Source organism: Mustela erminea, chromosome 1 (assembly GCF_009829155.1).
Source record: "Mustela erminea isolate mMusErm1 chromosome 1, mMusErm1.Pri, whole genome shotgun sequence".
Lineage (NCBI taxonomy): Eukaryota > Metazoa > Chordata > Mammalia > Carnivora > Mustelidae > Mustela > Mustela erminea.
In genome coordinates this window covers 34880173-34952261 of record NC_045614.1, presented here as the reverse complement: position 1 = coordinate 34952261, position 72089 = coordinate 34880173, and the positions used below count along the sequence as shown (strand labels likewise).

At 38.7% G+C, this 72089-nt stretch overlaps 2 protein-coding genes across 2 annotated transcripts in view; both read right to left on the bottom strand.

The window, feature by feature from the left end:
• The window catches only part of LOC116588915 (regulator of G-protein signaling 7-like), a 21161-nt gene extending 16555 nt beyond the window's left edge, over positions 1-4606 (bottom strand). Inside the window, 1 exon segment of the mRNA XM_032340669.1 lies at positions 4525-4606. Within this exon segment, the coding sequence (XP_032196560.1) occupies positions 4525-4606 (82 nt within the window).
• Positions 4607-18573: 13967 nt separating this feature from the next.
• Positions 18574-28586, bottom strand: KBTBD8 (kelch repeat and BTB domain containing 8). Its single transcript, XM_032324611.1, has 4 exons — positions 28465-28586; positions 27676-27886; positions 22837-23951; positions 18574-19529 (listed from the first exon to the last, which is right to left on the bottom strand). Exons 1-4 carry the CDS (start codon positions 28478-28480, stop codon positions 19066-19068), a joined length of 1806 nt encoding a protein of 601 aa, XP_032180502.1. The 5' UTR covers positions 28481-28586; the 3' UTR covers positions 18574-19065.
• Between the last annotated feature and the right edge of the window lie 43503 nt (positions 28587-72089).

The following is a 72089-nucleotide window of genomic DNA, read 5'->3' as shown; positions in this document are numbered from 1 at the left end:
TCTTTGAACATGGACAGTTTATTTATGTCTTCTATCAAGAGCAGAATAGGGATGGTTTGGGGAAGCTGTTGTCTGCAAGTAGCTTTAATTTGGATATCTTGTTTTTAAATACTTTCTCATCAGATCAGTTGTGTCTTCTGCCATCGTGGCAGCACCATTCCCCACTTTATAGCATTCTTCAAATTGGGGTCAACAGAAGGTTAGGATGGCTTCCTGTGTCACATATCCTCCAATGAGTCAGTCTTCCCTTTTCTTTCTTTCTTTCTTTCTTTCTTTCTGCAACTGACTTGGTTGGCACATGCAAAGTTGATCACTGCTTCTCTTTCCTCCCACTTACCCTCTTGTGTTTTTAGGCATTTGGTTCAGAGTAAGTATAGACGGCAAAGCCATGCATTTCCTCCTCCATCCCTTCCTCCCATTCTGCTCCGCAGTGAGGTCCTCATAGCTAGGTTTTTGGCCTATCCATAAGAAAATCACCATTTATTTAGAGGATCTTTCAGGCTATTTTCACTTTATTTAGGAAAAATATAAAGATATATCCAGCTAATTTTAGCATGAGGTATTACTTTGATTCCACATTTCCACATTTACTTGGAAACCACTTGAAGCTTGCCCTTTAAATCCGAGACAAAGGCTGGATATCAATGGTATATCACGTCTATTCAGTCATACAACTTCTGAGTGTCCTGGGCTCTGCACGTCCACAGTCAGCAATTTTAGATACTCTATTTTCTCTTTGAATGTGTTGAATCCCTTCCTTTAAGTGTCAGCTCTGTTAGATTGGATCCTGTTTATAACCCCTACCAGCAAGCTCCTCAAATCTGAGGGTCAGCAGACCATTTTGGTAGGAAGCTGGATTAGAATGACAGATAGCAGTTCTTTGTTAGGTGGATTAACTTTTTTCTATGTATTTTTCTGTGCAGCTATGTCCTGAAGTTAACACACTAATAATCCCTCCTTTGGCCTCACCTTTTCTGGGAAGATGAGACCCAGGAAAACATGTTCTCCAGTGCATGGTGACAGCTCATTCCTCTGCCCCTGACACTACTTCTGATTCATGCTGGGGTAACGGGGACCTGGTATCTTTCCCCCAGCTACTAGCTCCCTGGTAGCCTTTCCTGATGTTTTAAATTTCCAGAATAAAGTTAAAACCTGACCTGTGTTAGAATGAAACAAAAACTGATGATTTACAAAGGACTAGGAATTAAACAAGCATCAGGCTTTTTCTCCATGACGCTAAATGCTAGATGATAATAGAGAAAAACCTATAAAGGTCTAAGAGTAAAGGATTGTGAATTTTTCAATCAGGGCTTGAGGTAAAATAAAAACACAAAACATAAAAACCTTTTCCGATATACACAGACTCAAAAAGTATACCACCCATGAACATACATAATATAATACCACTCATACATGCCGTAAACACACAAGAACCAAGAAAATGAGATAGGGAACATAAGACATGGGACTTATGACTTACCAATGATGGGACTGAATGGTTTCCATATAGTGGGGGAAATTATTTTCGATCTAGAATTTTGTCCTCAAAATTTATCCATCACACATCAAGTAAAATGAAGACATCTGCTGATAAGGGTTTATTTATTTTTTTTAAAGATTTTTATTTATTTATTTGGCAGAGGGAGGGAGTGAGGGAGAGAGAGCACAAGCAGGGGGTGTGAGAGAGGGACAAGGGGACTCTCCATGGAGCAGGGAGTCTGATGTGGGGCTTGATCCCAGGACCCTGGGATCATGACCTGAGCCAAAGGCAGAGGCTTAATGGACTATGCCACTCAGGTGTCCCTGATAAACAAGGATTTAGTAAAAGTGAAGGCGCCTGCCAAGGGAAAATGCAGGGGTGTAAGAGGACAATCAGGCAGTCATTTAAAAAATGGAGCCAAATGTTCTTTCTTAGAAACTACTAGAGAATGGATTTATATAAAACTAAGTAGAGGTCAAGAAAGAAGAAAAAGAAAATCCAACACAGCAGAGTAGGAAAAGTGTTATAAAATGACAATGTGAAGTGGGCTCTGGGGGCCGATGTGTGGAGAACACTATGGTAGTGGGTTGAAGGCTCCAGGGAAAAGGGGGGTGGGAGTGGGGGAAAAGTGATCTGAATGGCATTTAGGAAAAAAAATAAGAACGTGTATTTGAATTGGAGTAATAATTTTCCTTTTGCCATTCAAGAGTGTTTTCCCGGCCCCTAGTGGTTAACTGTCTCCTATGTGTGGTTGGGATTTTTTAGAGAAAGACGGCAGAGACAAAAAATAAAGCAATACTCAGCCCATGGCATGCAAAATAGGATTATGAGGCAAGAAAATAATCTTGTAAACCCAGCTTCTCCTTTGAGGCAGAGTCCCGCATTCCTGTACCATCCGCGCGCACATTTCCAAGTACCAGGCTTTTTCACTGGCATACGGAGGTTTCTGTAAGACAGGACTCTAGGGACAGAGAGAGAAAGCTGTGAGGCATGCACGGAAGGACAAGAGCTGATGGTCAGGATGATTGTGTCCTTGCTTCCCTCGCACAGAGAAGGGGGGACGAGACAGATGCGGTAGCAACAGCAAGGGCAGAGCTCCTGACTCATCCTAATTTAGAACTCTGGACAAGACCACCCCCTGGGCTCCCCCCACACTCCCCCCACGCCCCCTGGGCTCCTCCCACTGTTTTGGTAGAACAGCTCGGTCAGGCGGGGATAACACAGGACGTCTTTATCTGAGACATTGAGGTCTCCTGTAAAGGAATTATTACGCTTACTGGATCTCACTTCACTGTAAATGAAAGTGGACATATTATTAATTTCTTCCCACTCTCCAGTGAGTGGGGACCCAGAAAGATGGCCTCGGTGGGTATATCCAAAATAATGACAGTATTATTCCCCATTTATCTCAGTTACAATATTTCTTAAAAGATTTTATTTATTATTTATTGGAGAGAGAGAGTGAGCAAGAGAGAGCACAAGCTGGGGGTCAGGGCAAAGGGAGAAAGAGGCTCCCTGATGACCGGGAGCCCAATGCCGGACTTGATCTCAGGACCCTAGGATCATAACCTGAGTTGAAGGCAGACACTGAACCCGCTGAGCCACCCAGGCACCCTCTGAGTTACGATATTACAGTTTTGCAGTTTGCTTTATGATGCTTCATGATGCTCAAAGGTCCTTTAGTTTCCAAGATGGGCTCCCACATGTGATTAAAAACGTAGTAGTTCCCTTCTCCTTTCCCATCTCTGTTTTTTATTTTTTCTTCCCCCTCCTTCACCACATACAAGGGGCTAAAATAGATGGGCTCGGTGCGACTGTCCATAGTTTGAACAAAAAGGACATCTAAATTCTCCAAAGAGATTTGGTAAGCATTTGGGGAAAGCATATGAAAACTCGACACCAATAAATATTCCACACCCAGCTCTCTTTTCAGTCAGGAGGCAGTATTTCCAGCCGGGCGCTCATGCTCCAAAACAAAAAAGACAATACTCCTCCTAAAATCTGGTAAAACAGAGTTCAAGTGTAGCACAACAAGCAATGATCTCATTATGTATATTGCACATGTGTAAGGAAAAGCACCAGATATTTCCATCTGTCCATCTTTATCCGCAGAAAATTGATTTCACAACTTTTCCGGATGTTTAAATGCCAAGCCCCATATAAAAATCTTTGCCAATCACCCCTAAGCCTGAAAAATGTATCTTTCCAAACACTAGGGAAATGTGGAGTGGGAAATTCCCAGAGAGGAGAAATAAACCCGTGGTGGGGAGAAGAGGGACAGCCACCTGCGTTCAGCACACAGCTGAGGGGACCCCCAGTAGCGGGCTCCTGGCTCTGTGCTCAGTGTACACTCAAGATTAAACACACAGGGCCCGGGCCCCGGGACCGGAGCTGCAGACGCAGGCGGGGACCGAGGAGGACTGGAGTGCCAGGGGAAGGCACAGGGGTGTAAGGGGACAATCAGGCAGTCATTAAAAAAACGGAGCCAAATTCCTCCGAGCCATGCTGGTTAGGGGATGAGGTGTCCAGATTCATTACATCGTCTGGCTCTTCCATATGAATAAACAAGTTTTCAGAGTCTGCCTTTATAACTTAACACCTAGCCAAGAGCTCAGGAACAAGAGTTTTGTTTTTTGTTTTTGTTTTTGTTTTTGTTTTTTTTTAACCAGGGTTTCCTTTCAGGAGTGTCTTGTCACTCTGAACACCCGGCTCTCACTCCACCACACGGCCCCTTTCCTTCCTGGGTTTCTTGGGACCTCTGTTCTTGGCTGCTTAGAATGCCTCTGTTCCCTTTCCCGTGCCTCACGCGGGGCCTCCGAGGCTTGGGTTGTCCCCCCCGCGCACCCCTCTCTCAGCCCAGGCTGCGTCCAGGAGCCCGAGCTGATCAGGGTTTGGACAGCTGCCAAACCCACATCTTCGCTTGACCTCTCACCTTCATTCTGTTTCCTGCCTCCACGCCCATCCTGGCTGCTTGTCTGCACAGCGATCTATACATAGTTATCCCACGGTCACTTGCACCGCGGCTCATCCAAAAGTGAGCTCACCCTCCTCACATCCCACGCCCGCTTCCTTTCCAACTGTCTGCAGTCTTAACACCTCCAGCATTCTGTTCGTGAATGTAACCATGCGGGCCATCTTCCTGGGTCCCCATTCCCCGGAGACTGGGAAGAACTTGCTGTGTCCGCCCTCCAGGACAGCAACCTTGGATCCCAGAAATGTAACAATTCCCTTTCAGTGTGTTTGTTTCTTCAACAGTAAAAACAGAGGTGGTGACAGACGGCTGCCGTACCCGGAGTGGGATCCAAAAAGATAACATATAAAAGCATTTTTGAAAAATAGAAAGTGTTGTACAAGAATAAGATGTTAGCTGGTGGCTCATAAACATTAAAATATTTTCCACATGGGAGGCTATTGTCATATACAAGTATGATAAATAGGATACACGGGCTTAAAATATAGAGAATGTCATGCTGAACAGCAAATCAAACTTGTACAGCTCAGTACCCAATAAAATGTAGGTAGTTTTTTAATTTTGAAACAGTGAAATGTGGGTTTAAGAGAAAATCATCTCTCTTAGAGACCTTCGAGAGAGACATACACAGATAGATGTATATATCTTGCTGTAGATCACATTTATGTATGACCATAAAAGTATATAACCACATGCCGAATTGCCTTCCTCTTTTCCTGCCCCCCGGCTAAATAGTGTGGCTTTGTAAGCTGTGGACAACATAGTTGTCCCAGGACTAAAGCCCCAGGCACTTGCTGGACAACCTGGTGTTGGGATCCAGAAACAATGAATGAAAGCCATGAATCCGTGCAGGCTTGGGGGCCGGGTGTAGGTGATGGGCGCCGTCTCCCTAACCTCACTGCTCTGACACTACTCCGTCCGTGCAAGGACTCACGTCCTCCCCACCTTCACGTTATGGCATACTCTGATTAGCTCATCCATTCTGCATCCAGTGACCCCTGCCATCACCACACCCACTGCATACTTCAGAAAATACAGGATCTTCGAGCACTTATCACAAACCAGATGTTCTGGTCAGGAGTAAGAACCAGATTTGGCTCTCCCAATTCGAATTGCATCTGACCCGTGGGGGCAAAGTCGCAAGAAGTGGCAAAACCATCCCATTTCACATTATACTCTTGCATAAATGTGAGAGGCCACAAAAAGGATGTCTTTGTTTTCTCTTTGTTGCCTTTCACTCTGCTTCTGTTTCTAGGGATTTGTTTTTTCATCATTCCAGACCCTACCTGTAGGTTTCTGCATGTCCCTTACTTTCATAGCTTGCATTACTTTAAGGAGAGTCGGGGTATGGCAGAACCCTCAACTGGGCATAGTCTAGACATGGGATAGGTTACACAGGTATCTCTCATATCCTATTATTATTGGAAAGATACTGAGTGCTCTGATTTTTATTTTTTTTAACCTGGGGACTCCAGAACCGGCCCATCTCAGAATTTCTGGATTTCTGGATTGAGTGCCCACACCCTTGTCCACTCACACACACACACACACACACACACATACACACACACCTTCAACCTGCACCTCAGGACACAGCAGTGTGATTTCTGTCCCTAGCACCTTGCTGAATCTGGTGTGTCATTTTCAGGGTTTGCACTGCCAGATCCAGGAGCCCCTTTTCAACCTGCATTTCCCTTACTCTCTCTGGATCTCATTCTCGATATTCTCTCCTACAGGACTCCTCCTTTACAGGTTCCCTTTCTTCTGCCTCTCCAACGGAATTTCTCAGATTCTGTTCTTAGCTACTTTTCCTTCTCATTCTTCATTGTCTGCTTGAGCTAATATACCAGTTCACTCAAATTCAACTAAAACCAGCACTATAGATGCTAGAATCTTAATTTCCATTGCTCACATTGACCTAATTCCTGAGCTGGGACCAATTGCCAGAGGGGATCCACGGATTTTGAACCCCATCTCAGATGCTCCCTGACTATACGGAAATCCTGTCTTGTATTTGTGCAGGTTCCTACTAGTGTGTGATTTTTAAAACTTCACTTTGGCCGCCTGGTTTATGGATAGGTAGGTATCAAACATCCTAATCTAAATGTTGATTTGAGGTGTTTTGACCTTATCTCTTTATCCTTAAAGGATCTTTGGAATCACAGGTTTCAAACACTGAACGGTGTGACCCAAACTCTATTAGATCCTTATCTCTAAGTGACAACAGAGGACAAGATAAACCCAAAGGACAGGTCTTAAAAACAAAAAACAACAAAAAAACCTTATTTTTATTTTGCAGAGAGAGGTTACAAGCTTGCTTTAAAGATTATTTCAATCCTTCGGAAATGCACGGTACAGAAAGGAAAGTGAGAACTGTGTGACCAGAAAACTGTGACAATTGCTTTCACATGGGGATTATGGGTACAATGTCATTAACAAGAGTGCAAATGGCTTCCCCTCTATTTAGCATATCTGTCCTATTAGCTGTTAAGAAAATCTTGTTCTACTGAGGCTATGTTTTAAGTATATCCAAAAGACTAGAGTTATTACTAATACTAACAACAGCGAATATTTATAGAGCATTCATTATGTGCCGGGCACTGTGGTAAGTGTTCTCCATGCTTACTCGATCCTCACAAAAGGTCTATAAGGTGGATTATATTATTAACCCTAGTTTATATATAGGAAAACTGAAACTCTGAGAGGTTAAGAAATCTGCTCATATTCACCAAAAACACTATAATTCCTGTTCACTAGAGCAATAAAAAAATACTTAGGAAACATATTAACATTTTCTATTTGTAAATATCTATGTGTAGTTTGTTTTCCACCAAATCATACAGTTGTATCTGTGGAGAAGGAAGAAAAGGATCTATTAAATCCTATTTATTTGTAACGAACTAATCAATAGAAAATGTTCTCTATAAACATGATAAGGATAATTTAAAATGATTACATTGCAATGTTGAATTAGTTTTCATTGTATTTGATTTTAAAAATCTCAAAATAGATTGATGATTTTAATTAAATTATATCACATCATTTTAACTTGGTCGTAGAAAACTGGGTTATTAGGTACTCTAGAGTAATCATTCATGGAACTATATGTTAAATAATTATTATATAATAATAATTATAATGTAAATAATAAACAAAAGATACCTAAATGGGATTAAGTGTATGACCAGGTTTTACCAAGTGAGAGTAACTTTTTCACTTATTTTTTATTGTGAAATGTATCATACATATAAAAGATGACATAAAATATTGATGTAGGAAGTAAAGAATAATGCATTCAGTCAACAGGTGTTTATAATAGGGACTTCCAAATTCAGCACTAGAGGGGGTATAGCTCAGTGGTAGAGCATTTGACTGCAGATTCAGCACTAGAATGTACAGAGCTCGGAAGTTGTCACTCCAAACCTACAAGATAAAGCTGTTCAAACTGAGAATCGGTGATTTCTTGGACCCAACAGAGAGATTGTTTGCAGGGCAAACAGTCACCCTGAGATCTGGAGTACAGCTGAATCCAGACAGCAAATCAACATTTGCTTACCTGCCCAAAAGTCCCAAGAGCCATACATTATTAAGAACACTTAAATGGTAATTCTGGTGAATTACTGGAGGCTGTGAGTGGACTAGCATGAAAGCGAAGAAGTCCTGAGAACTGTCGTCTCAGAGGGGCCCCTACACTTCTGTGGGCTTTACCTATAATCTCCCCACCAAAGTCTCCTGACAGAGATTTGAGAAAGATCCTCTAATGGCTCCAGCAAGAAAGGAGGGGTATATACTGTGAAACAGACCCAGAGCCTTTTCCATTGCAAAGGCCTACTTTGACAGAGCTTGATAAAAGCTGGAGGAAGAGTTGGCATTCCTGTCTCACCTAAGGGAAAAAGGAATCTACACAGTCAGTGGGGGGCAGAGCTTTAAGGAAACAGATGGGGGGAATGCTACAGTGGGGATGGGTGGATAGTGCAAGGCAAAATAAAAAGCTGTACTATAGGAAAAACACCCGTGAAGGTCACAGCACTGTGACACAAGCCCACTCGAAGACCCAGATTTCAATGGAAGACTTTATATCACTCTCCTTCTCCCATAGCATACAACTACACCAACAAGCTTCTGTATAAAAAGAGTGGATTCATTAGAGCTGAAAGAGTTGCCAGATACAGACTCTCTGAGTCGAAGTACTTAGAGAAGACCAAAGTTAAGAGGGGAGAGAAACAAGGGTGCTAGAACAATTTGATGTCTCTGACCCCACAAGTACAGCAATCACTTAACAAAGCCCAGCTCCTAGCCAAATAAACATAAAGCCTCACACTAAAGTTCTTTTATCTTTGTTCTTATTACCTGATTCATCATGTCTCACTTTCAGTGAATAATTATGATGTGCTAAAATGCAAAAAAAAGAAAAGAAAAAGGTAACTTCTAAAGAGAAAAATCATGCATCAGAACAAAACTTAGATATGTCAGAGATTTTGGAATTATCTGAGTGAGAATTTAAAATAACTCTAATAGGTAAGAGCTCTATAGCTATTAAAGAAATTGAGTTAGTAATTAATACCTTTTTTACAAAAATGAAGCATCAAGTCCAGATGGTTGTACCTGTAAATTCTGCCATACATTTAAGGTAGAAATGATACTAAAATTTTCATGATCTCTTCCAGAAAATGGAATAAAAGGAAAAACTTCCTAATTCTTACTAAGACACCAGCATTACCCTAATCTTAAACCAACATAAAGACATTATAAGAAAGGAAAACTACTGACTGATATTTCTCATTAGCATAAATGCAAAAATTCTCAATAAAATATAAGCAAATCAAATCCAACAATGTATAAAAAATGCATCATAGTCAAGTGGGATTTATTCCAGGTATATAAAGCTAGTTCAGCATTTGAAAATCAATTAATATAATCCACCATTTCACAGGCTAAAGAAGAAAAATATTATCATATAAATTATTTAAAATGTATAAAACCACCTTGCTAAACTAGATGCAAGGTACTGACCTGAATAACTCGGGAAATGAGTGGAGTCTGTAAGTTTAAAGGCAAAGGGATTGTACATTAGCACTGTATTGTAATCGATAAAGTGACTCCCCACAGGAGGGCAGGTTAACAATTCTGACAGCACTATATGTGTATAGTAGAATTGAACAAGTAAGTAAATGGATGGTGGGTGATGGAAGCCAGGTTAAAGTACTTACATATACTTACTTCCTTATCTAGTCAGCTGAGAAGTTCTAGAAACAATGACATCCCAGTACCAGTAAGCCCACCCAATGTGCAGATATCTAATAAGAACAACTAGAGATTCTTGGGAAAATGGCTGATTTTAGGGCTGGGGAAGGAAATATACCAGGTGAGCCTGGAGCGTCTTGTAGGGTCAGATGTGAAAACTGTCCTCCCAATTAAAAAAAAAAGAAAAAAAAAGAACTATTCACATTGATGGGAATATGTCAGAGGTGCACACAGGCACCTGTTAAAGAGTGCTCAGTGGCCAAAGTTGAACAGTTTGAGTCATAAAATAAAGAAGTAGTGGATTATAATCCAAATTATAAAATAAATATTCATGAGTCCATACTGATAGAAGTGATTGGATAAATAGATTAGGGATAAGAAACAAATCTGTGCAGAAAAATCTTAAATAATTTATGTAGATGCCTACCCCTATGCATTGGGGTGTGACACTTCACTCCTTAAGTGTGGGTTACACATAGTGACTTCCTTCCAAAGGGTATAGTGTGGAATGGTCTCCACTCCACAGTGGAGAAACCGGACAAACACTATCCCAGCCAGGTGATGGAGGTTGATATCAACAGCACTAAATCAGATTGAGAGTATATACCTTTAAGATGATGATAGAATGGGGGGCGCCTGGGTGGCTCAGTGGGTTAAGCCGCTGCCTTTGGCTCGGGTCGTGATCTCAGGGTCCTGGGATCGAGCCCCGCGTCGGGCTCTCTGCTCAGCCGGGAGCCTGCTTCCTTCTCTCTCTCTCTCTGCCTGCTTCTGATCTCTTTCTGTCAAATAAATAAATAAAATATTTAAAAAAAAATGATGATGATAGAATGGTATTTTTTTTCCCTGTGGAAAATTCCTCCCCAAAATACAAAACTGCAGTCTAAAAATAAGAAAAACATCAAACAAATGCCAACTGAGGGACATTCTATGAAACATCTGACCAGTGAGCACGTGTCAAAACAGTCAAAGTCGTCAAAAACAAGGAAGTGTGAGATACTGTCAGAGCAAAGAGGAGCCTATGGAGAATGACAACTAAATGCATTTTGGGTGGGATCTTGAGACATAAATAGGACATTACATAAAAACTAAAGATTTCTGAAAGTATAGCATTTAGTTAATAATAAGGAACCAACATTGGCTCATTAAGAAAGATGTGAATGATAGAGGAACCTGGGTGTGAGGAATAAAGGAACTCGTTGCACCATCTTTGCAAATTTTCTATAAATTAAAATTATTTTGAAATTAAACATTTATTTTTTTAAAAAGTGCATTATGTGCTCAACACATTTCCAGGTACTGGGGACCTATTGCATAGCAAATAGACCTGGTCCGTGGCCTCATGGAACTGACTGTTTAGTGAGGACATAGAAACAGGAAGTTAAGGGAAGGAAACTACTTTGGCTGGTGTGAGCAAGCATGATCAGCCATTTATTTTTGCTAGGATTATCAGGGAAGATTTCGTTGAGACCTGAAAGATGAGAATGAAATGGTCATACAAAGAACAGGTGAAGAGAAGAAATTTCTAAGTACAGGAAACAGCATGAACAAAGTTCATTATGTAGGGAGGACCTCTGAGGAATTGAAAAAGTCTCAGTGTCTCAGGTTCGGCTTTTGCAGAAACCAATCCTGAGCAAAGATTTGAGTGTTGATACAAGGATTTGAGTGCCAGAAATTCATTGAGGGGAGGTGGGATGTCCCAAGAGCCATTGGGAGGAGGGTAGGAAAGGAAATCAGGGAAGGAGTGGTTATCAGGCAGGTTACTATTATGGGCTGCTAGGATTCATTTATACTGGGGAACACTGAGGGACAGTGTAGAACATGCCTCACTTATCCCGCCTGTAGAAAGAAGCTAGGATTTTATGAAGTAAGTCCCATCAGGAATTGGCTGAAGTCTAGTCCTCAGGGGTGTTAACTCTCTGGCACTTCCAGCCTGCGTGATAGTGGACCAAGCGAGGTCCAGGAGCTAGCAAGAATTGCAAGTAGTTGCAATTGGAAGCCATAAAGGTCAATATGCAAGGGTATATGGGAGGACCACCTACAAGGTCTGCCACAGCTACAGAATGGGTAGCAAGGGAAGGGGGCCAGTGATACTGGGTAAGGTTGGAGAAGTAAGCAAGGGGCCATTTATGTAGCACCTGATGGAAAGTAATTGCTATGTTCTACAGTTGGCAGAAAACATAATACCATCTGTTAAGATCACTCTGGCTCTCGTACTAGGGATGTATTACTGAGAATGTGAATATAAGTTCAAGTAGGAATTGTTGTGGTACTGTTGCTGCAGAGGAAGACTGGCTTTAATATAGGTGAAAGTAGTGAAAATGGAGAGGAGCAGACGGATATAAATTGCATTTTGTGGGTAGAGCTTTCTGGACCTGTTCGATGGCTTGAGTGGATGCAGGGAATGACAGAAATGAGATGTCTCTACCAACCCAAGAAGAGCTATCTAGTAGGCAGTCCGATGTGAATCTAGAACCAAGAATAGAAGTATTATTTGAAAATACAAATTTGGAAGTCATCAGTATGCAAATGGCATTTAATACCTAGAAATACATGAGGTTTAGAAGAGACAAAATAGGAAGAGAAAGGAGAAGAGGACCCAGGGAGTGAAGGAACCAGTAAAGCAGGATAAATAAGAGGCCAGTGAAAGAATTTTCAAAACACGGTGCCCAAATACAGATGGCTAACAGACACGTGAAAAGATGCTCAACATCATTCCTCATCAGGGAAATACAAATCAAAACCACTGTGAGATACCACCACACACCTGTCAGAATTACTAAAATTAATAACACAAGATACAACAGGTGTTGGTGGGAATGCAGAGAAAGGGGAACCATCTTGTGCTCTTGGTGAGAATGCAAACTTATGCAGCCACTGTGTAGAACAGTATGGAGGTTCTTCAAAATGTTAGAAAAAAAAAAAATTGAACTACCCTATGACCCAGCAATTGCACTACCAGGTATTTACTCCAAGAATACAAAAATGCAGATTCAAAGGGATACCGGCACCCCAATGTTTATGTTTATGGAACATTGTCAACAATAGCGAAACAATGGAAAAAGCCCAAATGTCATTTGACTAAAGAATGGATAAAGAAGATGTGGTATATATATATATATATATACCACATCTGTATGTGTGTATATATATATATATATATATATATATATATATATATATATATACAGATTACTGAGCCATCAACCATGTTGCTATTTGCAACAACATGGATGGAACTAGAGGGTATTATGCTCAGTGAAATAAGTCAGTCAGAGAAAGCAAATACCGTATGATTTCACTCATTTGTGGAATTTAATTTTGTACTAATAAATTGAGCCAAGCAAGAGGGAATGTTGGATGATTCAGGAGAGGGAATGATAAAGGAACCTAGGCCTTGAGTGTGTGGGAGCTGGAGTGCAAGCAACCACAGGTAAAACAGTACCCTTCCTCCTCTGTTCAGGGGAAGAGCAGAGAAAATTCAGTAGATGGCGGGGAGATCGGGGAGAGCCTATATAATGACTTCCGTCTTTTCGAAATATCATGAAGAAACTTAAAAGACCTAAGAACAAAGAGGGATTAAAAAAAAATAAAATACAGCAGTTGGAGAAAAGGCAACAATTGCCACACCATGTTGAGAACCCATGGGAGGTATATATCATTTTATAGTCTCTCCACTTGACCATGGGGTATTTCTGCCACTCAGGGCCAGGCAGAGAGAAGGCTCATAGCTGGGATCATTCAGGGTTGGGGTTTGTCAGGTAAGTATGGTTATAGTAAAGAAGGGCGAGGTAACTGAGGAAAAGTAAAATAACAGTATTCCGAATGAATCATGGAATTGATCTTGGCTAAGTTCAGGAAAGTTCCCCACTAGAGGCTGATGCATAGTGGAAAAAGTAGTGGGAACCATGGATTAGCATCTCAATGATCCCAAAAACCTGGTAGCAGGGTTCTTGAGCAAGAAAGTCTGAATAATAAAGGGGGGTGGCTAGTGAGATGTTTATTGCATATTTTGTGCCATTTTAAGGTTTTAAAATATATGATTGTGGGATGCCTGGGTGGCTCAGTCGGTTGAGGGTCCAACTCTTGGTTTTGGCTCAGGTCATGATCTCAGGGTCGGGGGATCAAGCCCTCCATCAGACTTAGCACTCAGCGTGGAATCTCCTTGTCCCTCTCCCTCTGATCTTCCCTATCATCAGCCTAGCCCCTCCACTGCTTTGTCTCTCAAAAGTAAAATCTTTAAAATATATATATATACAGTTTATATTTTAAAGATTTTACTTTTGAGAGACAAAGCAGTGGAGGGGCTAGGCTGATGATAGGGAAGATCAGAGGGAGAGGGACAAGGAGATTAAACTGTGTATATATATATATATATACACAGTTTAAAAGAAGTGAAAGTAAATATTGTGTCATGGTTACCTAGTCATACTGGACTATGCTCTCCTCAGCAGACATAATACACTTCACACTCTAATGGATTAAGATTTTGCCTTTATGGCACAGCAGTTTAAACCTCTAAATGTTTACTCTGTGACTGTAATTTTCCCTTTCTTTGAAATGACAGCCATATTGATTCACCTGTCCAAACATGTAGAGTAGCTTCTTTATGTATTCACACGGTTTGTGGGTTAAAGCCGGTTACCAAAAGAGAAAGGAAGACCAGCAGATCCTTGTGCCAGGTACCCAACTTTCTAGGTTCTGGGATCTTCTATCAGAGAGATGCAGGTAGTCAAAATGAAGTGTGAAGAAAAAGCATTAAAGACTCATCAACTTGATACTTACTAGAACTGTTAGTGGTTAATGGCACCTCTTCACGTTTACTATTGAAAACCACCTGAACTTCTAAGTCAAGAAGTTTTAGTATATCTTAGAAGCACAAAATGAGGGGAAAATACACTCTCCTCCTCACTTAAATCCATTAAATAAAATGCCAAATTCCACTGCGAAAAGACTTAGCAGATGTTATTTACAGGATTGCTCTGGAGAGTTAGAGACACGAGATCACTTTTAAATTCTGTATTTCCAAATAATTTCTCAATAAAAAAGAGGCATACAACCAAAATTTTTAAATGGCAAGTCATTTTAAGAACCCAAATCACAGTACTCTAAATCAGTATTTCACAGGTCTTTTCTTCTTGTTTTTTCTTCACCGTATTTGAGGGACAGAAATCATAACAGTAGTATGCTAGCAGAAGGATATAAAGACGGGGTATCCAGGTGGGGTGAAAAAGGAAAGGTATTTTCCTACCTCATCTCTTCCCTTGCTGAGAATCAATCACAGTAAAATTTCCAATTTAGGTAATACTGTTGGGGAGTAGTTGTGTTGCCTTAGAAAAGCATCTTACCTTTTTCTAACGGTTTTGTTTGGAACCAATGGAGCATGTAGGAACTAGACTATGGTGAGAGTGGAAATCTTTGTTCTAATCCCAGATGAGCCCCTTATTAGTTAGATGACCTTCAGCAATGGACTTCATTTTTGTTTCCTATCTGATAAAACAGTTGATTCTACAGGTCCTACCACCTCTCAGGGTTTCCTAAGATTCAAGAGAAAATTCATTTCTTTTTTACGAACATTTATTGAGTGCCTAGTGTATGCTAGGCTCAGATCCGGGGTGCATAATGAATACAGCAAATCCTTTGCCTTGTGGGAGCTTACATTCCAATAGGGGAAGATAGGTGAAAAATAGATGGTGTGTGTAAGAGTGGAGTTGGAAGGGGAGTGTTCTGTTTTCCATAAGGTGAGCAGGGAAGTCCTCTCTGGAATTTTAATCAAGGCTCGAGTAAAGTAAGTGAGCTACTAGGGCTTCCTTGGCAAAAGACAGACCAAAGACAAAAGCAGTGATGTTGGAAGGGTTTGCATGCTTCAGGAACAGCAGTCCGTGCAGCTGGCACAGAGTGAGCTGGCAGAATGGTAGACGAGGTCCAAGAGGTGGGGTTGTGAGGTGTAGGTCGTGTAAGGAAGGCATCTGGATCTCATACCAGAGGAGATGAGAAGTCATCTCCCAGAGGGGTTTGAGCAGAAGAAGGATGTCATCTAACTTGTGTTTTAACAAGATCATTCTGGCTACTGAGTGGAGAACAGAATAGATTAGGACCAGTCAAGGCAGGCTACTTTAGACTGTGGTGATATTGGTGCACAGTGGTATGTGGTCCGAGGCTAGGTATGTTTTGAAGGAATTTTGGACAGACTGGATATGATCTGAAAGCGAGGAGTGGAGTAACAAAAGTTTAGACCAAAGCAAAGTGAACAAAGGAATTACTGATAGAAGCAAGCTTGCTTTAGAACTTAAAGAGCATTATGTAAGGTGATATTAACCATTATATAGTTAATGATTATATAACTATAATCATTTTGTACCACAGGCCAAATATTTGACAGATTAAAATCTCATTCCATTCCACTAAGACAGAAGGTATTTCATGTTTTTCACCAGTTTTTAATTCTGTGGAACTCACTAGTCAAAGGTCATGTTACAACAGTGGAAGTTTTTAATGAGAAAAGATTTTATTATAAGAAACAATGCCATCAGGTAAAAATGCAAAAAATTGTGCAATTATGGCAAAATGTTTAAAAACATCTACACATTTGCCCCCAAAGGACTACAGTACTTACTCCATACCTGAGCACTGAACATTAAATGCCATTTGAAACTGCTTCACATAGGGAATCTGATTCCTTGCAGAGCGCACCCACTTCTCCTCATGCACCAGTGAAATCAGGCTGATGCGTAAGCATCAACTTTGTAGGTTAACAGAAAATGAGGATGGGAAATAAAGAATACAGTTTCTACTTTCCTATAACGTAGTTATACCAAGTCCAGTTTTCAATGTGTAAAAAATATATAGGAAAGTGCTACATACATTCTTCAAATGCAAAAACAAAGTTCAAGTGGGACTGGCATATGTTAGCCTATATTTTAATTCTGTAGTCCCCATTGTGCCTTTTACTTATATTCTCATCATACTATGCAAACGTACCTTAAATATCTAAACATATATACCCACACAAATTACTAATCTTAGCTCTCTAGGACCTCTTCTGAAATCATTTTAAAAGTGGCAAAATATCCCAGTTATATAATTTAAACAAATATTTCTTTGTACAAAATTCAATATATACTCTACTCCCATAGCAAATTCTAAACATTGGTTTTGACACACTATACTTAGATCACACCCCCAATATAAATGATTATATAGCAAAGGATCAACTGTTGTGCAGATGAACAGAAAAAAATCTGCAGAATTAGCCACAGCATATTGTATTCCTATAGATCACACGGCACATGTAAATTGTTAACTCATTGTTCTATGTCATGTTTTCAAGTAACACATTTTTCTAAATAAATACAGAAGATTGTCAAAAAGCGGCAGGAAATCTCAAATATTCAACAAAGCTTTCAAAAGTAAATTACATGAACATCTCTTGCAAAAGTTAGTTAGTTTTCTCCTCCCCTTAGCAATGCAACACTGGAAAGATGCTTCAAAACACTCACAGCAAAAGCCCACAACAGCATGTAGGTAAAGAAAAACTAGAGAGAATAAAGGTGGTTGACAAAGTTTATAAAGAGATTATAGACATACTATCAAGGCCAATAAGAAACCACATATCCAACTTCCTAAGACTATATTTTAAAATGTTAATTCTATAAATGCTGTCCACTTTAAATTCTGCTTCAGAAAACGTTCCTTACTTGTAGAGGTCAAGGACAAGCAGTTTGGAAAGTTTCTGAAAAACGAGGTATGTGATGCAAAGAGGCAATGTTTTAAATTTGTTTCACAGTATCACATTACAATTTGTGCAAGAGTTTTTAATACAAACCATGCCAGTTTGTTTTCTTTAACAGAATCAAAATGTTCTACTTGAGGACAGACTCTGGGCTATCCCCATATCCTTTATCAATTATTCTAGGCATAGTAAAAAACAAGTTACTAATGCAAATATCTGCCTTGGGTATTACAAATGAGTTGGTTTGTCCTTTATGTTACTATTACTGATTGTTAGAAATTCATCCATTCAGTATGAAAAGTGATTTAGTACCTACAATGCTATGGTTCTACTCACTCGCCCTTTCCCTCTCAATCACCTTCAGCTAGAACAAGGTTTTCAACGTAAAAATATACAATCTGTTAAGTGCAAAAATGAAAAAAACAAAAAAAAAAATGAGGTTTTAATGGTCATATGTAACTTAAAAGCCATTAAATTAGACCACTGCAGGAGTTTTAGGTTTTTAGAAAACAAAATTGTAAAAGCAGGTATAAAACTTCACATTATGCTCTGTACAGAAGAGAAATAAGTTACCTTTCACTGTACCGATAATGAAGAGGTGGGGGGGGGGGGTGGGAAAGGAGATAGGGCAACAAAAAGGCCCGTGTTAGTGCAAACTGAGTGTCATGTTCTCATTATTCTAAAACTGAGTCCAGTTAGAGATCTTGCTATCATTTAAGCAGAGAATCTTGTGAAGTCACGGGAGCTCAACAGGTAAAGTACTATGCCACGAAACCAGCATACCAACTTGAGAAGGTAAGCACAGGCTCAGACAATTTAAACTTATCTAGCTAGACACATGAATTCACTTATACTAGCACCAGCCACCTATGAACTTAAGCCCTTTTCGGGATTTGTAAATAATGAGTCAGTGTGAGCACTTGAAAAAGTTATCAACAGAAAAAAAAAACTGCGACTTTAAAACTTTAGCTTAACTTAAAGTTACATGGGAAATATGAAACAATCGGACTAAAAGCTCTTTCTCAGACAGATTTGTTTTCCTTCAACCTACACTAAAAACACACTTAAATCTCAGTACACCTGAAAACAGTACACAAATATATATATATACACACATATGTAGATATGTATGTATACATATACATATATATACATATATATGTATATATATATATAGAATGAGGATCTAAGTTAGTGCTTCTCTGTGTTGGAGAGGTCACAGCTAAAGTCCTAGTGATATTGCCTCAAATTTTTACCCGTATTTAAAATAAAAAGTCACATCAAACTAGTTCGGATGTCTCTAACCATAATATCCTAACTGCTCTTCTAAGAGTGCATAGTTGTTGATTCATCTGGTATCTCAGTGATGAACTATCACAAAATTCTAGAATGAAAATGATTACTTTTATACCAGAAAAAAAAAAATGCTGATAATTGCACTTTGTTACCTTTTGCTTAATGAAATGAAAACATCACAAGGATGAAAAGAAATCCCTCCCTATGCCATAATCTTTAAGAGCACCCACTGCCATGTTCAAACTCTCTCAGCTTCTTAAATACTGACAGCACTTCTTGTATCATTAAAAGATGAAGTTTCCCCAAGCACAAGATGCCAGTGAGCTCACTAAGGCCTGCTACTCATTAAAGTACTTTCTGAAGACACTGAGGATAGAGTTTAGCAACAGCACATTCAAAATGCCGGCCAAGGTCCCAGAGCCTGTCTGGAGTCTCGTACACTTTCATCCATTGGTCAGTGATGTCATCATATTGGTAAAGGGAATTTTTCCTGCTGGTTCTGAAGACATGTTCTTCAACGGTCACTTGAGTAGCTCGAACAAATAAATGTAGTTTATTCTGAAAAAGTACCAGTTTAAGGTATGGATTTATGGACTCATCACATGGAAAGTCCTTCTTCCGAGTCCATTTATTTAGTTCAATATCATAGGCTTCTACAGTAAACATACGTTGATGATTTCCACAGGTTCCAGCTATGTAGTAGATAGAGTTCTTGTATACAGCTGCTAAGCCCTGGATTCTAGGCACAGTCATGGGGGTTAAAAAACCCCAGTAGTCTTTTTGAGGCTCATAGAAGAGGAAAAATTCTCCTAAAAAAAAAAAAAAAAAAAAAAGAAAAAGAAAAGAAAGAATATATATATTTACATGTCTGATTTTGGTTTTATGTTGAAAAGTGTAATTTTCCAAATACTTCAATTTCTAAACTATTTCTTGTATAATCTCCAAAGATACATTCTATAGTATAATAGCTTAAAATGTCTTCATTCCATGGCAGAACATAACACACAGTATTATAGTTAGCCTGAATTGGGCGATTTGTAAGAGGTAGGTACAAGGAGTTACCTTAGCTTTAAGGCAGAATAATAGTTGAGAGCTTGGCTCCATTTATTCTATACATGTGTCTATTTTAGAAAATATATTTTAAGCCAGCTCTAAAAAAGCATTATCACTAATGGTTAGCCAGTAAGACCAGAGTATGTACACAGCTTCATCATGAATAAGCCACTCCACATTTATGTGCTAATTAGTTAGAAGATAGCACATGGAATTGTTCAGATTGACTTCTATGGGCCATTAATATGTTTACTTTGGTGCTGCTATAATGCAAAGACAAATGTAAGAGGAGAAAAGGTGGCTTTAATATGATAGAAAACACACAGTTCATGGAGTTGACTTCGGGTCACTTTTAACTCTGTTTTGATGATAAAAGGGGGTGCTGAGTCAGACTGCCAATATAAAAATGTCCAAAAGAATTAAACCAGTGAAGATTTACAAGAATTTTGTTAGTTATAACATTGTATAAAATCCTTCATTTAAAAATCTCGATCGATACTCCAGTAGCCACATACAGTACAGTATAAGCCTCTAACTATTTACATCAACTTTATTTATATAAAGAGGCTTTGTTTAGATTAGAAACACCTACTTCTAAACTGAGCTTCCCCTTCAAAATTGTTTTGAACTAGATTTACTCTTAACTACAAATTGAACTGCCTACTTAGTAAGTGACATTGTAATTTGAATTCTTCTTAGAAGAGCTTGTTAAACCGCCAGCTTTTAGTTGCACATCACCTTCCCTCATTTACTTTTTTTTTTTTTAACATTTTATGTATTTATCTGAGAGAGAAAGAGACAGAGATAGAGAAAGAGAGAGAACGAGAGGGAAGGAGAGGGAGAAGCAGGCGCCCCACCAAGCAGGAAGCCCAGTGTGGGGCTCGATGTGGGACTCGATCCCAGGACCCTGAGGCAGACGCCCTATCAACTGAGCCACCCAGGTGTCCCCCCTCATTGACTTTTAACAGGATTCTTAAAAAGACAATAGAAAATAAAAGTTTCTAACAGGTACTACCTCTCAACGAATTTCTTATAAAAAGATGACTCACAAAAAAAGTTAATTTTTAAAATCTACAGTCCCCTTAATAACTTAAACCAGATAGGTCATTAAGAAAACTTTCAGAGCCTCAGATTCCTCTTATATAAAATATAACCTCGGATTAAGCAATATTTATTTCCAGTCCTGAGATTCTGTTAATTCTTTGTTACTTTGCTTTAGTATTCACATTAGTACATAACCTTTACCTTCCAACTGAAAGTCTTTTAATTAATTCTATTAAATGATCAGCCAGCAAGACCAAAATATATATAGCAAAGCATCATCATATGGAATGATATAACTTATCCAACCATATTGGACAGATTATACATCTAGGCTTATATTCCATTATTCGGCAAGACCAACAAACCTAATCATGTCCATTCTTCTATTTAACAAAAATAAGGTACTAGATAGTGATACTCCTTTTGGAGAATTAACTTGATACTGAAATTTAAACAAATGTGTTCAGGCATTTCTAGTCAAATAAAAGATGAGAGCGAAGAACATATTCTTTTAAATGGTATAAAAGCTAAAAAATCGTTATTTCCGCAGGAGTCACCCCTTTTTTCTTGTTTTATTAAAGTAATAGTGTGAGGAAAACATATATAAGCAATTAAGAAACCCAGATGAGAGGGGTGCCTGGGTGGCTCAGTCATTAAGCCTCTGCCTTCAGCTCAGGACATGATCCCAGGGTCCTGGGATCGCGCCTGTTTCTCCCTCTCGCTCTCTTCTTGGTTTTATTCTCTCTCTTGCTCTCTCTCTCTCCTTCTGTCAAGTAAATAAATAAAATCTTTAAAAGAAAAATTTGCTATCACTAATTAGAACCTTGGATCAAATATCTTATTTATACTTACTTAGTCCTTCTTTCTACTCCTACTACATGATCTTCGCCAGAATACTAGCCTTCAATAGTTTAAACAAAACAATTTTTTTAAAACTAAGTATATTAGGGGCGCCCGGGTGGCTCAGTGGGTTAAGCCTCTGCCTTCGGCTCAGGTCATGATCCTGGGGTCCTGGGATTGAGCCCCGCATCAGGCTCCCTGCTCAATGGGAAGCCTGCTTCTCCCTCTCCCACTCCCCCTGCTTGTCTCTGTCTCTGTCAAATAAATAAATAAAACCTTTTAAAAAAATAAAATAATAAAGCTAAGTATATTAGATAGTCCCTCTTATAAAGCAAATGTAAAGAAAAAGGTAATACCTCAAAGCTTTTCAGTGAAAAAACTTGAAAACATATTATGGAAGGCATCACACGCTGCAGTGAAATTAAAATCTAAAGACTATAATTTCAAGGGCACCTGGGTGGCTCAGCGTTATGCCTTCAGCTCAGGTCATGATCCCAGGGTCCTGGGATCGAGCCCCACATCAGGCTCTCTGCTCAGTAGGGAGCCCGCTTCCCTCTCTCTCTGCCTACCTCTCTGCCTACTTGTGATCTCTGTCTGTCAAATAAATAAATAAAATCTCAAAAAAAAAAAAAAGACTATAATTTCAAACTCTTTATAATTAAGTTTCCTAACCTTTGAAATCATAAGGCTTATCACAAAATTCTTCATTCTTTTTCTCTTTTAAACTAATCAAGTTCCATAAGAAGTAGCTGCTACAACATCTCTTGATTATGTATTATTAAAGAGTAAAACAATCCTGAATCAAGCTTAGAGTCAAAAATGGCTCTGAAAGTCTCCCCAAAATGCTGAACAGGTATTCACTAAATTATGTTTTCAAAATACTTATCCCCCATGATGTCAAAACACAGTAAGAACATAAAAAACTCACAGAATCATTTTAGTATCTTAGAGATCCCTTTTTTGATTCCAAAGTTCACTGCCTTTATAATTCCTTTAAAGAACAGACTTGCAAAAAAAAAAAAAAAAGAAAGAAAGAAAAGAAAAGACTCACAACAAACAGTTTAGGATAAGAAAGCAGGAGGAGTCCTCAGTTAAGAACAAACATCTGTTTTAGCGTAAGTACGTAAAGGACATTTGACCTACTCCCCTCTCCTGGAGAATAAACCAGTAGGCACCTACCCTGTAAAACATAGATCTTCTCTTTGTACTCCACAGCGTTATGAAACTCCATTGCAACAGGCATTGCGCAAACGCTCGTCCAGCAATTCTCTCTGCTGTCGTAGCACTCCACGGATTTTAGTGAGTTTCTCCCATCACCTTCATAAACACGACCTCCTATTGCATACATCTTACCACAGCAATACACCAGTTTGCAGCCTATTCTGGCTCGCAGCAAGGGGGGTTTGGAAAGCCACCTATTGGTGGAATGGTCATACATCCAGAAATCATTTTCTGCCTTATGGTCGATGGAGACCTCGCTGCTGCTGGGCCGGTACCCTCCTGCAATGTAAATATCATTATCTGGTGATACAAGAATCCCAACTTCTCTTAGATCATTTGGTGGTTTGCATAGTTTAAACACTCTTCCTGTGACTATATCTAGACAAGGCACTGTTTGCTTCTTTCCTGAGTGTTTGTGGGCAGCATCAAAGCAAATGATCATTTCAGATGCAGTCATTCCAAGTCTCTGTGTGCAGCCATTAGTATTGGATGGGCCCTTTTCTACATAGCTTTTGGCTATAGCCTGTGCAAACTGAGGTGGAATTTTCTCTATAAAGGCCTCTTCCATCAGAGGAAATCGTATGCATTTGGCAAAAATTTCTGGAAGGTGCACTTCTCTTTCATTCTGTTCATGTTCAAACCACCTTACGATGCTTTCATAAACATGCTCTTCTCGGTCTACGTTTAAATCATCACTGTCTAGGATACTTATCAGTTGGTCTTTTGTCAACTGGAGAAACTCTTGTTCTTTGGTGACACACAGAAACTTTTTACGAATGTATTCTTTTGATCGATCTCCGAGTTCCTGATGACCATAATGATCAGCAAAGATGAAGACCCCAATAGAATTCTGTGGGTCCAAATGACTGATCATGTACTTAGCACACTGGTCTTGGATGGAAGGAATCTGGAAGATGCTAGCTGCAGTGAACAAGGCTTGAACATTGGCCTCTGTCAGAACCACTCTGGAGGTGTAGGCATAGTTCAACACTAAATCCATTGATTCAGCTTCAACACCAACTATTCGAACTTCTTTTTGAGTACTTTCTGTAAGGCCGCTAGTGAACATGGATCTAGGAACAAAAGAATGGTTAATAGTATATATGCACTCCAAATAAAAATTATTGTGACAAATTTTTTAAAGTATACAGTTACCTTACCACAAAGATAACCTTGGAGACTGAAAATATTTTAGTGTGTTTCCTGATATTCTGAATGGGGGTAAAAGCTGATAATCTAGAGTAAGGATTTAATCTGACTAATCTCAAAAATTCTATTCTCAGGGCCAGTCCACTTTTTTACTTTTTCTTTTTCCTTTCTTTTCTTTTCTTCCTTACTTTCTTTTTTTTTTGTTTGTTTGTTTGTTTAAATTCAATTAGCCAACAGATAGTACATCATTAGTTTCAGACATAGAGTTCTATAGCCAGGACACCTTATTTTCCTTGGAGCCCCTATCCAGGAGTCTGGTCAAGTTGCCTTAAGGACTTGAGATATTAAATCACCAGACCAATCAGAAAATTTAACAATACCTATAAGGTGTCAATATGATATATTAGCATTACAGACTGTCTGATTGAACTCTTCATGTCCCAATGGAAGTGTACAAGGCAACTCGTCCCTGAAATCTATCTTTAAAAATCTCATCTCAGAAAAACAAAATGTTCTTCAGAAGTTCATGTTCTCTACTTCCTTTTAAAACTATTTTCCCTTTAAACTATATTCCCTTTAAAATAAAACTATATTCCCTTTAAAACTATCCTTCCTTTTAAAACTATTATCTTCTGAATGCTTCCGTAATCGTTAAAAGGAATATAAAGAACTTTACTTCACTTTCTCTTAGACATTTTGAAAACCTTTGCTTAATGAAATATACTCAGTTTTCTCAAAGCTACCATATTTTACCTATGTATATCTGAATATAGGTAAAGATTATACCAGGTTAACAGAATGCATACTTCTAAAAAGAATTTAAGAATTAACTGATGCTTTGGATACAATGGTTTTGAAAAATCCCAAGCTTTTGCCTTTGAAAGCAAATTTGTTTGTTTGTTTATTTATTTATTTATTTCTAATTTAAAATATCTGTGCATTTTGGGGACTTTTCTTGGCCAAACATTAAGTAGCCAAAAGCCTGGCTCTATATTTTAGTATTAGTCATTTACATACATCATTTGCCTTTCCCCTTCCTCCTTTAAGGCTTCTTTCTAGGCTGCTCTTAAAATTAAATACAAAAATCAACTCAAAATTCTTTTAAAAAGCCTTTGGGGAAAAGGGTTGTTTGCCCCTAGGGTGCTTAGTACATGTCTATTGAAGAAACTGACCTAACATTGGTGATAAAGTTGTTTACGCAGACAGACCCCTCTCATTTTCAAGTGTTAGATTATTAAAAAAAAAAAGAAAAAAAGAAAAAAAAATCCTTAAACTGTTAATTTTAAAATACAATGAGAAACACTGGGGATATACATGGGTACAATGATAAAGCTTGTTTGCCTGGATGAACCATCTTTGAGGCCTACTTTATCTTCTACAACATAAATTTTAAGCTTAATATCACATAGGCTTTTTTTCATGATTGAAAACTAGATCTCCCAATGTATAAGCTGGTTTTCCATTTCAGGTGCTGAAAAACTTAGCTATACAGCTACCAATTAAAAAGAAAAATAAAGCCCTTCATTAGGAAAAGATTAACTCCCAAAGGAGAACATTACCACCTACCCCTTTATCATGGGAACTCTACTGACTTGAATAGGCTGGCCTCACACACAGGAGCACTGTGACACTTGATGGTTCTCTGTTCTAACAGGATCTATCTGTAAATGTTACGTAAAGATGGAACCCTTCCTCACACAAAATCCTGAGCAGCAGAAAGTATCCAATAATCATGCAGATTTTAATTCTGACAAGTCACTGGGATCATGAAGCAGCCATGCCAGATTTCAAGCTATTTTTATTTTTTTTCCACCAGTGATGCAAGACTTCGAAACTATTAAGTATGTCTTCCTAGATCTCACATAAGGAGCAGCACCAGTGCCAAGAAACTTCTCTAGCAAGAGATAAGAACCTAAGCCTTGAGTTTTCTAGCCAAATACCTTCATCTGAATTCATGCATCTTATGCTTAGAAAGTTTTCCAAGCATTTTCCTTAATTTCTTGTAATTAAGAAAATCTACTGTAGCATACTTCTTTTAAAGTGATTTGTCTAAGTCTTCAAACTAATTTTAATTACAAGCTAGAATATAAAACTTCAGTAAGATACAGACATTTTCACTTTCAAGTTTCAATTTTTTAAAAACTATTCAAATCTAATATACAATAGAAATTTCTCAAAGGCAACTTTAGAGGGGACCTACACTTGTTCATTAAAAGTCATAATAGTGACTAAGAAGCCTGACTCTGGAATCAAACCCAGCCTCTACCACTTAGGAAGTAGTTAGATGATTTAGGCAGGTCATTTAACTTCCCCAAACCTCAGTTTTTCACATGTGAAATCGGAATAACTGTGCAGAGACAGGATGGTAAAGATATATAAAGCAATAAATGTAAAGTAAGCTTAGCCCAGAAGTTGGTAGTAGTAGTTATTACATATATTTAAATGCACAGCTGAACTAACCATATCTAATGGGTAGTCTGGATAATCGAATCCCACCAGTAGCTTCCATTACCAGGCCAAACTTCATACCCTCTGTGTATAGGAGTTTCTTCTTTTTTTCCTTCCAGCTCACTCCCTTCTGATGGGTAATACTTAACAGTCCAATGACCTATCCCTAGGCAAGTCTAAATGGTTACATCATAAGCATCAGACTGAAGGGACTATATTTAACCCAGTATTCTGAGAAAGAGGAACCAGAAACTACTGTCTGGAACATTACACTGATATATGCCCTATAAAGGTAAGCACCTTCAAAGGGAAAAACAAAACAAAACAAAAATACCTTTAGAGCATAGTTGAGATTATCTCACTGTCATTCAGTCACCATTTCTGAACAGTGAAATGCTTAAAAAAGTGAGCACTTTAAAAACAAAAGTTAAACTCAAGCAGAAATTGTCTTTAGCAGTGATCTCTTCTCAAAGTATGAAAATCTTTGTTAAACCCCAGTTTTGAAATGTTACAGTTCCAACGTTTTGATACACAAAGAAGAATGGAATGAAAAGGAAAACTTAAAAACACTTCTGGAAATCATGGAAATAATCTTTAGTCTAGAGCCTAAGATATTCATTCATTTTTATTTCATGGCTTTCACCCCCATAGCATTAAAACAATCTACTGAATGGTAATTTGTTTTCAAAAGAATGCCCTATTATGTTTTAAATTCCAAGAGTTACATACACCAGAGCACTACGCCCCAAGGATAAGTTTTTGGAACAAATTCTAAATCAGCACCATCCACTAAAACTTCCAGTGATGGAAATACTCTACATCTCGGTTTTGCAATTGTCAGCCACTACCTACATGTGGCTACTGAGCACTTGGAATGTGGTTACTTTGCCCAAGAAACTGAATTTTAAATTCTATTTAATTTAAAACAATGAGGAGCGCAAGTCTAGATTTTGTAATTATGCACCTGAGACAAACAAAAACATACTCACTAACTTAAAAACCAAAGACCCGAATTCTAGAAGAATCTCTCAAGTCAAAAACAAGGGCTCAGTAAAATAGGGCCTGCTATTTATTTTCAGGAAACAAACTCATTGGTTTCATTTAATTGTCTCACCTGCGTTTTGTAATCAAGTGGGCAACACTGAGGAATAAAGGGAACCCGGTGAGGACATCAAACAGAAGTTTCTACCATCATCATACCTGAAGTAGGGGCTGATCGCAGCAAGAACGTTTCTATGACAGGAAAATGTTTTCCCGTGATCCACTTCCACTACAATGTCTGTCAACTGTCCTTCATCGTACATTGTTTTAAGTTGCTTAAGAATACTGCACGCATGGAAGGGGTCCATGGCATCGTGGGCTGTGTCTGAAGATGGAATCCCATTCGGTGTTGGGGAAGACTTACTTAAATCTAGGAGAAAAACGTACAGCCACAAGAAGTTCGGAGCCCGTTACGGCGTTCACGCTCCCCCCCCCAACCCCCCGCCTACAAAAATACATCTTTGTACATATACACGACCAAATGGGACGGCGGGCTGAGATCTGGGGGGAGAGCGAGTGCTGCGCTGCAAGTTCAAACACCAGCCTGCTCCTCCGGGAGCCCGGCGAACCCGTATCCCGTGCTCGCGGAGGGACTATGCAGGCAGAGCCGGCGCGGTGTCTGCGGCGACTCCGCCGGGAGCCAGAACGTCCCAGCCGAGAGCGAGGGCAGAAGCCGCACGAGGGAAGCTCCACGGATGGCGGCCCGCCAGTGCCCCCTCAACCGCCTCCTGAACTGGTCGAAGTGGTGGCGGGTACCCGGCCTCCCCATCGCTGCCCGGCCGGACCGCCCACCGCCCTCCACGCCATCCATCCTCCCTCCCCTCATCCCTCTCCACCTCCCCATCCTTCTCTCCGGCTCTTCATCGCCACCTCCTCAGCTCGCAGCCTGAGCCTGGACCTCGGCCCACCTCCCCCGCAACACACCTCCCCAGCCACCACTACACCCACCTGCCGACGCGGCCATTTCTCGACGGGGCCCCGGCTCCAGCTATTTAAAGAGGAAATGTCATTTCGCTTCTCTGGCTCCCGGGTTCCGGCTCTTCTAAGCTTCACCTGGCCAATGGGGTGGCCTATGCATCCGGCTCCGCCCCTAGCCTCCGAGTTCCGTGTTCCGATTGGCCATGAGGTGCGCAAAGCGTTTCGGGAAATGTAGTTTTATTGCCCCGGCTCCCGCGTGGTCCGAGTAGGGCGGAGGCCCACGCCGGTGATTCTTATTGGCTGGTTATGGTGAAGGTGGAGAGCTGGGAATTCGCCAGCCTGTGTCCGTGGGGCGCGCAGTGCCTGCCGGGAGAGGTAGTCTTCTGGCCGAGGAGAGCTGTCATTCTGAGGGGCTGGGGTAGGGAAAGCTCTTGAAGTGCGAATTTCCCCATTTTAGGCCTCTCTCCAGGGACGCGGCTCTTTATTTATTTTATTTCTTTTATTTATTTATATTTTTACCTTGTTCTTCACTCCCTAAACCTCTCGCCAGGGACTAGCTTCCGGTAGGAAAGCGGACTCTGCGTGAGGGCTGTTGGAACCAGAAAAATTTGGAAATGGACAAGAGGGCTGTTGTCCAAAAATGCGAAGGAAATCTGACGCTCCACCCTGAAGTAAAATATCAGGAGGCTCAAAGGCTAGCCATCTCTGATGAGTCACCTGTGACACCCAGTTGAAATTGCAGCGCCTTGGCCGAGTGCTCTGGCTTCTGCAGATGAATTTGGTCTGGTTGCAACGGCGGCTCCGGATCTTCCACTCCCACTCGTGCCTTGCTTCTCCCGGAACACCCGGAGAACACCTGTTCCACTTTTAAGAGCGCTTGAACAGCGTAGGGAGAGTCAGGATGCTTTCCTTTTTGCGCCTGGGAATTAGAGGCGCTAAGATAATTAAGTCTGAGATTTCTTGGGAAGACTTATTCGAGGGTGCCCTGAGCCCGAGCCAGGCATCGTTACTGAAGCCCGGGTGTTTTTCCTTCATCAAAATGTGAACTTAGATAAGACCTTTTCATGCATGAGCACTGAGGTCCTTCACCTGGACCCTGTGAATAAGAATCACTATCCCATCGGCCTCATAGGCTGCCAGCTTTTGGAAGGAAAGCAGAAATTTTTACTGTGGGCAGGTTTTGATTTCCTTGTTTTGTGTCTCGAGCATGTAACAGGGTGTCTGGCACATTAGAGATACTTAATATTTTAAAAAATTAATGTAAGGCACAGAGGAGCTAACATTGGGAATGCTATTTGCAGACCTTTGAAATGTAAGTATTATCAGTGAATGGGAAGGAATTTTTAGTAAAGATATAGTTAGTCTCTATGCATAGCTTTTCTAACACTGAAAAGATCAAACAGGTGAGCTTCTGGATAAAGGATTGGAATTTAAGTTGTGATTGAAAAAAAAGATAGAGAATGATGAAAAACAATCCAGCTCTCCTAGCTCCACTGAAAACTTTAGAGCTCAGAACACTATAATTCCATTCCAGTTAACACGAATTGGTGTTTCCTTGGGCTTGGGATATATAAGCATTGATATACACTGTGTCGATCTGTAAACCGTGTCTGCACAGCTCTGCATGGATAAAATTTATTTAACCTCTGTTACTCAGAACCTTAAATTACCATTTTTATGATCTCAATGTTATTGTTTTCTAAGTTATGAAAATGGTAGAGGTTTCTTCACTCACCATGTTCAACATGTCAACATCTTGATAAAAAGGACATCAATCCTTAGGGATTTAGCAAATAAAAATACAGGACTTGCAATATTTAGGACATAATTAAAGTAAAATATTTGTTATCTAAAATTCAAATATATTTGGGTGTTCTGTATTTTATCTGGCAACCTTTGCAAACCTGTTACAATATAGATTTTCTGGTTTGCATTTTGTTTTTGTCCTCATAATGTATCTAAGCCCTAAGAAATTTGGCCAGTTTCCTTTTTCATTTAATTCTCATCTAAGGAATAAACAGACTTGACAATATTGCTTAATTGATTAAAAGGAAGTTTTCTGATTCTTTGACTCACAAAAATTTCTGAATTTGGGGGTGGCAGGATACAAAGAACAAAGGCCAATCTAAATATAAATAGGGAAAATAGTGAACATTCATAATTACAAGGTTGCCATTTATATGACACTGTAAATAGACTCCATTCTACTGGGCAGATGGCATTACATAGTAAAGATTTCATCATCATTAGAAATGCATTTTTAAAAAAAAGAATAAGGAGGAGGATGTAAAAATTGAGCCAATAGTCCCACACTATTCATTCTCAATGATCTTTAAGAATACAAAAGAGATTTTGTTACAGGGTTGATACTAAATAGCCAAAGACTACAGCTTTGTTTTCAAATAGCTCTAAATTGTAATTTTATAAAAACCTACTGCCAATCTAGAAAGGCAGCAGCAAAAGTAAACCAGTTTTCTTAATGCATTAAGTACTATATTGTCCTATGAAGCAATTTCTTATATATTTAGAATTTAAAGTAAAATTTAATAAGGATGAAAATTTGAAAAGCAAACCAGATATTTGAACGACCTGTATTTAGTTCAAATTAGACACTTGGAGGTTTATTATTTTTATATTTATTACCTAGGAACCAAAAGGAAAGAAGTTTGTTATACTTGTGGTTGACAGTAGAAAAGTCTTTATGTTAAAATTCTAGCAGAGATGAAGAATTGTGAAAACAGCAAATTTGGAGAATGAAAAAATCGCATAGTCACCTTGTTTCTTTCTTTCTTTCTTTTTTTATGCTTCCACTTTAAGAGAATGAATTTTAGCAATTATCAGCTATGCCCAGGCTACTGTTGATAATAATAACACACAACACAAAAATGATAGCAACCCTGATGAGGAAGGTATAAATGAAATAGGACATCACTCTGCAAATCGATTTCTAATTTTCCCTGTTCAGTACCAGTTGAATCTGGGAAATTGACCAGAACAATATAAAATGAAAGTAAAGAGAGAATACCTGTAACTGTTACCTTTTAATAAATGACATCCTTCTATATTTTTCTTTCTCAGGCTATAGCTACAGCAAAATGTGATATTTTTCCTTTCTAAAGACTTTTATGTTGACTGAGTTAGTGCTTTAAAATGAAGTAACAAGTTATTTGATTATAAATTTCATATAATATCACATGCTCAAAAAGTGTGCTTTTTGTAATGTTTAGAACCTGATATATTTCATAAGATTTTGTAGGGTTTTGTATTTAAAAGAAACAATAGATAGTAGATGGCAGAACTATATCTATCTATCTATAATGAATAGATAGTAACATCGGGTTTATTGATTGTATATTACTGGTCTCTGTTGTATTTTAATTTTTGAAAATTTATTTTTAAGTAATATCTACCCCCAATGTGGGGCTCAGACTTATGACCCCAAAATCAAAAAAGATCAAAAGTCACATGCTCACCTGGGCCAGCCAGGTGTCCCAGGAATGTTCATTTTAATTTCCTTGAGGTGGTGTGAGGCTTCAACATGGTAGGAACTAGAAGACGGCCTTTTGTAAATCACTGAGGTTGATCATACTAAGGGTTATTAAAACACATTAATTTGCCTTTTAAGTGTTTGAAATTTAGCATATATATGAAAAACAAGAGATTATCAAACTAGTGGCAGGGATATTCAATTCCTCAAAAATATTCATTACCACCTCCCAATCTGCATTTTGGGCAGACACTGTACAATGTTCCTGAAATCAAAAACAAGTTATATGGAGAAAGAGAGATAAAGACTAAATGTTTATGTTCCTTCAAAATTGATGTTGAAACCTGATCCCCAGAGAGCCTTTGGGAGGTGATTAGGTTATGAGGGCAGAGCCTTCATAAATGGGTTAAGTGCCCTTACAAAAGAGACCCAGAGAGTCTCCACCACGTGAGGACACAGAAAGAAGACAGCCATTTGTGAAACAGAATAGGGAACCTCACTAGAAACAAAATCGGCCAGAGCCTTGATCTTCGATTTTCCAGACTCCAGAATGGTGAGAAATTTCTATTGCTTGTAAGCCAACTAATCTACAGATTCTGTACAGCAGCCTGACTAGACTAAGGGGTGTGTGTGTGTGTGTGTGTGTGTGTGTGTGTAATATATAAAGGAATCATATGTGTATGATTCTTAACCTCAAAGACCTATCATTTATCCATTGAAATAAAACATGAAAATTCACATTTTCACATGAAAATCAATTTTTACATGAAAAATCAACTAAAAAATGAGGACAGAGGGCAGCCTCTAGTTTGAATAAAATGAGTATTTCACAAAATAAAAATTAAGGATTTCAGAAGGGATATGAGATTTTGTCCACCTGATGTGGGATTTCAGCTGGGCATCAAAGGAGGGTTCACCACAGAAATATTCACAAAAAGAATAGTGTATGTTCTTACCCATTTGCTGTATCTTGTCTTGATCTACAAGATAAAGCATTAATTCATTCATACTTTAACATCGATAGGGCTTAATTCAGGGCTGAACAAAGAAAAAGTAACACATGACTATGTGTTATGTGTTACCTACATTATTTCACTTAATTTCATGTTCTAATTAAATTTTATAAGAACAGTGTTACAAATGAAGAGACTAAATCCTAAAGAATTTAAATTACGTGTCCACAGTCATATAGAGATCTTTGACTCCAAAAGCAATTCTCTGTTGATTACAGTATATAAATGTCCCTAGGTATAAGACAGAGCATTGAAAATAAGATGTAGAATTTTTTTTTCTCCACTAAACAGGTCTAATTCTGTGTCAAACCATGGTCAATTATTATCTGCTAGTATTTACCATGAATGGAAATACTACTGGTATAGGTGTGAGATACTTTCATGCCCCAAGAAATGAGAAAAAAAAAAAATTTAAGTCAGAGGGGAATAGTCACACTGTTAAGGTAATTTGACTTTGTCAGACTGAACTGATAGATTTAGAGGTATAGTAATGTAGTATTTTTATCTTTCCACTACATAATTAAATAAAATGGTTAAATATATACATATATGTGATTAATCACTAATATTTATTAAGTTGACAATGCTTCACTATTCTACGGCAAGACTGAATTATTGTACAAGACTAGAGACTGAATGGAATTACTCTATTATAACACACACACACCCCTTAGTCTAGTTATTTGACAATATTTAAGCTTAGAATCACTGTGAGAGCCAAGGTCACTGTCAAATGTGAGACATCAACACCCTTCCCTGTTTGAAGATTAGCTTATAATCCAAATTGAATTAATGGAATTAAAGAATGATTGTTGATTATTTCTAACCTGAATCATGATCTGATTTTTTTTTTTTTTTAAGTTCATGGAATCACTAAAAAGCCTAATGGGAAAGAATATCAGTGGGCAGTAGTCTTCAACATGTAGACACAGGAAATGAAGTTCTTGCAGACTAGGCATCAGAAATAGGAAAGCAGTACATTAAACACAGCAGGGAAAGCACAAAGGATGAGGAGTTAATTGTACTTTAATCCCCCCAAATAATCAAATATTTATAAAGCAAATTTGTTGGTGTACCGCAGTAATGGCAGGGATATTTAATTTTTATTTTTGGCTGTTGTACCATAGGGTTTCTGAATCTCAGCACTACTGACATTTGCTGCCAGATTACTCTTTGTTGGGGGAGGGGGGTCTATCCTGTGTATCATCAGGTACTTAGCATCTGGACCCACCAGATGCCAGTAGCACCTCCCACAAAGATGTGACAACCAAAAATATCCCCCAAAATTCTCAAATGTCCCCTATGGGGAAAATTGTCCCAAGCTGAGAACCACTAAATCATTAAATAAAATGGTTAAATATATATACATACATATATATTTATATATATATAAATATATTATTAATGTATTTATATTAATACCATTTATATCATTATATTTATATATATATATATATATATATATATACCCATTTGCTATATCTTGTCTTGATCTACAAGATAAAGCATTAATTTGTTCAAACTTTAACATCGTTAGGGCTTAATTCAGGGCTTGAACAAAGAAAAGGTAACACATGGTTATGTGTTACCTATATTATTTCACTTAATTTAATGTTCTAATTAAATTTTATAAGAACAGAATATATATATTTATAAGAATATATATTCTATATTAATAATATAGAATAAATTAATAATATAGTAATGTATATTTAATGATTATATAATATATTATATATTATTAATTAATAATAATTATTAATATATTATTAATATATATTTAATGTTATATATCATATCTAAATATGACATATAATGTTATATATACTATATTTATATCATTAAATATATATTAATATATTATTGATATATTTAATGATTGCAGATAACAACTGCAATTAATTTTTTTTCATGACTTACTAACCTATTTGCAGGCTATTCATAGTTAAACCTGAGCCGGAACCTGGGATACAGCTATTTTCCCACTTCAAGATTGTGGCATAGACTCATCGTCAGTAATCTTCAGCCTTGCTAACAGTCAGAGAAGAGGAATCAAACCACTCTCACAGTGGTTTGATTCCCACAGAATGCAAATGTCTGTGACTTTAAAACCAGCATGTATATGTAAGGGTAGACTAAAGTATGGGATTGCTAAAAACAACCTCGTACTTCAAGTCGCTTAAATCACCAAAACTCTTGCTAATGTTCAACATAGGCAAGCAGGGATTCTGTTCATTGCAAACACTCAGAGACCCAGAATGATGGAGCACCCATCATGGAAAAGTTCTTGGTCACTACACCAGCAAGAAAAATGAAGGTGCCAAGAGCAGGGTGCCCCAAGAATGGGCACTCTTGTATGGATATTATTTTGAGTTAAATCGAAACCCAACAGATTCAGGAAAAGCTGTTTACTACCCACCCAATTGCCTGCTATTGACAAAGGCAATTATTAACAAAGATTCCTCTTTACCAAAAAAATTTAACAGGGAAAACTGTTTTCCGAACACCTTCTCTCACTTTTTCCTGCTAATGGTCTTTGTCTCCTTTGTATTCTCAAACATCTACCCCTCTCTTAGCTCTTATCAGTATCCTGTTGCCTCACTATCTTTGGAATTTCCTATCTGTGTGGATTCTCCATACTTATCCTCTTAAATTTGATGTTCTCCTCTTTATCTGTTTCGTGTCAATTTGATTCTTAGTCCTGCTAGAAGGACCTTGAAGGCGAGAGGAAATTCTTCCTCCTTAACAAGAGCATGTGGTTAACTGTGCCCTGGGTTTTAAAGTTTTCATCTGAAAAGACATGCATCACTTGCCTTCCCATTTCATTGGACAAAAAAATTATGTGGCCACCTTAACTGCTCCTACAAATAGAATAGGAAGTCCAGTTTATACCATTCTAGAAGGAGAAAGCCAGAAACCAGCATCAATGAAGAACATACCATGCAAGAACTGTGTTAGACCCTTTTAGTGACACAAGAATAAATAATGCCTAGTACCCACTCTCAGGAACCTGGCAGTTAAGAAGGGAATCTGTAGTGTACACACATAGGACTTCAAAACAAGCAGTTTCTAAGATTACTTTCTCCCATCACATGGAACCAAAGCCATCTATCATAGGGGTTCACCACCAGGGTGAATTTGTCCCCCAGAGGATATTTTTGTTTGTCACATTTTAGAGTGTAGCATAGAAGCCAGGGAGTTTGTTAAATATCCTACAATTCACAGCACAACTCCCCCCAAAAAGAATTATCTGGCCCCAAATACAAATTGTGCTGAAGTTGAAGAACTCTGGGTTATGTAATTTTCAAACTTTCTCATACACACTCCTAAATCCACTGAAATGAAAATCATGCTTTTCAGATGTGTGTAGTCGAGATTATATACACCAGTGCCCAGAAAGGCAAGTGTGCTCTACCATCACACATTTCATGTTCAAACATGGTACTTTTATTCAAAAGTGCACATCTGGTGCATCTGTTTTGAAATCCACATGAAAGAGTGGACTACATTTTCAATTCTTTTTTCAAAAAGACTTTGAAATTCAAATGTAAAGCATTGCTTTTCAAAACAGCACCATAAATATATCTGCCAACTTAATGAAACAGGGTTTAGTCCCAATGGGGAAAAAAAAAAAAAAGCAAGTGGCATGAGATAATTAGATGCTGACCATGGAAAATAAGCCTTATATCAGGGCTATGGCAAAATCTTGACAGGGTCACCTTTCTCTAAGAACAGTCCACCATGAGAGGAGTAGGCAGAAAATGATGGACTGCCAGTGACCAAGGAAAGTGGGTGTGTTAAAGCTCTGGGGTTCGAAACGAATTTGTGAGACAACTTTTTATAGATACAAGTGAATGCAGAAGCAAGAGAGGCATGTGAAATGAACCCTTTATACTTGAAGATTGGGGGAGCTATAAGTAAACTACACCAAGAGAATTTTGAACTTCCAACGTCAACTTGTGTTTGAATTTGGGTTTAAAGTTAGTTCCCAGACAGAAAGTTTTGTTTCCTGGTCTGAACCTCAAGCCTGAGGCTTGCAGAATGACCGGCTCCAGAGGGACGATGTGATGCCTGGCAGAAGGATATTTGAGAGTTGTTAATCTGTGAATAAAAGGGCAAACTCTGGCCCAGCACTATGTTAATCTTGATGGCTGAGAGGAAGGCAGTATAATCATTTACAAGAATGTACCCAGTTTGGGGTCTCCAAACTATGTTTGGAATGTACCAAATCAATAAATTGCTAATTTTTCCACCCGTGTTAGCTCACTGGCTCCTCAGGGGGTTGAAGCTTGTAGTGCAAATACAATCCAAACACTTCCTTAATTACTCAGACTACAACAGGTCAAGGGAGCATGCCTAAACCCAGTTTGGAATTCTTTTATTTATTAGGTTCCCTCAGTCACAAGGGAAATTTAATTGCTAGGCAAATTCTTCATTAAAGAAATGGCCCCTTTCACACCTGTCCTTGGTGAATACCAAGTTTTTTCTTTTCTTTATTCTCTGGGTTCTGTTTATTAAGTAAATGTCTTTGTTCAAAGAGAATATAGGTTCAGGTCTTTGGAGTGAGGGTCATATATGATTCCTGCAACTTATTTTCATACAGTTTGGTACAAATAGTAAGTATAAAAGTATACACAGATACAGGAATATAGCAAAAGTGGCAAAATGTTATCCTTCAGGTTTAAAATTTCCAAATAAAAAAAGTAAAAGTCAATGACCAAACAACCCAGATTCGTGAGATAGTGGAAAGAAGGTGGTTCTGTGATCTAAGCTCAAACTCTTAACATGGAAAATATTAAAAATTGTCTTAATTCTTCCTTAAAGAAAATTTGGTAGAAATAAGAGTATTTGAGGCGCCTGGATGGCTCAGTTGTTAAGCGTCTGCCTTCGGCTCAGGTCATGATCTTAGGGTCCTGCATCAGGCTCCCTGCTCAGTGGGAAGCCTGCTTCTCCCTCTCCCACTCCCCCTGCTTGTGTTCTCTCTCTCGCTCTCTCGCTCTCTCTCTCTCTCTGTCAAATAAGTAAATAAACAAACAAATAAATAAATAAAATCTTTTAAAAATATTAAAGAAAAAGAAATAAGAGTATTTGGATATGATGGAACACAGTATTCAAATCTTTGTTAAATGACACTGATGATGTTTCTCTGGCCATGGTGTGCTTTCAACAGCGATAGTGGATGATTCCAGATTTAGCCACACAATGTCAACTTGTTCCTTTCCTTACCAACAAAAAGGCATATTCAGGAGGATGAAAATAAAGGTACACTTTTTTTTTTTTTTTTAAAGGATGACTCATCATCCTTTGATGCTGATGACTTTGACTCATCAGCACTGGGCTCTGGGCTGCGTTGCTAGCTAGCCACAGATGGTGTTGAGAGAAAAAGGGCTTAATTGGCACTCAGTGCTTGCAAGACCTAACAATTTATTGTAGTGGTTTGTACCTCATCGACCTCCTTGTTGAGTGATGCTGTGGACTGAATTGTGTCCCTCCAAAATTCATATTTTGAAATCCTAACCCTGTTAAATAACAAAAAATTCAACTGAGTAAATTTTAAATGTAATTGGCTTTAATGGATGATTCACGTATCAGCATCCCATCTAGCAAATAGAAAGGATCTCCAAAGAGCTAGAGAAAGGAGTTTTTTGTTGGTTGGTTGGTTGGTTTTGTTTTGAAGAGAAGGTTTTTAAAGGCAGAGAGTGTTCAAGACAAGGAACTCATAGTGGCACTGGGTGGCTCAGTCCTTAAGTGTTGCCTTTGGCTCAGGTCATGATTCCAGGGTTCTGAGATTGAGCCCTGCATCGGACTCCTTTCTCAGCAGAGAATCTGCTTCTCCTTCTCCCTCTGCCTGCCCCTCTTCCTACTGCGCTCTCTCTATCTCTCTGTCAAATAAATAAATAAAATCTTAAAAAAAAAAAAAAACAAGAAACTCATAAACAACAATAAAAAGATTATTTCAGACAAGGTCACCTTTCCTTTGGGAGACAAAAGGAATCTATCAAGAGATGACCTTCCTCACAATAACCAGGAAATTCCAGATTGACCAGTTGAGATTATATTCCTGGGGCTGCCTTGGTAGCTCCGCCGGTTAAGCACCTGCCTTTGGCTCAGGTCATGATCCCAGTGTCCTGGGATCAAGCCCCATGTCTCCCTCCCTGCTCAGCAGGAACCTGCTTCTCCCTCTCCCTCTGCCCCATGCTCTCCCTTCTTGGGCTCTCTCTCTTTCCCTCTCCCTCCAAGTCAAATAAATAAATAAAATCTTTTTTTTTTTTTTTTAAAGATTATATTCCTGGATAAGGTTGAATGTACAAGTAGGTTAAGTACGGTTTCAGTTTGCAGACATGGGCATGCATAAGTGTTTCCATTTTGATCCTGTCCTCTCCTTCCCCCCACCACCCCCCCTTTTTTTTAAGTAAACTCTACCCTCAATGTAAGGCTTGAACTCCTGACATGGAGATCAAGAGTCACATGCTCTACTGACTAAGCCATTTGGGTGCCACCTTGTTGTATCTCTTTTTTTTTTTTTTTTTAAAGTTTTAATTAATTAATTAATTTGAGAGAGAGAGAGTATGAGCAAGAAAAAGCTCAGAGGGGGAAGGAGAGAAACAAGCAAACTCCATGTTAAGTGTAGAGCCTGATGCAGGGCTCCATCTCACAACCCTGAGATCATGACCTGAGCTGAAATCAAGAGTCAGATGCTTAATGGACTGAACCACCCAGGTGCTCCCTGGTGTCTGTTTTTTAACACCCCCAACTATGAAAGTATTTGGAGACAGAGCCTTTGGAAGGTAATTAGTTTTAGGAGAGGTCCTGAGTATGGGGGGTTCCCATGATGGACTTGGAACCCTTTAAGTAGAGACCCAGAGAGTTTACGTGCTCTCTCTCTCCTGGCCATGTGAAGACACAGTGAGAAACCAAATATATTTTTTTATTAAAGTATAAGGAATAACATAAAGCTATAATTATTCAAATATATGTTGCCAGTGTGAATTAATGTTCTATAGGCTCCAATAATAAAGTTAAAACTGTCATATTAATTGGAATGAGGTACTTGCATAGAATTTTACACATATACACATATTTTTGTACATGAACTATAGGAAGGTGGAAACAGCTTTATCTTTTAAATCTTTTGCGTATTATTGAGTTGAGTAGTGATAAATGAAATTACAATATAAACTAACATCAAACCACAGTATGTTTTAACATCTTTACTCTAGAAAAACAACACAGGCTGGTTATATAGAAAGAATAATATATGCTAATCTCATAATCTCAATTTCTTCATGTTATTTTAAGAATTGCCAAGTTGATGCCTATTTCTTGTTCTGGGGTGCGGGGGGGTGTATAAAAGAAACAGTAGTAAATATTTCTCAAAAATAACAGGTAAAACTAAATGATTTCTTAGTAAATTATCTTAATAACTATAAGATTCTCGATTTATGATTCCAGTGTGTTTCATGTTGTGTTTTATATCACACTAAACAATGTAACATACTAATGTAGCTTCTGTTGGGGAGGAAAACTTTTACCTTTACCCTTTAAGATTGTTCTAGCTGGCATTTGAATCACATTTTTACATGAGACAGATTAACAGGAAAAAATCAAATTTAATTTTGTACACACTGGGAATCCACACAGACTTGAAATTGCAGACAGTCAAGAAAATATAAGTATCTTGAGCTAAGGAGAAAAGGGTAGAGTTCTGGGACTTCAAAGGGAAGGAATGCAAGTCACAAGAAGATCAAAAAGAGTAAATGTTTGGAAAACAAGTGTTTGCAGAGCCACTCAGGAAAATGGGGCATAGAGAGAACTTTGATAATAGAAGCGTTGCTGAGTTTCTCCCTGTCTGTCATACCTAGTTTATATTAAAATGCAGTTATCTATGGCAGTGGGTTTCTTCTGGACCAGGTCCTCTATCTAAATTCTTTTAAGCAGTTGTTGTAGGGAATGGAGCTCAATGTTTCTGCCTGAGTCTTTTGGGCCTTGATTGTTTTCAGCTTGGCATAATCTGCATGCCAGACTGACCCACCTTGGGGCAGCCTACCCTTCCCCTCTATGCTTCCAACCCAATTTCAACCTTCCTTACATCTCTGAAGCTGTCTTGAGCTTGTCCCTGACCCAACATAGTAAATAATGGTCTGGAGTGGTTGGATAAATTAAGGAAAGAAATAAAATAAAACTTCTGTTACATTCTTACTTGCCACACAAACTAATCCAATAGATTCAGTAGGTTAAGTCATAGATTGAAGCAAAGAGATAAAACACCAAATATCCTCTCCTATTTTAGCCTACTTTGTCACCAAATACTCTCCATATTTTGCCCTATAGAAATACACATACGTTAGTTATATGGATAAATGGCATATGTGAGCATATATTATGTATATGAAAGCTTTAATAGATTTATGACTTAAATACATTTTAAATAAATTTTATATGTATTTTGGCCAGATTTTGGGTTACATACTAATTAAGAATTATTTTCTCTTTCTAGAAAATTCAACCTTTTTCATCAAAAAGTAACACTCCTCATTTTAGTAATGCCTTTCATCTTGAAGTCTATTTTTTCTGATATTAATATAACCACAACAGTTTTTTAAATTGCTGTTTACGTGGTCTAACTTTTTTTCCTTTTACGTTCAACTTTACTGTATCCTTGCATTTAAGTTGGCATGTACTTTTAATATAAATAGCACATATTTTATAATCAAATATGAAAATTTTGAAATAGAATGATCAGTTCTAGATTGAATGTGATTACTGTGTATTTAATTTAAATACTAACATCACTGTATGTGCATCAGATTTTTTCCCACCTTATTGATTCTATTCTTTTTTTAATTGATAAAGTATTTTTTAAAAGATTTTATTTATTTATTTGAGAGCCAGAATGAGTGAGAGAGAGAGAACACATGAGCAGAGGGAGGGGTAGGGAAAGGCATGTTCCCCAGTGAGCAAGGAGCCCAATGCAGGACTCTATCCCAGGACCCGGGGTTCACAACCTGAGCCAAAGGCAGATGTTTAACCAACTCAGTCACCCAGTCATCCCTGATAAAGTTTTTTTTTTTTTTTAATCATTCCATTTTCTTTCGTTTGTTTGGCATATATTATTGAGTGTTATATACACTCTTCTTTTTCTTTAGTAGTAATCGTAGTCATTATAATGCATATAAGATACATTGTTGACTTATAAAGGCCTACTGTTAATCTTTACTTGTTTCCTTTTTCCAGAAAATGCAAGGTCCTTAAAAATATTTTAATTCCATGTATCTCCTTATTGATATCAATGGCATGATTGCAGGAATTTCATTTGGCATAATTTAAACCCCACTTTACCATTATTGCTTTATATGGTCAAAGTTTGCTTACATTTCCACATATTTATCATATTCTTTGACACTTTTTTCCTTCATATAACTCTGTTTTTCCATTTTGGATAGTTTCCTTATGTCTAAGACAGGAAGAAAGCTCTCACAAGAAAACTATCCATACTTTCCCCTTGGTCTTGGACTTACCAGCCTCCAGAACTGAAAGAAAATAAATTTCTGTTGTTCAAGCCACGCAGTTCATGGTCTTTCATTATGGCAACCCACGCTGATAATTGAAAACATTTTGTTATGAGAATTGATAGGAATTTCAGAAAAGAAAGGATACTGTAAGCTATATAGCTAGTATTTTGTAAACGTTTACTAAAGCTAGTCTGCATAAGGTTTCCACATGGTGAATGGCTCTATTTTAACTTAAGGTATATTAGACGAGGTAGACATAGTCATCTGAATGACGACTGAGTTGTTTTTTCTAACATTCTTTAGCCTATTCTTATTCCTGGTCCATGTCCCTTTATATTAAAGAAACTGTATTAACTGCTCTTTCTGTACACCTTTGTATAGCAAACACTTAGAGCTTCTAACACTTCTGCATGTAGAACATTGCCACAATTGTATTACCATAAATTCCTGGGAGAGTTGATGTCCAAGCCAAGACCCAGAACAGAGGACTCAGTATTGTGGTACTGTCCTATTTCTTTTAAGGCTTTCCTGTCATCTCCTCTCAATCGGTTTTCACACAAAAGAGAGTTAAAATAGAAGCCTTCTAACTTGAAGAAAAGTCTATTAAAATAGAGAGTCATACAAACATGATACAGAGTTTAAACTTTTAATTTGAATTCAAAGCTTAAACATTCTTTTTACCAGTCTTTTAGTGTGAAACCAGAGTCTCATCTTGGACTGAACCTGTCATTTGGAGTCTGCACTATTTTTCTTCCATACACAGTATCTGTAATGTGAAGTCTATGGTTTCCATTTTTATTTTTATTTATTTTATTTTATTTATTTATTTGAGAGAGAGAGAGCGTGAGCACAAGTAGGGCAAGGGACAGAGCAGGAGGGACAAGCAGGCTCACCACTGAATAGAGAAGCCAAATGTGGGGCTTGATCCCAGGACCCTGGGACCATGAGCCGAGCCGAAGGCAGACACTTAACCGACTGAGCCACCCAGATGCCCCTATGGTTTCCATTTTTAATTTCTTTAAAGTAGAATGAGAATTTAAAGAGATTTGAAAAAACTATATGCAGAATTATTCTAGGCTTTTACGGTTCCCTGTAATATTTTGGGGTTGTTTTAGCATACCTAATTGACAGGATTTTTTTTTTAAGTGTCTTTATAGATAGAAATGTTGCATCATTATGTCCTAAAGCAGGAGCTGACCAATTACTGCTTGTAAGCCAAATCCAGTGCACAGTTTTCTTTTGTACTGTCTATAAGCTAAGAACAGTTTCTACATTTTTAAAGGAGTGGGTATGGGTGTTGTTGTTGTTGTTTAGAAAAAGAAAAGAATATAAGAACCTGAAAATGTTTACAATCTGGCCCTCTACAGAAAAACTTTGCTAGCCTCCACCTTAGGTCATCAGACACCTCTTCTGGATTCTTTGCAAGTGCAACAAGAAAGAGCAAGGGGAGTTTTAAGTGTCAGACAAAGAAATGTGTTCATGTTTTTTTGCCAACATTCTACTTACCCAAACTCAATCATATTGATTCTCCCTAACTTCAGGGGAGGCTGGGAATGGTTGTTTTTTTTGTATATCCTGGAGAAAAGAGATGCGGTAAAGAAATATCATTTGTTTCCATCTTATGGAGTCTTTTATAATCAACTTAGGATAGGAATAGTAGTTCTCTATTTTGCTCTCATATTTTATTGAATTTTGTGTTATTTATGTGACATACAAATCACAGGAGTGCAACTGCCATAAACATATTTGAAATATATAACTGACACTTGGTAAGTTTACAGCTCAACTAATAGGTTAGGGAGGACATGGGCATCTTGAAGGGGAATCTTCTAACCTGGAAGTTTCAGTGGGCCCTGATTATCAAGAATTCTCTATTGCTGATGGTTTAAAGCAGTGCTTCTTGACAAGAGGTGATTTTGCCCTTCAGGGGATATTTGACAATGTCTGGAAATATGTTTGGTTATCCCAACTAAGAGAGTGGTACAGCATCTAACTGGTGGAGGCCAGGGATGCTGTTTAACATCCTACCATGCTCAGGATAGCCTTTCATAACAAAAAATTATCTGGCTCCAAATGTCAATTGTGCTGAGGTTGAGCAACCCTGGATTACAGAGCATTAGTTTATCTGGCAAGCTGCTAAGTGGGAGGTTTGCTAAGAGGGCTTCTATGATATGTACGTAAGAATTAAGTTGGTCAAAATATATAGGAAGTAAATATTTGGAAATTGTTAAAGTTCCTAAGGAAGACAGTCAGTTCATAACTTTACCTCCCTCTGGATTCTAAGCACACTGAGATTTGGTATAGAAAGCTCAGGGATCAGGGTACTAGCTTTCTATGTGGCCACGCCTGATTGGAGGACAAATGCAAAAAGGGAATTCTGAATGCTTCCCTTCAAATCTGGAGGAAGAGAGATCTGTATCTTATTAGCACAGGGAGTCCAGGGAGATGGAGAGAATGAAACCACAGAAACAGAGCAAGGTTGAACTCATCAGTGCCTCTTAGCAGAAAAATACAGACCATGCATGGATGACAGAGTTTTTATCATCTCATTAATTCATTTCTCTTCTCATGAGAAGTGTTGAAAAGGGGATAATTTCAACCTTTCCAATTACATGGAATTTCTATTTTATTGTCTGGAAAGGACTGTAGAAAGAGGAAAAGGTTGGTTCCCCTCAATTATGGTGGAGAAACCTCCTTACCTGTAGGGAGCCCACTCCTTTCCTCTCTCTTCTACCTTGACTGAATATGGGATCTTGAGCAAGTCACAACTTTCCAGACCTCAGTTTCCTAACGGTGGGTAATAATCCAGTTTTGTTGGCAGAATGAGGGCTGGCTCAGATCATCCTTAGAGATCTCTTAAAATAGTAAGAACATTCCAAAGGACACATAGATGATTTAAAGACAGCACAAATTGTATGCAATTATGAAATCTTGGCTGTGAGATCAAGTGTATAATCTCAGTCTTCTAAATGATTAGAAATTGAGCACAGGGAAAAACTGTTTGAATGGAAAAGGAATGGGCATTTTAAGGCATGACCGTTCAGAGCATGGTGTCCCCTTTGGCCTCAGTGATTGCTACACCTGTGATTTGGAAGTTGTTTATTCTCTTCCTCCAGTTCTCTGTTGCCTTAGGCTCTCTGAATGTTCTGACCCCAATTTTAATGATTTCTTTGCACCTTCCATCATTGTAATTTTCCATGTTCAGAAGTTTTCTCTAAAATAGCTCCAAGATTTTTGAAAGTTTTAATATATTTCTGTGATTGGTACTCTGTGGTGATGGAGGCAGTGCACATACAGGATTGAGACTCAGAGACTGGAATTTTAGATCCAGCCTTTGGCTGACCTAGTGGTTGAAGGAAAATCACGGAGGCTTTGGAGCCGTCACTGTTTCATCTGTAAAATAAGGAGAATAAAAGCACTGAACTCTCAAGGTTCTTGTGAAGATAAAGTATGTGAAAACACTTGTAAAACTATGAAACATGCTCAAATGTTACACGTGTTATTAATTCTTCTTCTACTTGTAGTCACCCTTTGGGACATCATAAAGTCTTCTTTGCCTTGAGGAATAAACATGCAGGGAAGAAAGTCCCTATTTACTCAGTCATTAGGTGTATAGTTGAAGAATAGGTGGGGGTTCCTTTCCACTAATTCAGACGTCTAGATGTGTTTGCCTGACTAATGAGATGTGTTTCTAAGTGTCCCACCTCAGCCTGACTACCTGAGGGCAGAGAACAAACGCTCGGTCTCACTGCTATGTGCACTGAATGGTAAACAGGGGCCCCTGAGGACCCCTCCTGACCACGGGCCTCTGCCTAAGCCACAGTGGCTTCTGACCAGAAGAATGGTCCAGAAATCCTCAGAGCCATAATATTCCATCTCAAAATCTCAGCTTTGGAATCTGCTTAACCTCATTAGAAGGAATGACATAAAATGTGTTTATCTAAAAAGCTTCCCCCCCCCCATATGCTTATTAGATAATTGTCACAGATTAAAAACAGGACTAGGAAAAGTCAATACTGCAGTACAGTTCAGCTATAATTTCAAATGCAGATTTCTAATAACTGTCTCATGCATTACAGTTCGATGAGTCTCCATAGGCTGTCTGAAAAGGTTGACTCTTGCTCAAAACAACTCTCTGTTCAAACTATTGGACTCAGTTGGTTGCCTGGCAACACTGATCACAGGAAACCCCCATTGCTGCCCCCTTACCTAATTTAATTAAACTCAGACTTCCATCCCTCCATCCAGGAATTTGGCAATATGTGCTTTAAAAGCCATAAAAATGTCCATTCTCTTTGACTCAGTAATTCTACTTTGGGAACATGTCCTAAGGAAACAATCCAAAACGTGGAAAAAGCTATGTGACCCAAAATACTCTTTCCTACTTGATGTATAATGTCAAATGATTAGATAAAGGTCCACCTTTAGGGAAATACTTAAATCCGTTATGTAGAGGCCAAGGGCAGGTCACCCCAAGATGAGCCACTTTGGCATGAACATTGTTTTGAAAGGAAAGCAATCAAAACCCAGCAGATTTAGAAAAAGCTCTTTACCTCCCACTCAACTGCCTGCTTGTACCAAGAAGAGAGCCATTAACAGAGATTCCTCTTTACCTAATAAACTTATCCCTGTAAGAGGACAATCTTTATTTTCCAAACACTTCCTCTCACATTTCTGCTAATGTTCTTTCTCTCTTTTGTATCCTAGGATGCATAGCCCTCTCTTAGGTCATACAAGTCTTATATTGCCTCACTGTCTTTGGAATTTCCTTGTCCATGTGGATTTCCCATACATACACTATTAAATTTGATTTTCTCCTGTTAATCTTTCTCACGTGGATGTGATTCTAAGTCCAGCTAGAAGGACCTTAAGGGATCTAGGAAATTATTCCTCCCCAACAATTGTAAGATATGCATTCTAGGGAACATTGTACAATCAATGAAAATTATACTCATGAAGGCTGTGTTAAAATATGGAAACCCTAGCGATATAATTTTGAGTGAAAGAGTAGAATTTTCAGTTATCAGCATGCTCTGACTATAACTATGGGAAAATATGGCTAAGAAATTCACCAAAATGTTATTATCATTGTTGTTAGGGTGGTGAGATCATAGATGATTTTCAAAAAATATTTTTCTGTTTTGATGACTACATATATTTTTATAATACACCTGTTAAAGATTTATACCTTTAAAACATGCTCCCATCCTCATTTCTGACCTATTCTGAATTTGCAGAATTAGATAAAAGGAACCTTAGAATTATGGGGATTGACTAAAGAAAGCATCTGACACATCCTACAAATAAAAGGAAATTTCACAAAGATATGAAGGAAAAAAAGTATGAAGTTACCTGGGACATGTTAATATTACTCAATAAATGGGGAAAGCATGTTCTGTTTTATTTCTAGCTTTGGAGAAGAAAATATCTCAAGAAATGAATGCCCTGGATAAGAATGACTGACAAGCAATGATCTGAGCAGATTTATAAGGGTCTTTAGAGTAGAGAAGGCAGAAAGTGTGTTGTGATGGTAAGAGCCTTGCTTGGGGTTTTCTTAGCCCTATGTCCTTGCTCTAACTCAGACAGCTCTGCACCCTCCTGCATATGCCTCTGACTATCTGAACATTATTCTAAAATGAGGAGTACATTATCTCTAATGTTAGTCATTTCCAACTCTGAAATTCATTCATTCATTCATTCAACACTTTTTTTTTTTTTTTTAAGTAGGCTTTACACCCAACATGGGGCCTGAACTCACAACCTTGAGATCAAAGTCACATTTTCCACTGACTGAGCCAGCCAAGTGCCTGTCATTCAATAAATTTTATTTGAGCACCCACTGTATTCCACAAGATGTCTTTGGAGGCAAAAACAAAACAATAAAATGAGAGTAGGAGGGGTGCCTGGGTGGCTCAGTGGGTTAAGCCTCTGCTTTTGGCTCAGGTCATGATCTCAGGGTCCTGGGATCAAGCCCCACATCAGGCTCTCTGCTCAGCGGGGAGCCTTCTTCCTTCTTCCCCCTCTCTCTCTGTCTGCCTCTCTCCCTACCGTGATCTCTCTCTCTGTCAAATAAATAAATAAAATCTTTTTTAAAAAAATTAGAATAAGACATGATTCCTGATCCCCAAATGAGCATTTGAACCCGATTTTAGGGGCAGGGAAAGGAGTAGGTCAATAGTAGGAAGACTTTGTTTTGAATCTCTCTTTATAAACAGGTACATGAGTTATACTTTAAAAAAAGTACCATTCCCCTTACTCAGTCAGTCAAAAGGAACATTCTCATCTGTCCATTAGTGCTGATACTACATTCAGTAAGTTAAAAGGCAATTACAGAAATTTAATCTCTGCCTAAGAGAACTCATGTTCTAAGGATTCAAGGGAGATTATAAATACTAAAGAATAGCTTGGTATAATGACCTAGTTGGGATATACATACCCTATATTTTGAACTCAGATCCTTTATTATATCTTGGTTCTATCCCTCTCTTGTCATCATTGTTTACATGTTCATTTCCCAAATGGACAGAATGTAATTCTAACATTCTCAAATTACCTTCCCATAAGAAGGACAGAAGAACACTAACAGTCTAGCTGAGACTTCCCACTAGGTGCCAAAACCCAAACCTTTATTTAATGTTGACATAAAACTAGACTGAGACACCCACTAGTCAAATACCATAATGTAAACTTTGCCAGTGACCGACTCAGTGCTTTAAGTCAGTCTGTAAGTTTTAGAATTCTGACATAGTTTCCTTTTTTTTCACTTATTACTGAGTCCTTCTGTATTCCTAGACTTTCTCTTAATAAAAACAGCTAACACACACCAGACATTTGCTGTGTGCCAGGAAGTTTGCAGAGTACCTTACATACGCTCTATGATTTTTAATCTTCACCAAAATGCTACAAGATAGGTATCATTAAGTAAAGGAGAAATTAAGAATTAGCCAAAGGTGACAAAATGGTAGTAATAGGCAACATATACGGTAAGGGAACGATGTCTGTAATTTTGAAATTGTCACTGAAAAGTATAAACTTTCACTTTATGTACGACATCTGCAATCTTGACAATCACTCCTAAAGTGAATGGGGTGCTCCACTGCTGAGATCCTCCCTATGTGGGAGTTATTCACCCATTTGCTAGCTGTGAAATGGGCTGATAGGCCTTCAGGTCAATGTCTCTCAAGAGACTGGCTCATCTGAAGAGAGCGGCCTCTGCTCAAGGCCAGAGGCCTTCCTTCCAAGGACTGGTTAAAACAGGAATAGGAAAGCCCTAATGTTGGATGTCCTAACGAAGCATCCTGTGGGATTGACTGGGACCTTTGCTAGGCCTGCATCTTTGCCCTCTCCTGTAGGTACTGAGCCCAACCCAACCCAACACAGCAACCCAAAATTTGTCAAGGATCACATAATTAGGGGTGCCTCAGTGGCTCAGTTGTTTGGACGTCTGCCTTTGGTTCAGGTCATGATCCCAAGTCTTGGCATCGAGGCCCTAGTTGGGCTTCCCCTGTTCAGTGGGGACCTGCTTCTCCCTCTACCACCCTAGGCCCTCGCTTTTGCTCTCATTTGCTCTCTCTAATGGATACATAAAATAGTAGAAAAAAAAAGAATCACATAATTTCAAAGCTTGGTCAGCAAATGATTATAAACTATGTGACTAAATGAATGAATAAATGAATGAATGACCTGGTTACAAAGACGTCCCTGTTTATGCAGTGAACATAATCCATCCTTTGCCTGGCTCAGTTTTACATTATTTGAGGGTTTCAGGAACATATTCCTTGTGTAAAATGTGTTCATGATGCTAAGTGTCTCACATGCATTGTCTCATTTTATTCTTAAAACAACCCTGTGAGACAGATACTGTTTTATTCCCTTTTTGACTATAAAGAGACTGAGGGCAGGAGTGGTAAATATTTTGTCCAGGTAAGCAAGTGAGATGCACAGCTGAGGGTCTTTCTAACCCTACAATCCCTACCATGCCATATTTTCCCACTTACTAATATTTCTTGGTTTTCTCCAAGGTCCCTTATTTATAGAAATAAATGCTTTTTAGTTGATTTATTGATTTGATAGTACTTAAAATACCTTTCGATGAGGGTAGTTAAGCATTTGAAAATGACCTTGATCTAACTTGAACTTTGCATGGAAACCCTACTCTGGTGCTCTGCCTTACAGGAATTGGGCCACCAAATAAGGTGAGGGACCTCAATTTTTTTTTTTTAACCTATATCTTGGGTTCCAGGACAGGAACACACACATTGTACTATTAAAGCTACATTTGGTGGTTGAGGGAATGAAAGAATGGACAAGAAAAATGTCATGAATGTAAAATTTTAATGGAGAGAAAGAAAATTATTTTGTGTTTATTTACCAGTGAGTATTTTAATAGATTGACTTTGCGTGTCCCCTGAAGAATAATGACTAAGAGACAGAAAACTGATGTTTGAGTTTGAGCTGAGATGAACAGTCGACGTCAATTAATACTGTATTACAAAGAATCATAGGTTGTAATCAACTTAATTAGATGCTGATTGAACTTATATTATATGTAAGATAACATGAAGAGAAAATAGTAAATACCCAGTCCTGATAGCAAATAGGTTACAGTGTAAAATTATGAAGACACACACAAATCTGTAACAAAGATACCATGGGATAAATGCCAGAGGACAGACCAATAAAGGCCTGTGAGAAGAGTAGGAAAGAGCAAACTGATTCGGCAGGAAAGAGAGGTAAGATCTTCCTTCTGGAGACTCCCCGAGATAGACATCTGATTAGTTACTCCCTTACTCAAGAACTTTCAAGAGCTCCCTATTTCCTACAAATACAGCCTAAAAAGTCCTTGACATGTCAAGACTTTGTTTGCTGGGCTGCAATCCTCAGGGTGTAGGGTGATAAATTACCCTGATTTTCCCAGAACTTAACTGGTTTTAGTACTGAAAGTGCTGCTTTCTCAGAGAGCCCATCAGCCCCAGGCAAACCAGAACAGACCATTACCCTAAGTACACAGTTAGTGCTTAATGAGGCCAAATTGAACCACTTCCTGGTTCTTCCAAACGTCCCCTTCTTTCTCAGTTCTGACTTTTTCTTCTTGCCTCATCACCTTTTCCCCAGCCTTATATTCATATCCTACTTTGAATTAAAAAAAAAAAAAAATTAGTATCCCCATCACCAAGGCTTGATGATGGTATTACCTATGTTGATTCCAGTACTGCTAACATGAACTAACATTTATTGAAACTTCTGTAGAATTTTAAGGGCATTTCCATTTATTTTCATTTACCCTCAATTATATAGATCCTCAAATTATCCCTATTTTACAGAAGAATAAACTGAGGCTCAGTGACAATATTATAACTTATCCAAAGTTACCTCGCTAACAAAGGGCAGAACTGAAACTGAAGCCCAGATCACCGTCACACAAATCTCCAAATTTCTAGTTACGGCGGTACACTTAGTCTCTTTTCCTAGAATCTTCCTAGATGAAATTAACACTGTCTTTAAAATAAAGGCTTCTTTGTCCACTTAACATTCTTCATTACACTAAGAACATTATACACCTGACTTGTTTCCCATGCCAGAACCGCCTTGATACCAGGAGCTAAATCTATTTGTTACTTAAATCCCCACAATATGAAAGAGACAGAGAATATATGTTACATGAGAGAATATGTGGGTGAATGGAGGAGATTTTAAAACTGAGTGGTAAAGAAACTCAGTTTTATATGCGGAGATTATGCCAAGCCACATTAATAGTAATATTAATACTACTAAAAGGAGCTAACGTCTGGTGAATACCCACTCTGCACCAGATAGCACAGCCTCTCATTCTCACAGATAACCTCTGGAGGAAAGTCCTATTACTATCCTTATTTTTCCGGCGGGGAAACTGAGGCTCAGAAAGATGAGACCCGTTGCCCAAAGTTACAAGGCTGGCTAAGGGCAGAGGCAGATTTCAGACTCACCTCTAGGTGATTCCAGAACAAAAGCCGTGAAGATTATACTCTGAATACTAGAGAGAAGACAAATTATGGGATGTCCTTGCAGTAATACAAGTCACCTGGTTTGGATGAAGCATAGAGGGCATAAGGAGAGCTGTAACATTGATGATGATGATGATGATGATGATGATGATGATGATGGCTGTTCTTGGACTTACACACCCTTCCCGTTGCCTGTCTAGTTTGATGGTGGTAACAGAGCTAGGCAACATTTACTGAGGGCTTTATTGATTGATCAAGCACCCTACAGAGCACTTTTCAGGGACCACCTATCTCCCTGACTCCTCACAACAACTTTTAAATAGGTCCTGTTAGGGGCGCCTGGGTGGCTCAGTGGGTTAAAGCCTCTGCCTTCAGCTCAGGTCATGATCCCACGGTCCTGGGATCGAGCCCTGCATTGGGCTCTCTGCTCAGCAGGGAGCCTGCTTCCTCCTCTCTCTCTCTACCTGCCTCTCTACTTGTGATCTGTCTGTCAAATAAATGAAATCTTAAAAAAATAAATAAATAAAAATAAATAAATAGGTCCTGTTAATCATTCTCCTTTTGAAACTAAGAAAATGATGGTTGGGTGGCTACCAAAGCATGATTCCTAGAACTTCTTTTTCCAGTTTGGTGAACACCACCAAAAGACCATCAGAGCAACTGCGTGCCCACACACGCCTGTTCTGCCTGCCTCCCCAGCGTGGACCTTCCCATAAAGCCTTTCAGGGCAGTTTCAGCTGCAACCAATTTCAGTCCGCAGCATGCCGGGAAGCAGGCACCATCTCAGAACTTCCTCTCTGGGTTCAAGATTCGACATTTGTAAGTAATTCAGGTTTTTTCTTTTTTTCTTTTTCCTGCGGGGCAGAGGGGACCCAGCGCCTCCCTACCCACTCCCTCTCACGGATGTGGGCTGCATCGTGACAGGTCATGGGCTAGACTGGAGACCACGGCTCTCCAGTTAGGTCCCTTCAAGGCGGGCTTCGTCCCACCAGTCACATAAGCTGCAGCGAACGTGCCAAAGCGTTGTATTTAGGTCACAGCAGTTTTCCCCTAATGAAGAGGCCGCTGTTGGAGCTCAGGTTGGCCTGAAGTCTTCTCTTTGAAAGCAAAGGGAAGGTGAGGGTGAGAGCCGCTCCAGCAAGGGGAGTCTGGAGAGCCTACAAGTCTCACTGACTCTCTTCTGCCACCTAGCGCTGTTCGGAGTTCAAGGTCACGCTCCCTTGAAGGCTCCCCACAGTCTCTCTCTGCGCCCTAGGAATCTGGTTGTCTTTTGCAAGGTGTGTTCTTTGTGTTAGAGTAAACGTTTGTCATCTCCAGGCGTTTTTCACGACTTTCCAGATGTGGCTACATCTTGGTCTTTCGGAAAATGGGTTTTGATATACTCCAGTGCATGGAGAAATAAAGCTAAACCGAGATGGCTTTCAGATGTATTTGATGGATATGAGCTTCTTGGAATCAGTGTAGGCTCCTTGAGCAGAATTTTACCTGTGGTGTCTGTCATCTGGCTTTTCAGAAATCGGTCCTTTTTTACAGTAAGTATGAGGCTGGACACAAATGAAGTCAGGAAGCTCCAGGGCAGATTTTGAACTTTGGCCTTCAGTTTTAGATGCCCAGTTTTAGGAGCATTTTCAGGGAAAAGATGAGGTTCTGTACTTGAGTACTTCCTTTGGGGAAATAACGAGAATATAGCCATTGTTCCCTTTTAGAGATACAGAAAAGCCCCTGAATTTCCATTTTCCCCTTACTGGAGTTTCTTGGTCTCCTGAGGGGGTGTGTGAGAGAGAGAGAGAGAAAGAGAGACAGAGAGAGTTTCGAGTCTCTGGAGGTTTGTTTCCTTGACTTCTGAGCTTTGCAAAAGAAGGGTTTATGTCTATATAATTGCTGTGATGATTATTGTTATATATTTATATTTAATTAGAAAGTCTGCGCCTTAAGAACACAATATAAATCCTTATCTTTTGAATGCATTTTTTCAATCATTTTCGAGTGGCACAATTACTTACTGTTGTAATTAACCATTCTACCCACAAGCTTGCATTTATAATAGATTTTTTTTAAAGGCATCTTTGGAACATTCAACTCATTTTCCTATGTCAACTTCAGGTAAACTCCTTGAGATACTGTAGTGCCTGTTCTTACCCCACAGCACAATGGATTTGGCTTGGCTATAAGTATCTGACTGAAAGAGAAAACTCTTATGGAGTTATGGAGCTTCTCATGTTAGCAAATGTCTCTTCTTACAAGTGGGAACAATTCTATTGAACAACTTTATTGAAACAGATGGTTATCTGTTTGGTGGGAGAAGAAAAGCTTCCCAAGTTATTAAGATTTGATACTGAAGAAAATTTCAAAGTCAGATGCAGATGTCTCCAGAAAAGATCTAAGAATAATAACCTTTAGAGATTCCAGTAGGTCCAGCATCAACTGCAGGTTCTAGAATTCAGCTGGGGTGATGCTTACCACTACATAAATGATGACAGCTGGAAAAGATATTCAATCTTCTAAGTCAGGGTATAATTTTTCTTCCTGTAGATCTATTATCGTTTTACGTTAGGTGCATATTGTTTAATTATAAAAACAAGAGTTCTTCACTTTCAAATACATTGGAAAGATTAAGTTGTTTTATGAAACCATTCAATACATTTGCATTGAATAACAGAGAGATCCGTGAATTAATTTGGGATTTTTGTTTTATTTTGTTTTGTTTTTTACATAGAATGGGTTCATCTGTTTGCTCTGTGGGGTTATAGAGCTGATTCAATTGATTCAATTCAGTATGGCTCGAAAGATGCAGTCTCAAAATGAAGATGATGGTAATACTGAAAGGGGGGTTATTGGATGCACAGCACAGTTCACAATAGCTGGGTGCGTTATCTTATTTAATTTGCATTCAGCCCCGTGAGATGGGACTGTTACTCTCTGCTTGACATATCCAGATTGAATTCCCTTTGACTTAAGTACTTGCAAGTAATCAAGAAACTCCCAGATGATGAAACCACATTCAGACCTCGACCTTTCTGGCTCCTAATGCTGTGCTCTTCTATTCCTCTGTCGTTTGACTTGCCTTTTTCCCCTTAGGGTTAGTAACTGAGTTAACTAGAGAGGTGACAATGAAGCCTTAACTGAACTTTTCCTGTTTCCTTATTTCATAAAGACAAGGCGTTCTTTCATTTACCTGAAAGGACTAAGGTATGTCAACACTGACTGTGTATTTCCTTGGATCCCACTGAGCTGCCTGGATTCGATGGGACTGCAGACTCCGGTTCCCCATCGTCCTCACTGGCTGCAGGCCCTCGCATTACCTCCTTGCTCCTTGATGTCCTTTGCTTTGTGATCTTGGCTTTATTCTCAGGCCTGCGGAAAAGCGAGTTTGTTTGGCAGCCCAGAGAGTTTCCTATCAGATGTTTCTGATGTGTTAAAATTTGGTCTGTAACACAGTGAGTCATTTCACGGGATTTTAATTATTGTTTTAGAAAAGTTTAAATAGTGGTGACAATGTTGGCGGCACACTTGTGAACCCTAAAACTTGGATTCAAAACTATTTCGAGGTCTAGAGTAAAATTCTTCCTCTCGCCTTTCAAAAACGCAGAGAAGGGCTTATTAGTCTACACTCAGGACATAGAAGAAACAGGTAAACACAAGACCGTATACTCACAAGTGTGGACCCTCACACACATACCCCTGTTCGTGTGTGCCACTCCCCCTTGGAGCTGCGCCCCCCACCCCATCTGAAGCATCGAGGAGCCCCACCCAGTCTTGGCTCAGATACTGCTTCAAACAGGACCTGAAGCCTCCAGAGTTTTCTCCAGTGAATAATAAGGTAATTGGTCTAAGCTATTTCTTTAAAGTCCCCTTCCTCCATCAGGGTGCTATGATTGTGGAGTGACGACATCTGTTTTCTTTCATTATGTTTCAAGAAGAAAAGGCAGTGGGAATTTTTTAAATCAGAATTTTAGATGATAAGCAAAATACTAAACCTTCTGCCGAGGAAGGTCACATTAAAATGAACCATAATGAATTCAGATGCTCACAGTTAAGTCTGCAGGGGTTAGAAAAGCTCCATCAGTACCTGAAGAGGAGTAGGAATGAGGGCGGTTGTCATTCTTCATAACGGCACATGCAAGACTGAGTCTTCTACCTCATGTCTTAAAAATAGAGTTAAAAGATAACCCTAGAGAAATTGTAATATGCACGAAAACTTCCAATGAAGATGAATATTTTCTTTTACCCACACAAATTTAATTTTATTTCACTGGTAAGCAGAAAAATTTTGTTATTCTTATAAACTACTGATTATTGCTTTAACTGCATTAGCTTGTTCAGATTTATATTGATTGCAGAGACCTAAATAATTTTAATTCCATAAGCTTGGTTTTCTTATACCAAGAGGAAATAGCACAGAGTACTTTATTCTTTGCTTTCTGTGAGCTTTGTTGTTTTGAATATAAAAATCTAGTTTTCCCTAAGGCAATGAAGATGTTTTTGGTTGTGTGTGTGTGTGTGCGTGCGCGAGTGCTTTCATTTGTAAGGGAATTGGATGAAACCTGAAAATAGGCTAGGAACTTGATAAAAATGTGAGTTTACACTTATTCTCCCTATAGATAACTTTTTCATTAAATAAAAAAATTAATTTAGCCTTTGTTTTGAAGTGAGTATTTTTATTAAATAAATTCTTAAATTCGATGGAGGAAAAGTGCTTTTCACTGGCAAATTTTTGTTATAGTATTAAGTAAATGGAAAATTAAGGGGAATGCAAATCAGAGAGGAAAGAGAAATGACTTGAGTACCTATTGACTGTCAGGCTTTTCCCAGATATTATCCCTGTTAGTCCTAGGAAGAACTATCTATGGTAGATGTCACAACCCTTATTTTGCTAAAAATGAGGCTATTTTAAAATGTGGTCATGAGCTCACCACTAGCAGGATCTGATTTCAGGTGGCTTAAAATCAGATTTGTACTTTTTCCACTTCAACATCCTGCCTGGAAGAAGTATATTTTTGTGCAAATATTATTTCCTATCTGCCTTTCTTATTAGACTGTAAGTTGCTTTAGACCAGAGGTGGAATTTGCTTTTTTCTGTTCTCCATCCCAGTACACTTCCTAAACCCCGAGGAAGTGCTCAAAAGAGCTCTGTGAACACAAGAGCGTTGAGAGGAACTGAATGAACAAATGGGTGAAACAGTGAAATTCAGTTCCTATCTCTCAAAACGCTAATTTTTAGGCTACTGATTTCTCCTTACTAAAGACGATTGCTGTAGAAGTTTGGGGTTTAAGTCCGTGACTCATTATAGTGACTAGATGGAAAGTCATATGTGAAGAATATTGAAAATAATTATCTTCCTCTTAAATCCTGGATTTTAGGGCCAAAACAGTTCAGTGTGTTACAACATCCCTTATTTAAAAGGTTTAGAAATAAGACCTATTGATACAGTCTGTTCTGACTCGATCTTATCAAGTTCATTCCTAATAACATAATGTGCAACAGAATGTCTTCCCCAGGTGGAGCCTTGAATATGTGGTAATAGTTTTTCAGCATCACCTCTAAAACAAGTGTTGTGTACAGTCTTAGTGGACAAAATTGGTAACTGGAGAAGGTTACTCACCATCCTGAATTATTTTATAATCATTGCACATATGCCAATGTCTTCGAGTCAGAATCTGTTCTTAATGCAAAGGTTCTTGAACAGTCTTTAGATAAAACACTTTCACATCTTTCATATATTCCAAGCTCACTCATTTTATGGTAAGTAGCTCAGGGACTTAGTGTCTCAGTAAAAAAAATATGCCTGTTCTGTACGTGGTTACTTTTTAAAAAAGATTCTTGAAATTAATTGATAAAGTATACGCAGGATTAAAACAATCCTCCTGGCTTCTCTTACTCTTTAATTCAGTGCAAAATAACTTTCCAAATTATCCCCTTAAATGGACATTGTGTTGAGGTCAATAGCATTCCCTTTTTTTGAACTACCAGGGCAGGGGGGGGGTCACTGTTCGTAAACTTTAAAAACTGACAATTGTGCTTTTTCCAAGAATCATTTCTATTTGGTGCTTGACGCAGTCAGCGGAAGGACAGAGTACTGAATTGCGAATATAATATGCTTGTAATGATTACCATTTTAGTGCTTTGACTTGACATTAATTAGCTTCTCGGTGCTGCAATATTTCATACATTTATACACAACAAAACTGTAAGAATTTTGTTAAAACTATGACTCATGTGTGTTGAGGAGGTTAAATGTATTTTACTCCACCTCCCAGAAAGAAACCATCTTACTACACATCTCTTAGGAGATTTTACGAATACTGTACACTTTGTACTTCTAATGCACAGGTGTTGAACTCTTTCCTTTTTCCTGGTAATTCTAGATTAGAATACGGAACATAACAATTTTAGACCCTAATTGCATTATATTCTGCTAATTGTTATTAAACCATCACCGCAAAGATAGTATAGAAACACCATAATCACTTTTTTAAAATTCCTGTTTGAACTTTAGAGTCTTAGAGAAGTCACCTTTGATCTCGAGTGGTTAATCTTTCACTCCTCTGTTTGACAGATTTGTCATCTTTAATTATTCCCCTTATGTAAAAATAATTCATCCGTGCTGCTAAGCCTTTCTTACATTACATCAGGGAATTCTATGTTCCAGGTCAATTTTGGAAAATTGAGTTTATAGCTCAGAACCATTTGGCATGATGTGCTTTTTGTTACTGTTTTTAGTAGTATTTCCACTAAATGTTAATTTTCATGGACATTTTAGCACGTTTATTCCCAGTACGATGTGCATGTAGCACATCCCATTACTTGGCATGATTAAACAGTGTGGTTTGAAACTTTCCTATTAGGCCAAGTATGCTCTTCCATTCCATGTATATCCACAGATGGTGGTGGGACACCCCCAGCCCTGGTTCCCCAAATCCCCCCAAATAGTAATTTCACACTGAGACAAAAGCAGGTAGTATGGATGGCATGGGATAAGAACAGTGCTTATCTGAATGTGCTCCAGGGTCCGAGGGAGAGAAGGACCCAACCCTATTGACTGTAGCCATGGAATAATTCAGAGGAAATGAAAATTGAGACTTGACTTTAAAGAAGCAGAGGGTTCTACCAGGTGGAAAAGGTGAGAAAGAACATTCCAGTCAGGAGGGGTTTGCCAGTGATAGCTTTGAAAACTGGAGGTCACACCATGTCAGAACGTCTGGAATCCAATGAGCAACGTCTTCAGAACTTAATGGCTCTCAATCCTTGGTTAAGCTACTTAATGTACTTGGGCCTCAGTCTCCTCATTGGTTGTGCAATTCAATCAGATACATATGAAACTGTCCTCACACTGAGTGACGCATAATGGATGGTCATTAACTTTATTCTGTTACGTGAGTATTCAAGGATGATCAGTTTAGAATATCGTCAGATTATTCTTGAGGAAGGACAGTGAGTGACCAAAGATAGAGTGGAAAAGAGAGGCTGGAGGCAGGATTGTGAAGAGTCTTCTATTGCATTCTTCCATTTTATCTTAAAGTCAGAGACATTTGATGAAGTACCAGAGGATGATGTGATCAGATCTCTTGTTAGAATTGCATTTCTTGGGGCAATCTGGAAGATGGCCTGGAGGAAGATAAAACATGTTCTTCCCATCCATTGGGAATCCACTGAGCATCCATTCTGTTTGCCTTGGGCAGAGATGGTGAGAAGTGGATTTCAGCTCCCAGGAAGGAGAGGAAGGCTGTGAGGTCTGCATGTGCTGGTGCTTGAGATGCAGTGATTCCCAGTGGCACAGTGCTCAGGAGAAGGAACTGTGGGGTAGTTTCTGAGGCCTTGGGAGCCTCATCAGAAGTTCCCATTTGTTGAGCTAAGACAGGAGGATGCTTACCTCCCAAGGAACTATATAATGCAATGCTAGAGCCATATGTCCTTGTAGGAATTTTTGAAAATATGGTTTTATCTTCCCACCCTCCTCCCCTCCAGCAACCCTCAGTTTGTTTCTTATGGTTAAGAGTCTATTTGGGTTTGTCTTCCTCACTGATTTAATGAGCACTGGGTGTTATATACAACTGATGAATCACTAAACTCTACCTCTGAAACTAATAATAACTATACATTAATTAATTGAATATAAATAAAATTAAATTTAAAAAATTTTTAAAAACTACAATGAGATACCACTTCGTACCTGTCAGAGTGGCTAAAATTAACAACTCTGGAAACAGCAGCTATCGGCGAGGATGTGGAGAAAGGGAAACCCTTTGCACCGTTGGTGGGAATGCAAACTAGGTGCAGTCGCTGTAGAAAACAGTATGGAGGTTCCTCAAAAAGTTGAAAATAGAGCTACCCTACGACCCAGCAACTGCACTACTAGGATTTTATCCAAAGGGTACAAAAATGCTGACTTGAAGGGGCACATGCACCCCAACGTTTATAGCAGCACTAGCAACAGTAGCCAGGTTATGGAAAGAGCCCAAATGTCCGTGGACTGATGAATGGAAAAAAAGGATGTGGCATATGAGGACTGCTGGAGGGGAAGTGTGTGGGTGGGTGGGGTAATGAGGTGATGGGATACTTGATGTAATTGAGCACTGGGTGTTATATGCAACTGATGAATCATTACATTCTACCCCTGAAACTAATAATATGCTATATGTTAACTAAATTGAATTTAAATAAGAAATTAAGAAATAGATGGTTTTATGTTTTTGTACTCTGAGTAACATGATATGATGTACACATGCTCTAACAGATTGAAAGGATGAAGAAACGACTTCACCCTGTTGCTTCCACTATCTGTACCTCCCACCGCCTTTCCCTTTACAGCCAACCCTCCTGAAAGAACATTCCATGTTCGCATTCTGTATCAGCAAGTGTTGCAGGAAGAAAGAGATGGCACATTGGAATTGGGGTACTTGAAGGAAGGTCTAATAAAGGAATTATTTATGAATGTGTGGGCGGGGGAGAAAGAAACCACAAGGAACAGTGCAGTCCCCTGAGGCTTTTTCCCACCGTAGGAATCATCAGAAACTTGAGTCGGTATATTGTAGAATTGTAAAAAAACAAATAAATAATTTTAAATACATAAAAATTCCTATAGGTTGCTTTTTCAATGACATAAAGGAAGAACTTCAGAGATGTATTAAAAACTTTTAGAAAGTTAATATATCTTCTTTTTCCTAAGTTGAAAGACAATGGTAATTTAATTTGTTAAGTCATTGTTTTACTGCAATCAGGGTTTTTCCTTGTGAGCTTGTACTTTCTAGGTTTTTTTGTTTGTTTGTTTTTTTATTTATTTGACAGACAGAGATCACAAGGAGGCAGAGAGGCAGGCAGAGAGGCATGCAGAGAGAGAGGAGGAAACAGGCTCCCTACTGAGCAGAGAGCCCAATGCGAGGCTTGATCCCAGGACCCTGGGACCATGACCTGAGCTGAAGGCAGAGGTTTAACCCACTGAGCCACTCAGGTGCCCCTGTACTTTGCATTTTATTCCTGTGTTAATTATTGCTTCTGTATTTAGTTGAGACAAGAATGTGATGAATAATAATTTAAAATGATGTTTTAATAGTTAATATTGCTAATACTTGATAGTATGATTTATAATAATGGTTAATTAATGCAATTCAAATATAATTGCTCAGTTTGAGATTTAAGAAGATTTAGTGGGAAGTAACTTGACACATAAGTGAATTATCGAAGGTCAAGGAGCAGAACAAACCAAAACTTTTGCTTTTTCCTTTTTCCCTGGTGTTTCCAAGTTTTTCTTATTCTCAATCTTAGCTGAGCAATTTATGTACCTCCATAAGCCCCCAATTTATCTGTTGTATCTTCTGTACCCTTGTGGCCTTCTGTCTCAATTCTTAAAAGGTAATTTGCACTTTTGAACTACTTTTACCTTGTTTTCTTTTGCTCTGTTTTTATCCCCTTCCCTGAGCGGCTTCATCTTTAAGGTCCTATTTTCAGTTTTATCTGTATTGATCTTCCTCTTCCTTATTGATCTTGTCTTTCATTACATGTGATGTATTTGGGGATGATAAAGATAATTAAGTGTTGAAAACAAAGTCATTGATTTAATGCTGGGAGACAAATAGAACAGGAGCAAAAAGTTTAACTAGATTTCAACTCCAGGGGCCCACTTATGTCCATGAGTAAACTGCATCTGGGAATTTAAAAGGCTCTGTGAATGTAACCAGTGCAGTACTAGCTATAACTGCAGGTGGCACTAAAAAAAGATAGTGAAAGTGTCACCTCCTATAGTTTGGGATTTTCCCCTGTGGTGTTTACACTTGGGTGGAACCCCGTTTGGACTTCTGGGTACTACTATTGGCTTTGTCAATAAATTGCTGTGACTTTCCCTATCAAGCTTCCTTCATCTGCTTTAAAGAGAGTTTTAGGTAGAATCTAGTGTTTTTCGTTTTGTTTTTAAAGATTTTATTTATTTATTGGGCAGAACGAGAGAGCACAAGCAGGGGGAGCAGCAGAGGGAGAAGGACAATTAGACTCCTCACCAAGTAGGGAGCCTGATGTAGGACTCCATCCCAGGACTCCAGGATCATGACCTGAGCTGAAGGCCAATACTTAACCAATGGTGGGAAGCCACCCAGGTGTCCCTAGAATCTAGTATTTGGACAAAATTGTTTTAACCTTTCTTAAAAACCCTTTAACCTCACATTCTGTGGTACAATACTAATTCATAGTTAATATAAGATATAAGGACTTTTAAACAGCTTGCATTTCAAATTCTTGTTTATGTGAACTACTTGATTTTAGGACTAAACTTAAAAATTAAGAAGGTGAATAGGCACGCACCCAAAGATATTTCCACATGAATGTACCTTGCAGCATTGTTCACAACAAGAAAAGATCAGAAGCAGCCTTTATTTCCTTCAATAGAACACTGATATCCATTCTTGCTTTTTAATATTAGTTCATTTTTCCCCAAGATTTTATTTGTCTTAGTGCACACAAGTGTAGAGTGGGGGGAAGAAGGGAAGAGAGAGGGACAAGCAGACTCAGCTGCCAGATGTGGGGTTCTGGGGCTTATCCCATGACTGAGATCATGACCTGAGCCAAAATCAAGAGTTGGGCACTTAACCGAGTGAATCACTCAGTCACCCCGGACTGATACTCATTCTTTTTTTTTTTTTTTTAAAGATTTTATTTATTTGACAGAGAGAGATCACAAGTAGATGGAGAGGCAGGCAGAGAGAGAGAGAGAGGGAAGCAGGCTCCTCACTGAGCAGAGAACCGATGCAGGACTCGATCCCAGGACCCTGAGATCATGACCTGAGCCAAAGGCAGCGGCTTAACCCACTGAGCCAGGCGCCCCGATACCCATTCTTAATTCAAACAGAACAATGTTGTGTAAGTTCTAAAATAAATGTCTTCCGCTGCCATATAAATATCTCTAAAACATATTCAATAGGAAAAGAGAAAAAGGTATAGCAGTTAATATAGTATAATCCCATTTGTGTGTGTAAAAGATAAGACTTGTGCTTACATATTTGTACAGGCATAAAAGCAGAACTGATGGGGGGCTAACTGAGCCTAACTTAGGCTCCCAGAATTGCCCATATTTTCATTACTTGTATCTGTTACTTTGTTGTTTACAAGTATATAATGAAGGCTTTCTTGCTATTTCCTTGCTTATACCTGAAATTTGGATGGCATCCATGAAGTTGGAAGAGTTGGCACAGGGTATGAAGCCCAAATGGAGTGAGAAGGGATCCTTGAAAGGAATCAGCCTGGTGTCAGAACCAATATAGCAGAGGCTATGGCTCCCAATGGGAAGCAAGAGCCTATGTCAGGGGGAGGAAGGTGTCCACATGTGTGTGGTCTGGCATGGAGTATTAGAGCCCAAGCTAGGTGGAAAGGGCTTTCTTGTAAGAGGGTGGCCCAACAAAGAGTCAGAGCCCAAGTGGTTTGAGGAGGGCATCAGTGTAGAGTTGGGAAGTGATGGTGATGGGAAATCAGCTACACAAAGGAGTATTATGATAGCCTGGTTTCTCACTCTCTCACAAGGGAAATACAATTGTGGAAAGGAAGAGGATTAGAATGAATCTTGTGAGGTTGGAATGAAATTAAATGTACTGGGGTTCCTCGGTGGCTCAGTGGGTTAAGCCTCTATATTCAGCTCAGGTCATGATCTCAGGGTCCTGGGATCAAGCCCCGCATCGGACTCTCTGCTCAGCAGGGAACCTGCTTCCCCCTCTCTCTCTGCCTACCTCTCTGCCTACTTATGATCTCTTTCTCTGTCAAATAAATAAATAAGAATCTTAAAAAAAAAGAAAAGAAATTAAATTAAATATACTGGTTGAATTCATAATTTCAATAATACATAGATAATAAAATTGATATATAGAGATATATAGATCCATCTACATAGATGTAAATATACATATTTTTATAGAATGATGAGTATAAATATATATATATATATCATATAAACACACATTTATATTGACACATACATGAACTCGAATGTGTATACACATTCGAGTTGTGTGTACGTTTGTGTTCCCTAGCTCTGTCCACTGGGAATTCTGGCAAATGACAACATCAGTTGTGAGCACACCTGCCCCCAAATGTTGGCTTCTAAATTGTCATCCTTCACTAAAAGAATCAGGGCTTCTAACAGGGATGGCTAATTCCAAGGCTCAGACAGGCAAGTTCGATTTCCTTGGATATCTAGTTGTACCTGAAAGCAAGAAAGTGCTCAAAGAACAACGGGGTCATGTCAGCTTAAAGGTATGCTTATTGGCCAAATTAGGGACAAAGTGAATGTCAAAAGCAGATTATAACTCCTTGAGTAAATAGGAAACCTAACATCATACTGATAAAAGTACATGAATGAATAAATTGAAACTATGATGAAGAACCAGATATTTGTATGGTTTAAAGAACCTCTGCCTAATACTTATAAGTTACCAAGAAAAAAAGAGCAATTGACAGTGGAGAAATCTGTAGAGACCACCATATCCAGGTAACAAAGTCAACATCCTCAGTGATGTGACAACTGATTGGATGAAGTGGAATCAACATAACCTCCATCTTGCCATGGATACATCACCTGAGTCTGGAGTTAAGGGAACATTAGACAAACACATACTGAGAGAAGGTCACCTAGAGAATTCCTCTGTAATCTTTGAAAATGTCCAAAGAAGACATACAAATGGCCACCAGACACGTGAAAAATGTTCCACATCACTCGGCATCAGGCAATACAAACCAAAACCTCAGTGAAATCCTACCTCACACCAGTCAGAATGGCTGAAATTAACCAGTCAGGAAATGACAGATGTTGGCGAGGATGCGGAGAAAGGGGAGCCCTCCTACACTGCTGGGGAATGGAAGCTGGTGCAGCCACTCTGAAAAACAGTATGGAGGCTTATCAGAAAGTTAAAAAAAGCTACCCTATGATCAGCCATTGCACTACTAGGTATTTACCCAAAGGATTCAAATAGTGATCTGAAGGGCACCAACACCCAAATGCAATGTCCACAGTAGCCAAACTGTGAAAGAGCCCAGATGTCCATTGACAGATGAATGGATAAAGAAGATGTGAGATATATATATATATATATATATATATATATATATATATATATATATTTTAGCCTATATCATAAGTTTATAGAAGTAAAGGACTCAAGTGATAAACCAAAACAAGTTTGTAGATACAAAGTCGATGGACAGTGTTGGAGTGATGGAAATTAATTTCACATAAGTCTAAAATCCTGCTGTTGCTGGTAAGCAAAATCTTAAGTAGTCCATGCTCGAACGCTTTTCCAAGAGGATATTTAGTTTGATGTCCTCACATTAGATTGATGCCAGGAATCAGTGGAATGTGGGCTTGAAAAGAGGAGAGCTGCAAGTCAAAGTGAATTTTACATTTGACGCTATTTATATATATATATATATATATATATATATATATATATATATATATATATATATATATATATAATGGAATACTACTCATCCATCAAAAGAAATGAAATCTTACCATTCACATTTATGTGGATGGAACCAGAGGGTATTATACTAAGAGAAATGAGTCAATCAGAGAAAGACAGTTATATGATTTCACTCATGTATGGAATTTAAGAAACAAAACTGAGGATCATAGGGGAGGGGAGGGGGGGGAAAGATGAAATCAGAGAGGGAGACAAACCATAAAAGATTCCTGACTATAGGAAACAAACTGAGGGTTGCTGGAGGGGAGTGTGGTGGGGGGTTGTGTAACTGGGGGATGGGCATTAAGAAGGGCACATGATGTGATGAGCACTGGGTGCTCTATGTAACCGATGAATCACTGAACTCTGCCTCTGAAACTAATAATACACTATATGTTAATCGAATTTTTTTAAAAAGATGTCAAAGTCAAGAAAGTATTATAAAATGTAGAGGAACTATTCTACACTAAAAGAAACCAAAGAAATACTATGACTGGATTCAAAACTTCATTCTCTCCTGGATCATTTTTAGTATGAGGGACAATACTGGTATAACTAGAGGAACTTGAATAGGATTTGAAGATTATAAAGTAGTTATAATATGAATTCCCCAATTTCGTGTATGTATTATTATAGAGGAGAATGTACTTGCTTGTGAGAAATACACTCTGGGGCCAGGGCTGATCAGGCCAGCCGTTTGTTCTTAAATGGTTCAAGAGGGGGGGAAAATAGCTCCTTATCATATACTTGCAACTTTTGTGCATTTGAGATAGTTTCAAGATAAAAATTTAAAACAAAAGTGTGATGTATAATATGGGTCAAAATGTTTTTGTTAAACAGATATGGTATGGTAACACTGATATGTGAAATCTAAAAAAGACGAAATCACAGGGACAGAGACTACAATAGTGATTACCAGGGGTTAGGGGATGCAGGAAAGAAGGAGATGTTGGTCAGACCATGCCAACTTCCATTATAAGATGAGTAAGTTCTGGGGATCTAATGTACAGCATGGTGATTATAATTAATAATATGTAGAATATATTTGAAAGTTGCTCAGAGTGTATGTCACACATGTTTTTTTTTAGATTAAATTTAATTTTTTCAGTGTTCCAAGATTCATTATTTAGGCACCACACCCACTGCTCCATGCAATATGTATCCTCCTTAATACCTACCACCAGCCCTCCCAACCCCCCACACCCCTCCCCTCCAAAACCCTCAGTTTGTTTCTCAGAATCTACAGTCTCTCATGCTTCATCTCTCCCTCTGATTTCTCCCAATTCACTTTTTCTTTCCTTCTCCTAATGTCCTCCATGTTATTCTTTATGCCCCACAAGTAAGTGAAACCATATGATAATTGACTTTCTCTGCCTGACTTATTTTACTCAGCATAATCTCCTCCAGTCCCGTCCATGTTGATACAAAAGTTGGGTATTCATCTTTTCTGATGGAGGCATAATATTCCATTGTATATATGGACCATATCTTCTTTATCCATTTGTCTGATGAAGGGCATCTTGGCTCTTTCCACAGTTTGGTGATTGTGGCCATTGTCACACATGTTCTTAGAACAAACGAGAAAATGGTATTTACTACAATAGTGATTACCAGGTAGTTAGCTATGACTATGTTGGTAATCATTTTGCAACATAGAAGTTTATCACACCAGGGGCCCTGAGTGGCTCAATCAGTTAAGCATCTGACTCGAGGTCATGGGATTGAGCCCTGGGTGGGGCTCCACACCCAGTGTTTAGGATTATCTCTTTCCCTCTCCGGCTGCCCCTCCCTGCCCCATCCCTCCCTGCTTATATATATCACACTCCATCCCACCCCCACTGGACACAGGTGCACACCCACACTCACTCTTTCTCAAAAAATAAAAGAAGTACAACGAATCTTGAAACACTACATCAAAAATTAATGATGTATTATATGGTGACTAATGTAACACAATTAAAATATGTATGTATACATATATTCACATATTCTGTGATTTTTAAAAAAATAAAAGAAGTATATAAAATCAACACATGGTACATTTTAAAGTTATGCAGTATTATATGTCAGCTGTATCTCAAAGTTGGAAAGAATGTGTTTCTTATTTTTGTAAGCTCTACAGTGTTTCATTAAATTGGACTTCATGTAAGTCTTGAGTGAAAACAGAAGCAAAACGAAGTGCTTCTACTAATTAAGTGTCTTTTGTTATTTTTATTATAGTAATGAATGAAGTCTGGAAAAATGCACGCTAAATTTTGACTTGACATACAAAAATGGCTAAAAATGATTATTTAGTATTAAACACAAGACTATAGTATATACTTAGCCATTTGCAGAAAATGCCCTTGATATATAGGTTACCTTTATGCATAATACTGCATTCTTTTATAGAGCAAGCTCTTATATAACTAAGCCATCTTGGGCTCAAATACATCTCCAAATACGAGGTTTGAATTTTGATAAAATTTCAAAATAGCTTCCTTCCTCATTGCATCTGCCAACGCTCCTGCTTCATTCTTTCTCATTTCTGCCTAATTCGCTCACCTTGTGCCCCAGGTCCCAGTCAGACTGAGCAGAGTTCAGATGAATGATGACAGAGCCATTCCGGCCACATGTGAGAACAAGCAGGATATTTTCCTTGTATTGAACTTAACTACATTATCGAGTAGCTTGAGAATTAAAATAAATAGGATACAATATCTGCTTTAAAAGTGTGACCAGTCTTTGCCAACGATGTCAGGTAGACGTTTGCTTTCATTAGGGAGTAAATAAAAATATCTTCCATTACCGAGAGTCAAATGAAGTCCACTGAGATCCTTAGGTGCTGTACTCTGAATTCAATCTAGGGGTCTTTTCAAAGTAACAAGTAATTATCCCAGAGTGGAAACTGAAGTCGAAGAACAGTGCATTACATTGCAGAATGTTCTTCCTGGCTTGCCTCTGAATAATTTTTGATTCCTATCCACGTTTTACTGGGTCTTTTATCACTGCAGTTTCTGATGTAACTGAAGGCAGAGTTTGGGGAAACCCTATGGAGAAAATCACCTGTTAATTACTTCCAATTAGCAAAGCACTGCTAGCATGATCATTTGAGCTGTAATTTCATAGGTATCTGAGTGAAACTGAGGGGTAAATCAGAAAAAAGAAAAATTAATCACTATATTGATCTCACTCAACTCTTAAGAAAACTTATCTGATAATACTCAAATTTTGCATTACAGAAATTAGGCCCTCAACACAAAACATTCTCTAGAACAAGAGAAGGCTGTAGAATTAGTTCCAACCCTAAGATCAGTGAGTGCAGAGCCCAACTTACCTCATATGCTACATTGCACCCCTCTGACCAAAGCGTCTGAACCTGAAGTGTGGAACAGGGCAGGGAGAGCAGTGTGTGGGCCAGTCCTAGTACTAGTTTCAACGGCAGGTCAAGACAGAACCCAGGTTCACATGGGGCTGTCTGTGCTCATTAAAATTATCTGCAGCATCAGTAAGGAGGAAGCTTATTTTAAGCACATGGAAGAATGCAAACCACACTGAGAATATACAGCTTAAATATTTAAATGTCCATTTTATACCTTTTGCTTAAATTTAAATGGAAAGCAAAATTTTACTTCAAGCATGCACATCTGTCCGTGTCTATTTACAAAATACACAATTAGAAAATGGTCTCAGACATATGCATCCATCAAAATGATGCACGGGATCTCATGATTATTCACCATTGTTTTCAATGTTTTTAACAGCTGAATGCCCTAAACAGATTTTTAGAACTTGAAATAATTATTTTATTTTTATTGAAGATTTTGTTTATTTATTTGACACAGAGAGAGAGAGCAAGAGATCGCAGGTAGGCAGATCAGCAGGCAGAGGTGGGGCGGAAAGCAGGCTCTCCCTTGAGCAGAGAGCCCAATGCAGGGCTTGATCCCATGACCCTGAGATCATGATCTGAGCTGAAAGCAGAGGCTTCACCCACTGAGCCACCCAGGTGCCTCTTGAAATAGTCATTTTAGAACCTTACTTTAGACATCACAATGTCTATCATCATGCATTTCTGTACGTTAATATTTTTCTTTAATGTGGTAGCTTTATTTTTTTTTTATTAACTTTATTAGTCTTTGCTTCTATTAGGGAGAAGAAATGTGATGACACAGGAATGTCCCTTTTTTTGTGTGGCAATCTTTAAAATGATTATTTCCTGTCAGCAGTAAGAATTGGAGATCCTCTCTGGCAAATACACTTCTGTAGGCTCTCCCGTCACCAGTGTTTATCAGCTTGCGTGATAATGAGTCAATTTCTATGTAAATATAATCAGTATTTGATGGTGGTAAGGAAACCTTCTTAAGATTAAATGATTTTGTGGTTCCTCGATTAACATACTTTATGAAAACATTACCATATACCCTAACATTGCATATTTGGAAATAGCTCATCTTCAAGTCTTAGGTCTTTCTAAAGATGTGCGACCCTCTTTGTAGAGAGAAAGTATGCCTGTGCTCCTGTACCAAGAAAGTCAAGACACACCACTTTGATGCACATGTACTTGTCCATTTAACATTGAATAATAATTCGTATCTACTCCATGCCAAGCATTAGTCTAGGCATGTGTATGCCACTCCAGCAGTCATCCAGAAAGACAAGGTCCTCTCATCTTACGGACTATCTATCCTAATGGGGAGAGAAAGAGAGCTGTGAAAACAAATGCTCCTGTTTTCTATAGTGATAGGAGAGGGAAAGGTATGGAGCTTCTTTTCCTTATCTGGAAGGTCTTTCTGAATGAACTAACATGTCCTGAAACCTGGTTGATCAGGAGTCTGTGAACATAAGAAGGTAAGTGATACAGGGAGGTCACAGGGCAGGTGCAGGGTCCAGAAGAGGGAGTGAGTGTGGATGTTCAAGGCATACAAGGAACAGTGTGGGCCAGCGGGGCACCGAGAAGGAGAAGCAGTGACGACAGAGTAGTAGGAAGGGGCATAACCCTCAGCGCCCTTGCTTGGGGCTAACTGGGGTGTCAGTTTGAGCAAATAAAAATAGAAGACACTGTTAAACTTGAATTTCAGATAAAGGATGAAAAAACTTTTCGTGTAACTACATCTCATGCAATATTTGGTATTTTTATATTGAATCTGGCAGCCTTATCCTTATCTGCCCTGTCCAAACGAAGACACGTTTGACTGAAGGGGTTGTTGTTGACCGCTGATCCGAGACAACGGATTAAAACCCAGTCTGACCCAGGCAAACCACAGTGTGTGGTCTTTGTACTTACAGAGTTTGGATTTTTTTTTTTTTTCTTTTCTTTGAAAAGAAGCTGTTTGTGGCTTCTCTTATGGGGAGAGTAGATTCTACATGAAATGAAGTAGAGCCAATACCAGTAGGTGGGAGGCGGGTGGGTGGATGGCGGGAGATGAGAGTGACACAGGACTCCTCTTCTGTCGTAGATAAATGGTTGACTGACTGGGATTGTTGTATAAATATTACTGACCAAGAACACCAGGTTCCTTCCTTCTAGAGGCCCCTCTCTGCGCCACATCAAATATATTTCAGTTCACACTCATCTTTAAAGAAGTCTGTAGGTAATTAAGAGTTGACTTTTGATCGATTGCTAAGCCCAATGTGTTGGGTTTTTTAGGCACTTAAGTAATAATTTCTATCTTGCAGTTTGCTCTGTATATTTCTCTAGTCAGTTCTTCTCCAAGCATTTTTAGAGCACTTTGAGAGTTTGTAG

Coding starts and splice junctions, on each gene's coding strand:
- KBTBD8 (XM_032324611.1), bottom strand. Junction 23,952..27,675: donor GCGATCAGCCCCTACTTCAG/GTATGATGATGG, acceptor TTTTGTTCCTAG/ATCCATGTTCACTAGCGGCC. Junction 19,530..22,836: donor GAAGATCTATGTTTTACAGG/GTAGGTGCCTAC, acceptor TTTTTTTTTTAG/GAGAATTTTTCCTCTTCTAT.